This window comes from Dermacentor silvarum, chromosome 9, assembly GCF_013339745.2.
Source record: "Dermacentor silvarum isolate Dsil-2018 chromosome 9, BIME_Dsil_1.4, whole genome shotgun sequence".
In the NCBI taxonomy this organism is placed as follows: domain Eukaryota; kingdom Metazoa; phylum Arthropoda; class Arachnida; order Ixodida; family Ixodidae; genus Dermacentor; species Dermacentor silvarum.
The window spans coordinates 77,454,562-77,517,413 of NC_051162.1; the positions used below are offsets into that span (position 1 = coordinate 77,454,562).

Here is a 62,852-nt window from a genome sequence, read left to right on the forward strand (position 1 = left end):
GGCGGCCAGCTGCCGAGTCGCTTCGGTGACGGTACGAGTATTTTGGTCCGACTGCGTGGTGTCTTGGGCAGCCAGTTGAGTTGCGACGCGCTCAGCTTTAGGAATACCAGTGGCAGATTTTGCAGCGTACGGCGCGAACGCACGTAGGCGTTCTGCTTAAGCTCGCGTGTCTCTCGCCGGAACAAAGCGAGATTCGCCCGTCGACGCTGTTGCCTTTCTGCGCCGCTCAGCGTAGTAGTTGTCTTAGTTGTTGCCATGGCAAGCGAAGCATTAGGCAGCATGTAAGAACTGCTGATGGATATTGAAGCTGCCCTCCGTAGGCGGTGAGGTGCTACAGGCTAATCCGACGCGGGAGACAATGTGCGGCAATGGCCAACACCAGACTATACCGCGTTGGAGCCTCCGCTGCGCTGTGACTACAGTAGCGCTCCCTATCGCCGCTCGTTAGTGTCACGATGCAGTACTTTGCTTCACCGCTCCTAGATGGCGGTGCCATTATTGTCAACAAAAGTCCAAGTTTTTCTTAGCTATCGCCTAAGATACGTGAAGGCGGTAGCCTTGTAAAGTCTACTGTAATTCTTATTTCACCTTAATCCTCCTGAATCATCACCATATTCCACCTTATTCCACCCCTATCTACCTTAATCTACCCTAATCCACCACAATCCACTTTATTATTGCGATAGCAATTATATGGACACTCAAAAGCAGATTACTGCCGTCGCCGTCGCCGTGAGGTTCCGTATGACGTCAATGGAGATGAAATCGTCGCCGCGCGCCGAACGCTGTATGTACGAGTGAAAGGGCGCGAGGGGCGCGCGCTTTCACGGGGAGCGAACGCACGGCGGAGAACAAACGCGCATCTGCGCCGTGCTCGCTTAAGGGCTGCAGAAGTAGGCGTCTCTTTCCTCCTTTACAATCCTCTACAATATATGTAGAGCAAACGCGCCTTCTTCCGACGCGCGAGAGGCTGTGGGGGAGGGGGGGGGAGGAGAGGGAAGGGAGGCGACGTTTAGCTGCGGCATCGGAGGCTCCGGCAACAGTCACCAACGCAGCACGCATTTTCAGCGAACGCGGGCAAAACGCCGACGGCGTCGACAACAGTTCTGCGTGTTGCCGGTGCAGCTGCATGTCCAAGTTTATACAGCTGATAAAGCTAATATCATTACTCCGTATAGCTCTCTACAATTTTGCTATCGCAATTGATGCTCCGCCTTTCAGGTGAAACTGCGACAACGTTTTCCTCCTGCATCCACCTTAATGAACCTTAACCCACCTTGATCGACCTTAATCTAACATAAACCACCCTAATCCACCTTTATCCTCCTTAATCCACGCTAATACACCTTCACCGAATTACTCATCAATCGTTAATTACCTTGATATTGTTCGCGTGATATTTTCTCTATCTCACAACGCTACCTTGAAACAGAGACCTAAGGGCTTTCGCCTTGAAACGTATTTTACTCTTTGGCGCCGAACGGCACAACCGTTACATCCTGCAAAGGAAGTTCATTTCCGACCCCGGCATAAAACACTTTCGTGTTAAATGGTTCACTGAAAAGCCTTACAGAACCAGTGCTAAAAGTCGGTGTCGAAGGCATTCGTTGAAGAGCGGTATGTACCCTTTGTCACGTGCACAGTCCCGCATCCCCAGTGACCTATCTCGGTGACAAAGGGGTTCGTTGAAGGATGATATATTGACCCTTTTCACAGCGCTCCTGTGGGCGCTTCCATGTTTGATCACGTGGTGACGCGTCCATTGCTTGCCTCAGCTGCCTCCGACCTCCGTTGCCTCCGCGTTTAGAATGCAAGCGTGTGACGCCGGTGCGGCGCAGCAAACCTCCGTTTCGACGCGTATCGTAGATGGTGGCTTTGTGCACGACACGAAGCTTTGACCACAGATTTAGAGGACATGTAAGTGCTTTCAGAGCTCATTACGCCTTGTCCAGACGGCGCGAGCAGCGTATACGCTGCTTGTACTAAAAGCGGGGCTAGAAATGTATTCCAAGCTGTCCAAACTTTCTGCGTATGAATTAAATCGGAATCAGTGTGCTTTTCGTTCTTTATTTGGCAAACATTTTGAAGCAGCGGCTTGTCATGTTTCTGACTCAGTAAAGTTCCTCGGTGCGGCCACTATTTGATTGTTTATTTTCAGCCTAATCGCTCGCGGGTATGCTCTGATGCCATAGTTTTGTTCTTGCTGCGCACAAAGCTTGGAATGTAAATGTTCTGTACTTTTCGGTAGCTTGTAGCAAATACGCATTATCGCTAGTCCCTCGCTTACTCTGCGGACCGTCACGAAACGTTCAGCTTCAAACATTCGTGTCTTGTCAGTGTAGTCGCCGTCACTCACGCTTCGGCACATTGATTCAAGTGTGCGCCCATTCACTTATTATTGATACGTTGGCGATAGGGTGGGCGTAAGTTTGCGTGCGAGAAGCTTATTATGCCAGGAAGTGGCGCTACTTCTTTTGTAACGAGCAGTACCTCTTGTGCCGACGTTCCAGAGTTGAGGTCCTTTCTTTCAAGGTTAGCTATAAGGCGCTGGCGGATGAATTCTCTTTTTTGATCCTTGAGGAAAGCCGTGCATCGCGAAAGGCGGCGACACACATTGATTCCATTCCTTAATATGTAATATTTTTGCAGCGAACTACCGTACACGTCTTCCCTTTATCGTTACACATTTTGGTGCATGAATGGGGCACAGTGCATTAGCGAACACCCAGTTTGCATTTCCGACAGCTGATCGCACAGTAGCAGGGCAGAAGCATTAATGGTTTCGTATTCGTGCGCATTCACTGAGGCAACGTATGGCGCGCCGTCGAAAGCGCCATCTCGTTCATCTAGAGCAAATTGCTCCGCGATAAGGGTCAATAGGTACACAGTGCCACACACCCAATGGCTCAAGTTTGTCCGACGGCTTGTTTGTAATCCTTCTTCCTCAGCACAGCCCCCCGATGTGCTACCCACTCGACCTTGGACTACCCAGTGGCCATGGTTTGAGGAAAAACACTTATCACGTTGTTGTTTCACCAGCCTTGAGGTGACAAGTTGCAGTTGCAATACATTTTGTGATCGTGAGAATTAAAAAGGAAGTCCAAGAAGCAGGAAAGAAAACACAAATAACCGTTAATGATTTGACATTACCAAGAGCTACAAATGAATTGGCTGCAATGTATAGTCACACAATGTTATCTTTTCAAAATGTATCTGAATAAAAAGTGTGAGTTTAGTGCTTGTCCTTTTTCTCCTGACATTCGTTTGTGTCTTGCTTGCGCTATTTATATTTTTCGTGTAGGCACTGCATTACGCGTCATTGTACCTCCTCTAAAACATACTCCAAGAAGGTAAATAAGCAATAATGAAACCCCACTTGTGCTCACCTGTGATGTCAATTTCACAGTTATCATGCACACAATAGCCAAGGTCCTCTCTGTAAAATAATAATTTCTTTCAACAACACATCCCGGAAACAATCTTATCTGTCATTTGCGCATAGTGTGATAAAGTGATTGGTAACCTTTGCTTATGTGTAACTTACTATCTTTCATTTATTGGCACTCTCGCTCAAAGGCCGTAGAACGCATGGATACAGTTATTAGGTTATGTAGTCAAGCACGCATGACAGTCTATCTCTACAGCAATAGGGTTCAGATTTTATTTCTGAAGTTGAGTGTAATTTCTCAGGCTCTGGAAATTAGCACCATCATCTGTTAGCATTTCTGGAATGAACATCTGCGATGACGGCATTCAAATCTTTCATTGATCGAAATTGTCTGGCTATTTCTATGACGCGGTTATTTTGAATAAAGAAGACCACTTGCCTAATTAGAAATTTGCAATGTAGAGATGAAACGGCGTATTTAATGATGCCTCGAGGCTGATTTAGAGAAGTGGCTGTCGGGAAGGGGCATCGAGCTAAGTGTGGCTCGTCATAAAAGCTTGACGTGCGATTGTCTGAAGAAAGGTGAGTGTCTCTCACTGCAGCCGGCTGCCGGGACCCAGTCGCCATTCGACGTGCCCAACTTACCTCGTTAATCTTCCGGAACGTCCTCGATGCTACACATTACCACACACGGCAAGGCACACTGCCAGTTATCACTCTCGCGGATCCATAGCCTTTCAGTTGCGGAGATCATTTCAGGCAGTCGGGGTTTTTGACTGGCCATGGCAACTGTCGCACGCCACTGATGCCCTCCGTCATGGCGCATCAGCGGTAACGCATATGTGCCAATCGCATGGGTGTCTGGGACAGTGTCGTCGGTATAATTTATTCCATCCACGTGGTTCTCGCTGCGATATTTCTTGAGAATGTACAAGTTCTCTTTAATTACGAGAGTAAAATTCCGTTTTTAAAATTCGTAGATTCTCTGTCTCGCAATGTGCATTTATGGAAAATTTTAAAGAAGTCTAAGGTGAAGCATTATGTGAATCAAGACCAAAGATGAAGAAGTATGTTTGTTGTTAAGTCTTTGCGCTTCAGTCATACATGGTCACATTTATTTGCATGTACCCACACCGCGGCATTTACTTTCTGTATTTTGACGCATGTATTGACTTGAGTATCTCATATTTTTCTCTACTGTGTTACCTCATTGCTGAAAACTATTTCGCAATTTTATGTATTTAAGGTTCGCCCCAATGTAATACCCCCAGGAGCACTTGGAGTAAATGAAAATAAAACAGAAAAAAGCCACACTTGCAAGTCAACCAGCAATGATATTGCGTGAAGTCGAATAGTTTTTCTAGCAAGCTTTTACATCCTATGTCGCTTGTATTGGTACTGCGTGTATAAATTTTTTTATGAGTTCGTTGGTGTTGGATGTAGCCGCCATATGTTAATTTAACGGCATGTTGTTCAACACGTATGGGGATATGTAGCACATTTTCCGTGATTCAAACTGCAAATACGTAGAAACTGGTTGGCTTGACTTATTAATTCAAATGTTATGCTTCTCGTAACGTTCGAGATATCATCGCAACGCGTTCGCATCGTATTCCAAGGCATATAGCGGATATTCACACGAACACTGAGTGTTTAATCACAGGTTATGGCTTCATCTCATTATTTCCCGAAATGAAATAGGTACCACCAATTTGCGGCGCAGGAAAATCGGCTTTTTTACAACCCAGATGTAGGCTTCTGGCAAACCTCACAAGTTGCAAGGACTGGCTACCAATGTTTGAAACAACGCTGGCAGTTTACGAATATAGTAGTTACATTTGTCTAAATTTCAAATAGTTTGCTTAGCAACTAAGCAAAATTTGAAAAGGGTGCATTAGACGGAAGGGCAGGAAGTCAATAACATTTACGCCGTTAATGGTATTTTAGGTTCTCAAACATTTTTAATATGTCAAACAACAATTATTGTAAATTTATCATAATGTCTTGAGCAATGGCAAAGACAACGACGTTGTAGTGGGGCTGGGTCAGGGGCTGTCTTGTCGGACAGAAACCTGCTGGAACCTGTGCGCTCTGTGCAGTCTTGACTAGACAAGCGCGAGCCGTTTACTGTTAATTAAATATTCCCCGTAACATCTTTTAACATCCCCGTAACATCGTATCCTATATTAACGACAAAGACAGCACGGCTAAGTGACAGAAAAATGAAAACTTTCTGAAAAAGACAATAAACACATGAAGATGTTCTTAGAAAGTGCACGTACCTGGTCAAATGGTAAACAATGTCGCACTCTGCAGTAACACATTGGCTTACATAGTCTCTGGTCTTGTTGAATGTCTCTACAGCATCAAAGCGGCAGACGGTGTCGTCCTCGCCGTGTTCTTGTATAGGTGCAGGTATACCGCAGACTTTTTTCCCAAAAAGAGATTCGTCCTAGAATAAGTAAAAATTCGTGAATGGTAGCTGTATTCGAGACGCGTTCGAAGGCAGTCATCGTATTTTTCCATTATTCATGAAGAATACTTCTATTCACTGTGTTGCGCAAGACTAAGTGTATCAAGGCATATTCGTTAACGTCAATAACGATGATAGTTCTATGGGCCCTATAAACAAGTATACGTAGGCACACTAACTAAATTAACAAGCATGGCGTCACGCTCGCATAAGTAAACAAGAATGCATCTCACTCGATGACCACGGAAACTGGCTGTCAAAACACTGGAGTGAGTCAGTGCGGCAGCAGCAGCGAGCGAATTGAGGTTCATGCCGGCGCTCGCATCAACGCGTTTTTAGCCGCTAAAACACGGGAAGTGCGGGCTCTGCCCCCACCACAGATGGCTTTCAAGATACAGCTGCATAGGCGAGCGCTCGCGGCGCCGAACGCCCTCGTCTCGTAGCCTTCCGGCCCAGCGGGAGCGCGCGGCCCCTCCACGTACCTCCCCTTCCCTCCGGAGCGTTGTGCGCGATTGGAAGGCTGTGCGATTCCTTCCCATTTCCCGCACTCGCGTGCACTATGCGTGATTGCCGGCTCACCGTCGGATGGTTTCACTAGTACATACAGCGCACGGCAGGCGGTGACGATCTTATCGCCCGTGGACCTCACGGTGGCGACGACGACGATGGCGGAAATATTTGCCATCGCAATAAAAAAGTGGTCTGCTTAAAGATATGTAATCGTCGCAATGGGGATACAGAACTAGCGTGTTTGGTTTCAGAGCTCTAACCGTGTGGAGAGCTGAACCGTTATCAAGCGCATCTCTAGCTGTGGTATCGGTGACTGACGTATGAGTCGATTTGTGATGCAAGGCCAGCTTTATGGTGGCCGACGTAGCGTGCTATATAGTTTCCACATTCACTTGAAAGATGCAAAGAAAAAAAAAAACGGCGAGGTAATTGGTTGGCTGCAGCATCGAGCCCGGTAAGGGATGATATGGTGTTCTAGAGTATGCTTGGTCCTGACTCGCACCGCGCGAGAAGCGAGGTGCTCTTGATGTCTCATACACCTAGTGATGAGCGGTGAATACTATGAAACTACGGACAGCTCCCCCGCCCCATGCCTCCAGCTGCAATGAAAAGAACGAGAAAATGAATATCAGCAGAAAAAAGTTAGAAATTACTTTAGATGTTTGGTCGTGTAAACTAAGCAACTAAATGCTTATGATAAAATTAACAACTAAGGCTCTGCAGTTTGCAGTTAGAGAAGTTCTACTTTTCTAAGCTACATTGGACGTGAAACAAATAAATACGTAATTCAAACCGCATTCTTAGCAATAAAATAATACTCTGCAAATAGATAATGTCGCAAATATTAATTATAATTTTGAAAGCAGCATCTAGAATAAGCGTGCGAGTGCGATTCACTGACGCAGCGAGCCATGTTGGAGATGAATATAATCAACGGAAAGAAAGTAGCTTTTTGTGGCACTTTGACACCAATAACTGCATGATACAGACACTCACACATACACACACACACCAAATTCTGCAGTGGAAGATGGCTGAAATTTCGGCAACGTGAACAAATGCATATGTTTGCAGACACAGGATAGAGCGAGCTGATGCAAGGAAGCATTGGAAATGTCAGAAATATTTTTTTCTTGCACTGAACGATAAACAGACTGAGCATCCAGTAATGACAGGGTTAGCTCATAAATCGCTCATGACGCCGAAAATCCGGCTTTGCGTGACCACAGGATGGTCTAAAAGGGCTTGCAAATCCTAGACCTTTCGTGGCAGTCGAACCCACGACCTTGCGTGGTGAACACCCTATAGCGAACACAGTTGATCCCGTGACGGCCGCAATGCTTTCGCATTTATCCACGTTGTGATAAGTAAGCGACCATTAAATTTTTTCGCGCTTGAGCATGGGCGACCATTGCAAAAAATGCATGGTATTGCCAGACATTGAAAGGTTCAGAAAGACATCAGCGCTATGAAAAAGTCTTTCACGGTGTCTTTCCATTCTGATTTGAAATTGCTTACCTCAACTTGCCACACTTTGTTTAATTGAAACTGTATTTGTGGGCATTCCATTTCAATAAATCGCAGTGCCACCTTGAACAGAACGAGACTCTATAAGTAGACAGATATTTCACGCGCAGAAACTTTTAATTATTGAGTCCATGTGACAAGAAAGATGAGCTCTTTGTTGCTTTTAAAAATGCCTGTTTTTGAAGATGTGTAAAATGTTTCTCACCGTAATTGTTTACATGTATTGCAAGCAGTAAGGTTACTAATAAAATTTTCTCAACGTAAGAGGAATTGTTGGATCTTACTCGTTAAATCCGATAGCTGCGATGACCTAAAAATTTCAGTTTTTTTCCATATCCCTATCGTGGTGGTTTCTATAGATAGGCTACTTACCCATACCTAAAGTGTTAATTGTATCACAGTATGCGAGCTGATCCTTATTAAGCTTTATGGAAATTTTAAGAATAGCCTACAGAAAATTGCATATTTTTGTCCTTGAATTGGATTATTCGAAGAGGCGGACATTACTAGCACGAGCAATCGAAAAACATGTTACCTGAAATGAAATTTTAGTAATAAACTTCTTTATTAATTGCTTTACTGCAGGTATTTCAATTTACAAATTCTAGCCGGTGAGTTTGCCAGACGTATTCACTTGAAATGAGTTTGGACGATGACACCAGTTTTTAGATATTTCCAAAAGTGTTGGCCGAAATACATAGGCGTCCAAGTTACTCTCGTGCTTAAATTCAGAAGAAAAGCGTTTGCTTTAAATCGTAACACGAACAATGCATTTTTATGGCGAGTTTGATGGCGCATATCTCCAAATCGCTGTCATTCTGAAAATTCATCCCAAGTGAATACGCCTTGAAAGCACTCCATCTAGAATCAGTAATTTGTAATATGTGCTGTAAACTATTTAAATCAAAAGTCAAGTCCTGAATTTGTTTAAATTATTGCATATGGGTTGCAATTTCTCATGCTAGCAAAGTCCCCCTCTTTGAATAATCCAGCTAATGGACAAGAATTTTGTAATATGCAACAAGCGATTGTTAAAAATTCGGGCAAACTTGAAGATGATCTCCCCGTATGCACGTTTTTAATATTACACGAACGCCATTCTCGGGAGTATTTAAATCTTTATAAAGCTGGCTGGCTGACATAAAATGTTTTATTAGCTGGTAAAAAAACCCGCAGCAAAATGTTTAGTGGTGGGCACGGTAAGCTCGTGCAAAGTAAGTTCAAAGTGGACAACTATTATAAGAGGTCCCATTGTTTTTAGCTTTGCTTCCTTAAGATGAAGCTTCAGATTTGGGCTAACTTTCAATGCCCCCTATTCAAATACTTGATAAATAAAAAACGCGTTTATAAAAAAGCCTTTCGGTCTGCATGAATTAATTTTTTGCATTTCTAAGAAACATTTAAATTCCAGTGACTGTATTAAACAGATTTTTTGTTTAGACCCTACATTTGTTTTTTAAATTGGGAGAAATTATTAGGTGATAAAAATATAAGGACGAAGCTTAGAATTGTATTGCTCTGAACTGCAAACAAACAGAAAACCACCTAAGTTTGTTATTTATTTCTGTCTTACGTGAATTTGTGACAATGTTTACAAGGGTTTGCACAAGCCCTATTCGTACATTAGTGATATACTTTAGAGCGATTTACCATACATCATTTCTCCACCTCATACAACCCTTAGATACAATCTTTAAGAGTTGGATTGCTGAGTTGTGGAGTTCTAAACTAGTTTTGTGTTCTGAAATTTAGCGATTTTTACCAGCGTTTATAAAAAAAGATCGCTGGCCTAAAGGAAAGAAAAAAATTGCGTCAAACAGCCACCACATTGTTCTTGCTTTTTAATGTAACAAATATAAAGATATTTGATGCAGTGATTGCCGCGAAAAACAATGTCTGCGTTCAAATGTGTTTACATAGAAGCCCCTGAACTAAAGCCTCTTTTAAAACACTTTCTATGAAGCGCATTAGTGTCATTTTCGCGAAGCTTTTTTTACCATTAGTAAATTATTCTACCGTGAAAATGTTTCGCGTATGGAAGCCAAGCAGTAAGGCAGTTCCTTTGTAGAGTCGAACGCCTTTGTAACGAAGTATTTAAAGATTCCGAAATGATTCGTTATACAGCTTGGGGGAGTAACCAGCGGAAAAGACGAAGACAAGGAACAACGTAGGACAAGCACTGGACTTACAACTGAAAGATTAATGGAAATGGTACTCCCGACAACGAACCAGCAGCGCATGCGTCAACTTCAGCAGTCTGACCCGGAACAAGCAAACAAACAGGCATACTAACCTCGAATTACAGGCATGCACAAGAAAAGGGAAAAAAGACAGGGCAGAGCGCAGACGACCAACAGCATTTCCTAAAACGACAGAACATCCTTATATAGGCAACTTGATCACATGAGCCACCCGGATGCTCAAAAATTCGACAATCAAATTGCCACCACCAACACGAAGTATGCACACTATCATTCGCTCGCGAAAATAAAGAAAAATGATACGACCAGGAAAACCTCATCCTCAAGGCCATTTTAAAAGAAGATTAACGGCAAAACCAAAAAGAACAGCTGATAGAATGTAATAACGAAAAACTAACAAAACAATTGACAAAAAACCATAAGCGAAGTAGAAAAATAGACATCAGTAAGAACAGAACCACAGATGATGGTAAAACATAATGTATATGGCCGTCCAGAAAAGCAACTTCCCTATCTCGAAGTAAAATTTAGGGCATGCTTGCGCACTTGTCCCTATAGGTTGCCGGATGAAGAGAGCTTCAATATTTTCCGTTTCTGTCCTATCAGATGCTTTTGACATGACCCTGATTTGATTGAACTGCGGTGAGCAGCCGCAACTCTTGCAAGTGAAAGTCAAATACTGATCACGGTTACTCCTTAGAGCAAGACTGCTCTCGCATAGAGCTCCTTGTACCCTATTTGCCCCATGTACGCTCTCCCGCAAGATAAAGGAATACAGTATGCAACAGTGGAGGCACATTTCGTGTCGAACGTGGCATGCTTCTTCACGCATTCAGACTCTTTTCTATTTGGATATCAGCGAGCACATCGGTCCTCTGTCACAGATGCCACTTTGACGGATGCTAGCTACCAAATCAACTCACCCCATTAAGCATGGTAGCAAGGTACCGGACAAGCTCCTCTGTCGTGTTAAAGGCTCTTGTGTAGTTTCGGCTCACCACAATGCATACTTCCACACGAAACAGATCAGGTGGAACTCGTTCCACTCCTTTACTTGCTGCAAAATTGAAACAGGTTACAGTGGGTTACAGTTTCAATAACGTGAAAATCTCGATTTCCAACATAAAAATGTTCGCTCCCAGGTAAGCTTCACAGCATATTTATTATTTTTATTTACGTTAACATTACTGCTGCTAATGTTGTAATTTACTAGCACAACATGTATTTGAAAAAAAAGAACACGGTAACGTTAAGACAGATACAATTGTTTCCAATAGGGTATTGTGATTCTTGCCGTATTATTGGCAGAGTTCATAACTTCTGTCTGAGTTTTAGACTATGATACCCTTGTTTGGGGGTAGCAACATTACAAAAATATATTACAAAACGGCATCTAATCTCATTACCCATACATCTGTATATTTCCTAAAGCTCCTCATCTCGTTCACACTTCTGACGTATTCAGAACATTTCGTGTTATTCATATTATCGTTCCTATTTAAAAGGACAGAATATTCTTAACGCTTTGCTTGGCACCGGCGTCCATCTGTATACGTTTATTCCAACTTAATCCTCTTGCTCTCCCTTCCACAGGCTCCTGCGCTTCCTCATGTTCTATCCGAAGGCTCACACCGCTTCATTCATATGAACTGGACTTGCTAATTTAGCAATTACCGTTATTACGAGCTTAGAATAGTTAACAAATTGCTTAGCTTGCACTGGAGTGCAATGCTAAAGAGACAGCGCAGCTGATGGGCACCTAGCTAGTCCTGGTTTTTGGGATAGGCTAAGCACTACCAAGTCATCCCCAGCACTATCTGCAGTTTGTCGCAAAGCGCGGCCTCTTCAGGAATATGAACTATTTTGGGCGTCCAATGGCTTCTATTGATCGAGGGCCGCCACGCACATGCTTACATAGCTGTTGCCTCAAGGTTAGCGCATGCGCAGATCCAATCGTTATCGCGGCGCATGCGCATATTTCGGCGCGCGGGTGGTAACCGGTTGCGCGCAGTGTCTCTGAGCTGCTGCCGACGGCGCCCGCGTTTCCTCGGCGCGAACGCGGGAAACGCGTTTGCGGTCCGCGCATGCGCAATACACAGGCGGTAGGTTGCGCCAGGGGTTCTAGCAGTTGCGGTGTCGCTGGTTGCCATGGCTACGGCGCGGCTTGCTTTCTGGGAAACAACACACTTTTTACGGCTAGCTTAAACAGCTTCGATGTTAAAACACCAAACTTTTTACGGCTAGCTTAAACAGCTTTGCTGTTAAATTACTGGTTCGCCCCGCAATCGGGAGTAGATGCAAGCATAATATGGCTACCATACGGCGTCTTTTGTTGCTGCCTGTGGTGCCGCCGCCTTCCACCGCGTTTCGTCTTGCAAGTCTAACGCGCTCAACGCCTGTCGCCCCTTTTTCTTCTTATCGGATCGAACTGATCATCATCATCATCATCAGCCTATATTTATGTCTACTGCAGGACGAAGGCCTCTCCCTGCGATCTCCAATTACCCCTATGTTGCGCTGGTGTACTCCAACTTGCGCCTGCGAATTTCCGAACTTCATCATCCTACCTGGTTTTCTGCCGTCCTCGACTGCGCTTCCCTTCTCTTGGTATCCATTCTGTAACCCTAATGGTCCACCGGTTATCCATCCTACGCATTACATGGCCTGCCCAGCTCCATTTCTTCCGCTTAATGTCAACTATAACATCAGCTATCCCCGTTTGTTCTCTGATCCACACCGCTCTCTTCATGTTTCTTAACGTTACTCCTAAGATTTCTCGTTCGATCGCTCTTTGTGCGGTCCTTAAGTTGTTCTCGAGGTTCTTTGTTAACCTGCAAGTATCTGCCCCATATATTAGCAATGGTAGAATGCAATCATTGTACACTTTTCTTTTCAACGACAGTGGTAAGCCCCCAGTCAGGATTTGGTAATGCCTGCCGTATGTACTTCAACCCTATATTATTCTTCTGTACATTTCTTTCTCGTGATCAGGGTCCCCTGTGAGTAATTGACCTAGATAAATGTACTCCTTTACAGACTCTAGAGGCTGACTGGCGATCCTGAATTCTTGTTCCCTTGCAAGGCTATTGAAAATTATTTTTGTCTTGTGCATATTCATCTTCAACCTAATTCTTACACTTTCTCGATTAAGGTCCTCAATCATTTGTTGTAATTCGTATCCATTGTTGCTGATAGGACAATGTCATCTGCAAACCGAAGGTTGCTGAGGTATTCGCAGTTGATCCTCACTCCTAAGTCTTCCCAGTCTAAGAGCTTGAATACTTCTTCTAAGCATGCAGTGAATAGCATTGGAGAGATTGTGTCTCCTTGCGGGACCCCTTTCTTGATAGGTAACTTTCTAATTTTTTTATGGAGAACCAAGGTAGCTGTGGAATCCCTGTAAATATTTGCTAAGATATTCACGTATGCTTCCTGTACGTATGCTTCCTGTACGTATGCTTCCCGTTCGTATCCCACTCCCCGGTCCCTTAACAGGATAGACCCTGACCATTCACAGTCGTGCTCCAAATGTGGTCATGACTCATGCTCTTTTGATCACATGCTCTGGTTGTGCCCAGCCCTTAACGCCTCTCCACCCATCACGAAAGAGCAATGGGAGGAATCCCTCAAGAGCAGCAATCTTCAAATCCAACACCAGGCTGTCCAGAGGGCCCACGACATCGCGACGGGACTTGGTCTCCCGGTCCCATCGTGGGCGGAGCCACCGACTTAATCTGGGGGAGCCTTCGGCTCGCCTAGATCTTAGTTCCTCAGGACTGAAATAAAGTTCTTGTCATGTCATGTCCTGTACTCCTTGATTACGCAATGCCTCTATGACTGATGGTATCTCTACTGAATCAAATGCCTTTTCATAATATATGAAAGCCATATAGAGAGGTTGATTGTATTCCGCAGATTTCTCTATTACGTGATTAATGACATTGATATGATCCATCGTAGAATATCCCTTCCTGAAGCCAGCCTGTTCTCTTGGTTGGCTGAAGTCAAGTGTTCCCCTGATTCTATTGGAAATTATCTTGGTGAATATTTTATATAATACGGAAAGCAAGCTAATGGGTCTTTAATTCTTCAATTCTTTAACTTCTCCCTTCTTACGGATAAGTATAATGTTGGCGTTCTTCCAGCTCTCTGGTACTCTTGAACTTGTGAGGCATTGCGTATAAAAGGCCGCAAGCTTTTCAAGCATGATATTCAAGCATTCAATTATCGCTAGTTATAGAAGGAGCCTCTGTATCCTGTTCATCACTACTTCGAATGGAAGTAGCTTGGCTGTTTTAGGCACTGTACAGGTGAGTATAGAATTCTTCTGCTGCTTTTACTGTGTCATCGAAATTGCTGATGATATTTACCATGCTTATCTTTCAGTGCATACAGCTTGCCTTATCCTATGCCAAGCTTTCTTCTTACTGATTTCATGCTGCGTCCATACTTTACGGCTTCCTCAACCTTTCCCACGTTATAATTTTGAATATGCCTTACGTTCTTCTTGTTGATCAGTTTTGAAAGTTCAGCGATTTCTACCTGATCTCTTGAGTTGGACACTTTCATGTTTGGCGTTTCTTTATTAGGTCCTTTGTTTCTTGGGAGAGCTTACCTACTCGTTGCCTTGGTGCCTTACCTCCCACTTCAATTGCTGCTTCTGAGATCAGCCTACCTACGGTTTCATTCATTACCTCTACATTATCTTCATCTTCCTGTTCTAAAGCTGCATACTTGTTTGCGAGCACCAGCCTGAATTGGCCTGCTTTTACCCTTACTGCGTCTAGGTTGGTCTGTTTCCTCATGACTAATTTCACTCTTTCTCTCTTCAAATTGATAGAAATCCTTGACCTCACTAACCTACGGTCACTGCACTTTACCTTACCTAACAATTCTACATTCTGCACTATGATTGGATCGGCAGAGAGCATGAAATCTATTTCATTCCTTGTTTCTCCATAAGGTTTTTTCCAGGTCCACTTCCTGTTGCTGCGCTTCCTGAAGAATGTCTTCATTATTCGGAGCCTATTTCTTTCCGCGAATTTTACCAACATCTCTCCTCTTCCATTCCTAGAATAGATGCCGCAGTTGCCAATTGCTTGCTCACCAACTTGCTTTTGACGCACTTTTGCATTGAAGTCGCCCATGACTACAGTATACCTAGTTTGCAACTTTCTCATTGCTAATTCAACATCTTCATAAAACTGTTCTATTTCTTCATCATCGTGACTGGAGGTTGGGGCGTAGGCTTGTACTAGCTACATTCATTTTGTACCTCCTATTCAGCTTTATTACGACGACTGCTACCTTTTCATTGATGCTGTAGAATTCATCAATGTTACACGCTATGTTGTTATGGACTATAAATCCTACCCCGGATCCTCTCTTATCTGGAAGACCTCTGTAGCAGAGGACGTGGCCGTTAGTGGTCGGCTGCAAATGTGTGGCCTTTAGTCCCCTGTATCTGCCTTTTGAATGTCGCTATTGGAAATGAGAAGTAAAACTTCAGCGTACCAGAAGTTACAGCTTGAGTAACTTCTTGAGTAACTGAAAGCGAGAGCAACATTTTTTGCAGCTTCTTTGGAGTATAACTAGCGTATGCATTGCGATCCTGTACAAAATGTTGGGGGCCACACACCACATTTCCTTAAGATTTGACTGGTTCCCCGGATGATCTCGTTTTGATCTCCCGTTTGAGTGCCGGGATAACGGCTCTGGATTTTGGCTCAACGTTACTTGAAGATCGCTGACAACGGGAGTTTAAAGCATTTCATGCTTAAAATCACCACCACTTCCACTCCGTGAAGATGGTCGAACAGCGAAGGTCTGCATTCGCGGCCGCTTGAATGGCCCGATCGGCGCTACTTAGGGGCGATGGGACGCGTCAGCGTCCACGGGCGACGGCTTTCCTATCGCGTTGAGGGGATGGGACGCGTCGCCGTCCACGGGCGACGCAATTGAGCCTCCTAGCTCCTTTCTAGCTCGCAGCTGCGGGTCGGCTTGCATCTGTTGTCGCTAAGCTACGACATCATTTGAATACGCGTCGGCGTTAGCCTCTCGACGAAGACGTTTAGCTTCGGCTTATCTTGCACGGACTTCGGCGTTGGCTCTGCGACGGCGGGCCTGTTCCTGCGCAAGCTCTCGCTGGCGCTCACGTCGGGCGGCTTCTTCCTCAGGAGTATAAGCAGTCTTTGCCATTCTCGAAGAACGAATGTGGACCAAGAACTGACTTCTGTTGTTTATACCCCTCCGAGCCTCTCACTGACCTACTTTTCGCCAATGCTCACTGGCCGCCTGACTCACTCGCCGCTCTCGGCGCGGCACAGCTGCCTGTCTCACTCTAGGCCGTTTCACATGGCGCGATTGGGGCGAAAAAAAAAATCGTTCTGTCGCGCACGTCGCAGAGCGATTTTCGCTGGCAGCTTTCACATGCGTCTTTGACCGCGCGATTTCCGTCGCAGCGACGCCCAAGGTTGCTCCCTGCTCACAAAGTATCCATGCCTGCATCGTTAAATAAAAACAACATGGAAACTAGTCAAATATTACAATTTCATATTATTTATTTTTTTAAATAGAATAGTACACAATTTTTCAGCCCTTAAACGCGTTGAGACTTTGCGATCGCTTAGTCCGCAGCTGCGGCGAGTGAAAATGCTGCACAAACCGCATAAGCGTGCGGCGTGGTGGGGTGGTCTTGTTTTGTACACTCTAGTTGTGTTGTTGCGGTACGATGGAAGCCACAACTCTTCTCCTGGAGGAGTATTTGCTTCTCCATAAGAAGCTACTATTAAGTGTGCAAGTGCCTGGCACAATTTGTAGCAATGAAGACGTCGACAACGGCGACGATCATGAGGGTACGTGCCGTATGTTGAAGGCGGCGTGAGCTCCCGACTGGATAGCATGCAGCTTCTCCTTTTAAATGAATGGTGCGAGCTGGAGAAAACAAAAATTGTTGACGAAGCTCCTGAGTCACAGGCGCTGGTGGGTACGTACGCTCTGTTAAAACATTGAAACTGGTGCGCGACATTGCTCCGCTGAGATTCCAACACGCGGTAAAACAGGAAAGCGTCTATTTCGACGGCGCTTGCTGTTACGTCACGTTGCTCCGCCCATATCGCGCCGATCGCTGCGACTCAGCGACAGAAATTCCAACATGTTGGAATCCCGTCGCGGTGAGCCCGTGACGTCGCAGAGGTCGCTGAGCGACGGAATTCTCTGTGTCGCTGTGTGAAAATCGCGCCATGTGAAACGGCCTTCTCGCCTCTCCCGCTCCCAGGTTACGTCACCAACGTCACACCAAGCAGCACGACGACACATGGTCGACCAAAAACAGCTCCACTGTTAAAAGACACTATTTAAATGGACCTTGCTGGATTAAAAAGAAAGTTATAATATTTACCCGGGAACCAGAGCAGTGCATGTGGAACGCTTCCACGCGAGCTGTGGTGATCGATTCTCAAATTTTCCCTTTCTTATCTTGTTAAACGAGCTACTGAAACATGCGTTTATCGCAACTGCAGCGAACTATAGAAACGTATGTGTTAAGTTGGTGTAAATATATGCGATATATATTATATTATATATATAGCGGTGAAGGCAGACGGCATGGTTGGTATGATAAACTTGAAGGACGCTTAAGCTTCGGCTTTTACGGGATGGCATTCAAAGATCCCTGGCTGCTTCTCGCGCTTCCCGGCAACTGCAGCGTATGTAACCGTATTGTTTACTTGCAAACGCTGGCGGCGAATGCTATGCAGCGGCAAGTTTTCTGGTTCTTTTTTAACAGAAAACTTGCCGCCGCAAGTTTTCTTAGTCGAGTCGAGCATGCACCGTCGATGACGGTGGCGTAACGCAGGAGCACAGCCGGAGAGGTCACGTGACCCGCTCGCCAGGAGAAGAGGAGCCGACCAATCGGAGCGCATGCCGGGGAGGAGGAGAAGAAGCGCCAGGGTATAATAGCAGGTGTTAGCGCGGTTGCTCTTTTCGCACGATGGACGCTGCTTGGCGCGAGCAGTGTCCATCGGCCACGAAACACTATTGACATCCAGAACGCGTGCCACGAAGGGAAAACTGTCGAAACAGCGGAGATGTGGTCATTCCTTCGGTTTAAAAGAAAAACTACCACAGCGAAAAAAAAAAAAACAACCTAACCCAGTTCCACGAAGTGAAATCTGCTGAAATATCGGAGCTGTGGTCGTCCTGTGTTTCTCTGTCTCTCTCTGTGTTTTCATGTTGTTCTTGTTTATAGGTGATTTTCTGTGTTTTACTGTGTTTTCCTGTGATTCAATTGGCGTTGTTTCGGAGTACGCACATTCTTCAGTTGCAAGAGGTTGTGAGAAAACCACAGTCTATCACACACTTAGAAGCTGTGGCCGAACTCACGGTCGAGGAATTCTCTCTTGAACCGTCCATTGGCACCATCGTAGGGAGCAATCTCTCTGCGTCGGCTTCTCTGCTTGGCCTCCTGCTGTCGAAGTTCAGGGTCAGCTTGCCTCTTTTGGTGCTTGGCTTGGGTTGCCTACTCCTGGAACTCTAGCTTAGCTTGGCTAGGGTTGCCTTCTCCTGAAACTCGGCGTTAGCTTGCCTCTGCTTGCGCGTGGCTTGGGTTGCCTTCTCCTGAATCTCGCGGTTGGCTTACCTCCCCTGGCGCTTGGCTTGCGCTTCCCTCTCTCGATCCTCGGGGTTAGCGGCTTCCATCTGCTGACGGTTGGCTTGGCCTTCCTCTCTTGAAGCTTGGGGTTAGCTTCCCTTCGCTGGCGCTTGGCTTGGCTTCTCGCTCTCAAAGCTCGGGATTGTCGCGATGTCGGCGCTGCCTATAATTTACTAGAAAAATGGCCTAGTGACGCGACTGGGAAGGAGCGCGCGTGCCCCTTTGCGTTTACGCCACCAGGTGTCGCCACTGCCACCTTCTTTAGCAGACTGGCTGCCGTCATAATCGCCACTTTTGAGGCGGTCCGTGTCTCTAAGCGTTTATTACGCACGTAATACTTTCATTATAACAGAAAAGTTGTTTTTAACAAAATATGGCGTAAAGAAAGTTCTTGAAGGCCACATCGATACTATTTAGTATTGTCAACTTCGTCTGCTGGAGTAGTCCGCCACAAACCGGTGCTTTCATTGCGCTAAGCAAATGTGCGCTCGTGGTATCGCTTGTGTTAGCTGGCAATTCACCGAGCTTCTTTTGCCTCATCTACTGCTCAAAAGCCAGTACATCTAGGCCTGGTTTGTTTCTATGGAGCTATATTTACCACTCCATTTAAATCACGAATGACAGGAAAGTGCGTAGCGACTCCGGCGTTGCACTGCTAAGCACGAGGGCATAGGATTAAATAACGGCGTCGTCGGCTTCATTTTCATGGTGGCCTAATAAAAAAAATGTCCGTGCATTGTTGCCGGTTATAAAACCCTAGGTGGTCAAAATTATTCCTGTGTCCACCTCCTTTTTTTATTGCATGCCTAATAATGAGATCATGATGTTTTGCACATTCAACCCAGGAAATTATTTTTCAACTATACAATTGCGCACATACACACACAAATTTGTTCCCAGTATTTTAGCTTCTAATAAATCCGCCGCATCTTCAACTCATACCGTCAGAGTGACGCTCACTAAAAGCCAGGTTGGTGTTTCTTTTTCTTTATTAACAATGAAAATGACAAAACTATAAAGGAACTCTAAAGTGCACTGTCTCTAGACACCAAGCACCTAATCGCAGTGTAAGTAACTATTACTGCGAAACACATAAACCTTGTAGTACGAAGCTTGAGGTACATCGACTGAGCTTAATATATTTTGATGCCTGGCGCCTTCTTTCATTACACTTATTCACGCTCTTTGTAAAGAAATGTAGTCTGGTTGTGATGTAGAAGGCAGTGAGGTCTGCTGTGATGGATTCGCAGTGATCAGGGCAGCTAAGTTAATGCTGCCGCAGTATAGTTCAGAGTCTTCTTGGTTCCACTCCTCTATTTGGGCGTCCGAGACGCACCGCCAGAGACGATGTAGGCAAGTGAGGAGTTCTGCCGCTACGAATAGCGGTGACGGGTTCGGTGGGTTGAAATAGACACAAAGATGACCAGAAAAAAAAACACTTTCTATTCACAATTACTTACATGATGTTACAAGTACACATAGAAGACGGAACTGGTACACATAGGGCGACCCTATAACGACATAGTCGATGGTGCATAGCACCGAAGTTTGTCCAGAACGCTTGGACGGGGCAACGGGGCCACGTTTTCAACCCTTCGGTGCCCCGCCCCAAGCATTTACCACCCAATGGCCCACGAGTGGCTGTGAGTGGTCCGCCGACGCACCAATCACGAATCCTGAGCAAGGATCGTCTTGTTCGCCGGCACTTCCAGTATTGCGCTTCTCCCTCTCCCTCAAAACAATATACAAATAACAACCACGTTCCAAGAAAGCGGGGGGGGGGGGGGGTGACAGATGCATAGCACGCGTGCTCCCTGGCCACGCCACAGCGCCCAGCACAATGGGCTCAATAAAGTCCTAACAAGCAGGCAGCACCTGCAAGCCAAAGTGCTCGACCTTTGGTGTGACCCCTACCCCGCTCGCACTTACTAGAAAAACTGATAGCGCAGTAGCTCCGGGCATACGTCAATGAAACGTGGTGACCGACACTTTGGGCTCACGTACCCCTATTCAGTAAATGTTTGCTCGAAGAAGCCTTTCGCGACGGCCGATTGGCAACGGTCTTCCGTCGTCATGCGCCGCCCCGTCATTTCTCAGAGCCAGTCGGTCCGCAAGTACATCTGGTCAACTGTAATCGCGTCCGTCACGTTTGACACCACTTGAAAGCGTGTCTCCGAATGAATTTCTGAACCGTGCGCCACAACCGGCAAGGGTCGTTGACGCGTCACGCCTTGCTGCCACAAATTGCCCCTCCACGTGCCGGTTTTAATCTGGCAGTGTCATGAGCCGTGCGCCTGCTCATCTCGGCGCCGTCAACGCGACGGGCATCCGCCGCCGACCAATTATCCTATTGTGCTTTGCCTGTCAAGCAAGGACCATTGACCAAATACGCTAGCCGTCGCTTAAGCTTTCCTCTGCAGCCGTTCCCTTCAACAGGATGAAAAGGGTGCAAAATGCCAGTTTCAAGCTTGCCGATCTATAATTAAAGACAAAACTCGTTCCTTTCTAGAAGCAGGCTTACAGCCGCCTTGCTTTCACAACATCCAAAACACCTAAAACACTGTCTGCGTGCAACTCAAGAAGACTCAAACTAGTTGTGAAGTTTTTCTTCAAGTTAACCACAAACTGGTACAGAGTGGACGCAGGATACAACAAACCACGGTTGCCTGTCATGTGGGTACACTCTGCAAGCCTAAAATTTCCTGCTGCCTCTTTTGTGATCAGTAGTAAGTTCAGGCAGGCTTCACAGCCTGTCTTTAAAGTACACTTTCTCGCCACATAACCAGCGATATAGAAAATTAGGCGGCTGTCACTGGATGCTATAATGCAAGGACAATGGTCTGGCAGTGTTTTCAGGATCACTGCTTCTGCTGCATCAATGTTGCCAGCGTCCACGAACATGTTGATGAGTTCCTGCATTCCACTTGGAGAAGCCTGCTGGCTGGCATCCGCATCCAGCAAGGCACTGAGGACACTGGGTTCACAATTTCCCTTAGAGACAGAGTGGGCCAGGTTACTGAAAGAAAGGCAGTTTACAATAACGGCAAACTGCTGAGGCGTATGGTGTGAATTGCAGCCGGAGGACTGACGCACCATCCCAAACAGGGGCTCAACAGGATGCTGGCTTAGCGGACTAGTTATGAGATACTTAAAACCAACACTTTGTGTAAGGTAGTCCAACAGTGACAGCACACTTGACAATGTCACCCGCAACCCTGTAGCTGTTGACTGGCTTAAGAAGCCCTGCTTTCCTTTGGTATGGAGCTCCCAACTTGTTAGAAGTTCCAAAAAAGAATGCAGCTTGTCGACGGATATAGATCTTTGGCGCAGAGCCTCAGCAGCAAAGCGAGAAGTCATCACTTGGATGAGGTCCCGAATTGTCCTGAAACAGGAAAGAGTTATTGAGCACATGTCGAACAAATCCCATATCCATGCTGCTGTCACAGTCACACTATGTTTGTAATACGCATGATAAGAAAGGAGTTCTGCTACGCACTCAAAGAAATGGAATGTCGCAGAAACGTCGCCGCAAGTATCCTCAATTGCCGCCCTGTGCAGCCGCAGTCCTTGAGTCACTTTGTCGCTGAACAGTTGGAAGGCTAGTGACACTCTCTGAACTTCAAAACTATTAGGGTTCGTATGGCTTGATGTTATGCCGTGCAGGGCCTGCAGGGCCACGTTGTTGCCATCCTTGGCAATACCTGAGCTTACTGGTCGAACTGTCACCTGTAGTAATAAAAATAAGTAGCATTACCATGTTCACCAAGTGTAGTATGAATGCGGTTGCAATGAGTGTGGTTATGTGCATAGGAAAGACTTACAGGACCATCTGGCAGCAGGTAGCCAGATCCAAATAGCCCATTGCGCAAGCACTTCATCAAATGGGGAAAATCGCATAAAAACGCAGTCGCCGCTCTGGATCTACAGGATGTCGCGCACTACACTGTGTGCTAGTTGCAGATGCCCCTACACCAAGTATTTTCCACATTTTCCGATTCAATGTTGCTCCATCTGAAGTGATAAAGTCATCCACCAAAATCACTGCTTCCAGCATAATCTTCGTTAAGAGGGTTTCTTTAATGTTTCCTTTCGTGGCAAATGCTGCGATTGCCTGCGTCCCCTTGCCAACAAATGGGACCAAGATTATCACCATGCCATGATCACAGACAGTGTGCTTGTCACCTTCTGATGTAAACGGACCAAGGTCAACAAAGCCTTCTATGTGGCCAGCGGTGGTGACGGAGAGGCACTCGGACAACTTCATCTCATCAACAATAAGACCTCCATGACGTTGGAATATAAGTCCATTGTTGTTGTCTTTTTGCGGAGCACATTTAGAACTTTTGCGCTGAAGCCATCATTATCATCAGCCTATTTTATGTCCACTGCAGGACGAAGGCCTCTCCCTGCGATCTCCAATTACCCCTGTCTCTGCGCTGAAGCCATACCCCGTCTTATAAGACTACAGGTATTCTCGAAGTGTAGTTTTGCATGGCATTGCAAGTATGGATTCCTTGTGGAAGTGCTCATAAAGCTTGGGGCTCTTCATCTTCATCATTAAGCATTCTAGCACCCATTCACTGGAGTATATCATCGCTTTAGTGCTTTGGCGTGGATGCCTTAAGTATGTGCTGAACTGCCTCACGTTGTTTGTGTATGAGGCCTGCTATTTTAGCTGCAAACTCATCTTCACGAATACTTGCGTTCTTGGCCGCCATGGCTGAAAGTTTGCTTTTCAAGCTTTTGGTGTGGTTGCTGCGACGCACTGCCTTTTGTTTTACTAGCTTCAATCGTTGAGCTAGGGCTCGACTCCAAGAGAGCTGCACCTCCACACGTGAAGTACGCGACTTTTTCGTCAGGAGCAGCTTTCGTGTTGCCTTGCATTCCGCACAAACAGCGCCTGTAAATAGAAGAAAAAAGTAGTACACACGCGAGAATAACATGTGAAATCGTAGTACACCAATGTGGAGAAGCAATAAATGTTCAAGGGGGATAAATTACCTTGTGAAGAAACATTTCCCTGGCGCTTAGTGCTGAAGACAGAGCCACCAAATACCACAGCAGCAGACTGCAACCTCGGGGTCAAAATATGTGAGAGGTCATGAAAGTCACTTTCAGGCATTAATTCTTGGCAAATCATGCTGCTGTCAGTTTCTCGTAGCATATGGTTCGCCGCGGCAAGGGAGCGTACAACTGTGTCTTGGCACAGCAGACCTATAAAATACACTTGTGCAGACACTTCGTCTCCTTGACCACTGAAATACACAACTTTATCCTGCAAAATCTCGAGCCTTTTTTGCTTTCGTACTGACGTTGTCGCGAAAACTACGCTTGAGTCACGGCCACAGTTAAAGCGGCACCAGAGCTTTGCGGGAACGTTCACTGCTTGGAGCGAGCTAATTGCGAACCGTTCATTCTGCCCGAACTGTCCATTTGCATCTTCTACACTCTCAGCCTGAATTTCACGAAACAGTTGCCGGAGCTGACTGTCTGCCGCTCGTTCTTCATCGTGCGCTCGGTGCACTTCGTGCACTCTTGCGTGGCTTTGTGCCTACCGCCGGTGCACTTGCGGCGGCTGACCTCTTCTTTTCCGACCTCTCTTTCACCGGTGCGACAGAAAGGTAGGTCGCACAGTCGTGCAGAAGGGTAGGCACCGCGCCAGGTGCTAGCGACGGCTTCCCACGTGGAAGTCGCACTGCGGTGCCATTGATGATGTGAACGTAATCCCTCAAAATGTATCGAGGCTCAAAGTGGCGCTCACATACCGCTGAAGATTCACTGAGAGGCTTGTCTGCTCTACGCAGATTGCACTCCCACTTCTTCCGAAGTTCATCTTCCGTTAGTGCGGCGAACAATGACGCTTTCGGACCGCCCGGATAACCACTGTGGCAGCCAGGAGCGTAGCAATGGGAGTCCGTCTTTCTTTTTGGCATCCTACCTCCTGTGCTGTAGTAGATGCATGGAGACGTCTTTTTTTCGACTCGTCCACCGTTTTCACAAGAACGACCGCGTTGAACGTAACACCGCTCGGGAAACACATGGAGCAAACAACCGCAGACAGGCTTTTGAGCCTGCCCGGCCGGATCGACCGCGCACCAGCAGCTAGAAAAATGCGTAGCAGTGCCAGCGACGTCGGCTAATGGCGTTTGCTTCACCCGTCCCATTGCCCCTTCCTCTTGCTCGCGCCACTAGGACATTATTCTAGTACACTATAGCGCTGCCACTCTATGGCGAGTTCCCGATGCCGCTCGCGACGTAACATCTACTCTCTGCTCCCCCTCCCCGGCGCGCGCTCTGATTGCTCCGTTCCTCAGCCTGCGCGGCCTCTGATTGGTCCTGGTGCGACTGTCAAACCCGCGGTGCTGACGCGCTCTCTAGTGGTGGGTTCGCGAACCAGCCCCTGTGTAACACCACCGGACAGACAGACGGCGAAGGGTCGACTTAGAACCGCTCCGCTGTTAAAAAAATCACCACCCCTTCCACTCCATGAGCATAGTCGAACAGCGAAGCTGTATTAGTTACACCGAGTGTTTCATGTATATGTGTTGCGCGTGATGCAACTGAGTACACACGAGTAAACACAGATCTGCCACAGGAACTTATATTGAAAGCTTCCGAGAAGAGAAGAGACAGTGACTTCCGACGCTACTCGACGTGTCCAGTTCTCTGGTCGAAATCTGCCGAGCCACCGGCAGAGGCATCAGCTGCAGTCACGGACACCGCGCGCGTGCGGCGCGAACGCGAGGAAACGCGCACGGCCGGAGCAACAGTTGCATGCATTGCCTATGCATTGTGCGTTATCCGAAAGGGCGCGACGCAAGTAAGCACCTTCTCTTATCGCATCTACTCCTCGCGCACAGCGTGGCCTCTCATCGGTCGCCTCCTTCCCCCGGCGCGTGCCCTCTCATCGGTCGCCTCCTACACCAGCGCGCCTCTCCGCCTCTGCTGGTCACGTGACCTGCAGTCCCCCGGCGCGGAGCAGCTATTGGAGCAGCTACAGTAACAGGAGCAGCTGCCACGCCGATACCCGTTGCGCGGATACGCGCGCACATTGGCGGAATTATTGTACACCGGGTGCCACTATAGCTAGTCTCCACAGCTGCTAATGCTCTCATGAGAGGTGCACACATGCCTCCACTTGCGTTGCTTCTGTGTCATGGGCCAGAAAAGCTAGAGTTAAGCAACGCACCCCTAATCTCACGAAGGAAGAGAAGCAAGGACTTTAATTGGCAAACGCGCAATTAAGGAGCCACTGTATAACTCTTCAGACCATGAGAGTTCCTCATAAGGGAGTTTGTTCACGAATATTGAATTTGCAGTTCTCTATTATCCTTGTGCGCAGCTTAGGGAATGAATTCCTTATTGCTTCTGTTACACTGTGATTTTTGATGCACCAAATATTTTGCGCACATGGTCAGAGTATGCTATATTTTTAAGTGCGGCGCAATTTAGGAACCCGGGATGTCGTCCCTCGTCGGTGGGTGTCAACGCTTAACACAAAGTCTACGTAAGACATCAAGTTCCTGCAAAATTCCCTTAAAATGGATAAATAAAAAGCAAGTAAGTACAAAATAATATAAAATAAGGTCAAATTATAAATGAACGCATTCATTACCCCAAATTAATGAAAACTCGATCGACAACGCCACGCTGATACTGAAACTTGTCAAGAGAGAGCTCCACAGTCTCACAAGTGGAAAGATTGCGCTAGGGCGTGCTGAAAGAGAGCCCGTTCCCGCGCATGGGGACGCTCTTTCCTGCCATAGACGCCGAGCAGCAAGCACGCTTAGAGTGACAGCGGGCGCTCGCCCGTGAAAGACAGCGCCGACGCAGGGGTGATCAAGCGGTGCGCGCCCGAGAAGCTGAAGGTGTTAGTCAGCGCAGGCAAGCTAATCCCTACATCGTGAAAAGAATAGCTAAACACAAGATAAACACAGGATAAACCAAGATAAACACAGGGAAAACACAAGGAAAACACCGGCGAATTATTGCTCCGCACTTCCCCAGCTTTCACGTTGAGTGGAACTGCGTTACCGCCGCGTTTACCATTTTTTTGTTTCATTTGTCACCAAATGAGTGCCATTTCAGGCTCGTTGTATGTGATTTCAGTTATATACATTCGAATTACAAATGTCTTGTCAAGGTGAGCGAAGACCCACATCCACCCACATCGTTTCTGGACTTTCATCTGTGTTCCTGATGTATTATTCATGCCGACAAAAAAAATTCAAATGAACAAATACCGCATTAATATTTCGCGTGCTTTCGTATTGCCTTTAATTACCCGAACGTCACGTAAAATGATTATACGAGGTTAGTCGGGTAACACTGTTAACCATCCTCAAGTGGATGCTTCAGTGCGGCCTTTGTTTTGAAAGCCCAAGGCTTCTTGCGGCATGAGTCGGTACGACGGGCATGTGAGCTGCAGTGTTAGTACCCGCAACTGCTGCAAAATATATAGCGTATGCATTCTGATTGAAAAAAATGCGGGTGTTCACGCTGATCGGTCAGCGTAGGGAGAAATATTTTATCAATTTTTATATTACTGATATCAGTGAACTACATAATGGGTAATGTTTACTTAACACTGGCTATGGCGTTGTGATGTCACAGCTTGACATGTATTAGATTGAAACACGCAGTTTAATTACGATACTAGAAACGTGTCTGCTATCTGGCCAAATTCTGATCACAGTCGCCAATTAGACAGCCAGACAAAAAGTCCCTGGTTGCCTCATTGCCGTGCAAAGTGAATTGCTAAGGCCTTTCCAAATTTGCGGGAGCATTGCAAACTGCTTTGGAATGCGTAAACATGCTTGTCTAAATATTGATGAGACATGGTTTAGCAGTCAACCTCAAATTGGTGAGTGCATACCGTGTTCGCTGCGGTCACTGCCATCACATCGGCATTTTCGTGCTTTTTTGACACAGTACTGCCCAACGTAGACTCTAACTATTCTATTTCAATTTACTCTTTCACTTCCACTTATTGTTACTAAGCGGCGAGAAGGTTTTATATTTTTTTGATAACTGTTCTGGCCGTTTGCAGGAATTCAGCATATTCAACTCATCGCTCAAACTCGGCTTTTAATTTTTAGACATCTCATGCAGCTTTAAAGAAAGTACAAAAATTGTTAGACTTTTTCTGCACGTTTATGAGCGTATGTTTATATCGCTAAAGCATAACAATGCCCTTTTAAGCTGCCTTTGAAGCTCGTATAATATTGGCCATGTTCAAGTAGAAACATTATTTGAAATCAATTTTTCCTTCAAAGGGTATGCAAACAAGCTGAATAAATATTCTACAATTAAAAAAATTTTCAGCAATAAAAAGCGGGCCACAAACTGAATAAAGCAGGTGTAATGGTTGTTACCCTCTTTAAAGTGCACTTTAGATGACGTCATTTTATCAAATCTGTGAACTCCGTGGTATTCTTGAAATGTACTAATGCATAATTAAATTGAACTATTTCTTCGTTTTTTTCTTCAGTGTGATTTTCTTTGTTGCAATAAATGGTATGAAGCATTTTTTACGGCAAATCTTTTTGCAATGCACAGATACCTCTCCATTCCGCAATAACATTATTTACATAACACACCTCGTTAAAATTTTACACGTAAAAATCTTATACTTTAAAGGCTAATGTGATTGTAAACAAAAAGTGGGCTTTTAGGGACACAAGTTCCAGAAATCTCAGGAAATAATAGTTTTCTTTAATAAGGCGTAACATTGTAAAAGTGAAACGGCACTTACTAATGTTTATAGGGTCGCAGTACTGCTTGTAGGGATCTCCAGCATCTTCTGTGTTATCTAGAAGTAGACAGTGCAGCATTTCTTAAGAACCTTTGGCGGAATGACATGACTGATTATACTGAGACATTGCTTATGCACAAAATATTCGTTTACAGCGATAGCTGTTTATGGGCTAAGCTTCCAAGTCCATTTGTGTCCACGTTTCTCTCACGCTTAAATTCCGGACACCTTACGCCCCCTAACGGCATCGCCTAGAAGCCCGAACGTGGCGGATGGCTGAATGTAAATTCCGAAAATATTTTCTGGGTGTTTATGGTTCGGCCCATAGCGAAGCATACGTGGTACTACACACACCCTGTAGCCCATACCCGGTGACCCAAGTTGGTGTCAGAGAGCTTCGTTGGAGAGAGGTACACACCCAGTTGCACCGCACATAACTATTGACCCATGGTGGAGTCAAAGAGGAGCATTGAAGAGCTGCACATAATAAGTGCCACATCTTTATTACGCAAGATGCTATCAAAGTAGTAATTTGCAGTGCTGCGCTTGCGCAGCGGCGCATAAAACGTGACCGAAATTGGCGTGAAAGCTAATCCTTGAAGAGCCGCAAATACCCATGGTAGCAAACACAGTGACGCAAGTTGGTCATGACCAATACTGTGACACGTCACGGAGCCCGATGAAGTAACCGGTAAACCATTGACTACCTTGGGACAAAGATTCGAGTGAAAGATATTAGCAATAGATAGACATGCCTAAACGGGGTCGAGCTCCTAAATGAAGCTCACCTCATAAAAGGACAACCTTTTTTAAATGTTTTAGCACTCTTAGGGTATTTCGCGCTCTTTTCGTGAGTTGTCTATCTATCTATCTATCTATCTATCTATCTATCTATCTATCATCTATTTGTCTATCTATCAAGCTATCCATATGTCTATCTATCTATCTATCTATCTATCTATCTATCTATCTATGTTGGTGTCTATACCCGGTGTTTCAGCGAACACTTTCCAAAATTTCTGAGCGTACCTATGGCAGATAGCACAATTCTAGTTCGTAAACTGGCCTACTCTAAGAGGCGGGCATTACTTGTACAAAAAATTGAAATGCATAATTGACTAATTAACAAAAATATAACTGATTATGTTTTTAACTAATTACCTCTCGGCCCATATTGCAATTTACAAAATGTAGCCGTGAATTTCGCAAGGCGGATCCACCTGGAACGAATTCTAAGGATGACACCAGTTTCGAGACATTAATTTGCGAACTTTGCGGAGAAATGCATTGGCGCTCCAGTTTCTTTCTTAAAAAACGTCGTTTTATGCAGTGATGCACAAAATTTACGGGTACAAAAGTAACAAAAGTAACTTAATCTATGTACATCACAAAAGTTCCTCAAGGACAGCAACCCGTCCCATTAGCAGGCTGTGCCACAAATGCACTGGGCATGTGCACTTTTGAATGAACCTCTGGCCAACTTGGGTCACTATGTCGGTGTCACTGAGTGCGCGGCAAGCGAGGGAACCGTCTCAGAGGCCGTACGGCCACGCGCAGAGAAAGATGCGCGAGGGAGGAGCCCGGTTGTCGCATGACGCGTTTCTCAGCGCTCGCAACCCCCGGCACGCTATGCATTTCGGTAGCCTCGCGCAGGCTGCACGATGCCTGAACTAGACTACACCGATTGTTCTTATAGAAGTCCCGCTACAGTAAATGCCTCCTACACAACTCGCTTCGACGGTGGCAATACGTAGTGCCGATATGGTGATTCAATGCCCAACGCATAATTACCATCGATAGACTTCGCGAGATAGGTTATGCCGAAAAACCATGGCAATTCGCAGCGGTTGGGAACATGGAGCACTTCCAGCCGATCCAACCTGTTTGCCGCCAAGTAGCGTAACTGGGTAGTCTATGGTATAATGAGTAAAACATCGGGCTACTTTGCTGAGGGAATCTGAAACCAACCGTCCGACCAACTTGTGTCACTGGTTATGATCCGCTATTCAGTGTACCTCGTGTGCGATAACTTTGGCTACACACTATCTACTGCTCTTCAATGAACCCTTTTGACGTCAACTTGGGTCACTGGTCCGTGTTATAAAGTAATAAAGAAATTTGTCTCCTCCTTTCTGAAGAGTAGGCAGGCGTTGTGCTCCTGCCGGTGGCAGTTGCCAGCCTTTCTCTTCGCTTTCTCTTTCCTGTGGATGTGTCTACAAACTAAATAATAATAATAATATTAATTATCCTTTGCGACGTGAATTCAAACTCGCCTTATACATACTCACATCGTCTTGTCTGAAACTATTACTCCATTGCGAGTGTGGTTTAGGAAAAAGATCGGGTGGTGTAAGACGAAGATCGTTCTGTAGCCTTATCTAGTCCAGTGCTGGCCATATTTCCCTTTGTAGGTAGACCGCTATCGTGAACGCAATATTGTTGTGGAAGTGTGTGGTACGACAACGAACAATGCAACCGCTACCTTTCCGACATGCCTGAAGTAGTTGCCTTGCAGGACTACCTCCTTCTTCGACGGACATGCTCGGAAATTAGTGACCAGCAGTTCTTATCCGTATTTCAAAGAGCGACGCAACTAAGCCGGGAAAACGAATAAAGGCGTGAAGGAATGGGTCACGCATTACAAGCTGGTAGGCAACCATCATACATGAATTTCTGCCGTTCAACGTTGTTTTCCCTCTTACTGATACCGCTTTCATATGGTATTATAACAACGAAGAAATGATAACGACACGGAAGCGCCTCGTGAAAGCGATAAACAAGTGTTTTGATGACTCTGCTGCGATAAACCTGTACACCTGTAATCGTGAGAACTTTTTTTCTACATACACTATTACCACAACTAATTATTCCTTAAGAGCTAGGAACTTTATTAAGGTAAAAACCAGAACAAATTACGGCAATCAGCTTTTAGTGTGGCAAATTCCTAATTTACTTAATGATGAGCATGCTTTATTTATTATTATGCAAGATTCCTCAACCATTTCAGTATTCAGAATGAAATCGAAACTGTATTTTCTCGACAATTGACTCACGTTTTTTTAATTGATTTTCCTGCTTTCCAACTGATACGTTGTCATGTGCTGCAATACTTTTTTTCCATTTGGCTTTTGGCCTTTCTGTACCTTGTTTTTCATTTGCATTATTTATACTTATTGTGCTGTATTGACCCATTGAATGTTTAATTGCATCTTTTGTATATGTACAAGTATGTATATATGTCTGTATTAGGTGTACATTTGTATCCATTTTTTTGCACTGTTATCTGCTGTGCTCGTGGCGCCAGGAGCCTAGTCAGGCGTGCATAATCTCGCCTTTTGCTCCGGCGCCATGACAATCTTGTATTGTCAAAATCATAATAAACTTCAAACCTTATATAGAAGAAATTCTTAAGATGTGCAGACCCGAAAAGACAAAATGGGACATTTGCTCAACGGAATCGCAAAGAATGCACATAAACTCCTTATCGGTCGAGAGAGTCCAGACCCGGTATCTGAGGTTATATAGCATCGCGCACATTGGTAACTTTGATGAAACAGCTTAGAATAACACCGATATTCGGTCGTTTGGCCAACGTTGCAAGGGTGGCCAGCGTTAAGGCGATGACAATGGTATATTTTTCTTCTACTGTCCGTCAACATGTTCTTAGCTGCTCAGGTACAAGCAAATGTCACCTGGCAGAACATAAACGCCTGAAACCTACTTCCGGCAAGACACGGCAGTCTCGCAGCTTGCGAGGTTTGACAACCCATTAGTGAAGGCAGGAGCAGTTGCTGAATCGAGGCACATTCAGCAGTCAGGTTCAATGTTCTTTCCGAGATCCAACATCGCTAAGCTTTGCCGTTTCGATAGCCCATTGTAATCAGCAGTTTTCGATCGCATATTGTAATGAGCCGCCAGTGCCACATTATCAGCGACCTCCAACCTCGACGCAGCCTGGTGTGCCACCTTTCCAGGTGCGCCGCTCCACCCAGTGATGTCCCAGTACTGGCTTCTGGCATGGAAACTTGCTGAAGCACTGCCCTGTGTCTGACAAAAGTGTGGCGCCATCTGTAGCACCTTGGTTGCGCCGGTTTGCTTCGCAACAAGTTCGATCCCCGTCACTTGCTTAGAGAGACTATCATTGCGGTGGCGAGATCCGTTGATACGTGTTTAGGACGCAAAATGGTGTTTCTGTGGGACAAGGTGACAACATTCTGATGGATGGACGGTGGCTTTTTTCGCCCTAGAGGTGTTTTTACTGTGGAATTGTCGGTACATGATCAAGTTTTGTGGCGGAATTTAGGATTGTTCCCTGAACCACACATGACGTAATTTTAGGCATTGATTTCCTTCGGATGTGTGGTGCACTGTTGGCTGCAAAACTGCATAGATGTATTTGAGTGGCCGTCTTCCTGATGGACTCATGGTAAATTCGATCAAGAAAGGCGGTGTGTCCCAGGTACTCGAAGAGGCTGTTGTCTCGACCTTTTGTGGTCTGTGCATTCTGGTCGATGGTTCAAACGTTTACCGCGAAGAGTTTGACGTGGCAGTGTATCTTTTCATTTGCATTGCACAAAAAAGAAATGGATTTGTGCTCTACTGTGTAGTGTTCGAGCTCAAGGAGCGTACTAGACTATGGACGATTATGTGTCCGAGCAGAACACTACGACTCTGCGCATGTAAAATTCCGGTTAATTTTGTGCTTCAATGCAAAAAGCGACGTTTTGTGAAGAACCTAACTGGAACGCCAATGCACTTCTCTGCAAAGTTCGGGGATTAATATCTCGAAACTGGTGTCATCCCGAGAATTCGTTGCAAGTGGATCCGCCTTGCGAACTCCACGGCTATAATTTGTAAATTGCAATATGGGCCATCAGGTAATTAGTTAAAAACTTAATTAGTGAATTTCAGTTAATTATTCGATTATGCATTTCAATTTCTTGTGGAAGCAATGTCCGCCTCTTCGAGTAGGCCAGCTCATGAACTAGAATTGTGCTATCTGCCGCAGGCAACCTTTAAGAATTTTTGAAAGCGTTCCCTGAAACACCCGGCATATATACAAAGTAATGATTGAACTTTCAGGCAATAATGCTAAACGTTCGCGTTAATGGCAATAAAAGTCTTAGTACAAATTCATTTTTCCCGGGCTAAGCTACTGCTGTATTTTTAATATTGCCTACTCTTTTGTTGAGATGTAGTTACGGATGGCACATCTGAGTGCATGATGGAAAGTAGGTTACAGTTCAACACTCTCCTTTGGGTTTTCAATTGTGCGTATTTAAAATTCCTCCGTGTTGCTATCCTACACTGTATGTGCATTCACATAGGCGTCCAGAAGAGTTTTATGCTGACTTCTGTATCAGCATTTCCACATAAAGATCATGTGGCCATGTGGACCACGTTACTCTTTTTATCTCTCCCTTCAAAACTGCAAAAAGTTGGCGCGTTTTTTTTTTCTGAGTTAGACAAAGGAAGCTAATATTTCCCATATTCAATTAACAGAGACGAGCGGTAAAAGAGCTGAGGGCTTACTTTCAGCAGACGTGTATGTTGACTTATGTAGAATTTCGCTGATCCTATGTGCAGAGCCGCCATCACTTGATCGGCTCACCACCTCAAGTGGAACGATCTTGAGGTGATGATTGAGAATTCCATACTGAAATGTGTAAGAATGTACGGAAGACACGTTTCCCTTACGCTCAACATCACGTAAAAAACGCAACACCTTATCCAATATGATCGAGTAGTGAAAGGTGTGATTTCATTTGCAAAGAGTTTTGGTAGGATTTACTACCCTGGTTTGTCGCCACGCTTAAACGATGACGTTCAATATAGAGTATATTGTGCTACATAGATACACACCTCACAATGCACTAAGTTTCGTAAATGGCAATGCTATTTTGGTGCAACTGTAATTCATAAACCAAAATACCATGCCAACCTAAAATAAAAATTAGGTTATAGGGGCTACGGAATAATGACAAATGACGAGGCAACCTGAACGACCCATCACTGATCGACCATATATACGGAAACGCATAAAGCGAAAACCTCTTTTGTGATGGCAAGCACTGCATTACATCTTTTTCTCATAAGTATTCGAGTATTCATGAAACCGCATATACTCCATCTCAGGCCCTGCTGCAAATATCGGTGAACATAAGGCTTTCGGATAAGGCACAGAAGTTGGTGGTGATTCTGGTTTGAGAATTTCCTAATGTGATCAGAATTCTTCGTGTACTTGGCGCATATTGTAGGGGCTGACAATCAGTCATTGTCCGTCCGTCCGTCCGTCCGTCCGGCCGACCAACCGACCGACCGACCGACCGACCGACCGACCGACCGACCGACCGACCGACCGACCGACCGCCTGACTGACTGACTGCCTGTCTGTCTGTCTCTGTTTATCTGTCTGTGTCTCTAACTTATATGGCGCCAACTTGCGTCACTGGCTGCGTGTATTTCATGGTCTAATGGGTCACGCGTAGGGTTGCTGTATTTAGGGAACAGTGTTCGAAGCCAACCGTTGGACCTACTTGCGTCACAGGGTTTGTGTCACGTCGTCTGTTCAACGAACGTAAATCCAACTTTGGTCAGTGAGTAGGTGGCACTAGATATGTGCAGCTCTTCCATAAACCTATTTGACGCTAACTTGTTAACTGGCCATAGGAAATTGCGTGGTTGCCGCTCTTCAATTAAAACAATATATATATTTTTTTTTTTATTTTTTCCTGGTGCACAGTGCTATCGGACCCGCGCCCTGCGCATAAATTGGGGTGGCCCCGCTAGATGGCGTCGACTGTGCAACAGAGAGGCCTGAGAGATCAAAATTTAGCATAGAAAGCTTTTATTGGAAAAAGGCAGCAGAAAATGTCCCTAACAGCACGGCAGCAGGACCCGATGAAATACCAATACAGCTAATCAAAAACCTCGGTCCAAAAAGCAAGGCACTGCTGACTAATGCCATAGAGCAAATGATTAGAACAAAGAATATTCCCGTTGGATGGCGTGAAAGCAAGATGAATCTCATCTACAAACGCAAAGGAGATAAGGATAAGACGAGCTCGTACAGGCCAGTTACAGTAACGTCGGTGATATATAGAATGGCAATGCAAGCCATAAAATTAGAACTGTCGAAGTGGGTGGAGGAAAACGGTGTATTGGGGGAACTACAGAATGGGTTCAGGCCAGGCAGACGCTTAGAAGACAATATGTTTGTACTAACTCAGTGCATAGAGATTTCAGTAGCTCAGAAAAGACCTTTATGGATAGCATTTCTAGATATTAAAGGAGCTTATGACAACGTAGACAGGGAATTGTTGTGGGATAATCTTCAATACGAAGGCATAGATGACGATTTCGTGGAGCTGCTGAGGGAGATATATCGAGACAACCAAGTACAAGTGGCATGGGAAGGCCGAAAAGGAAATGATATGGTGGGAATTCACCAAGGATTGAAGCAAGGATGCCCTCTGTCACCATTGTTGTGCACGCTTTACGTCAAGGGCATAGAAAGACGACTGGAAAACAGCGAATTAGGTTTTGATTTATCCTACATGTGTAATGGACAAATGGTGCAACAGAAGGTCCCTGGACTGATGTACGCAGACGACATTGTGCTACTAACGGACAATAAAAAAGATTTACAGATACTTGCGAATATCTGTGGGAACGCAGCGACAAATCTAAGCCTTAAGTTTAGCACAGAGAAATCAGGGATTATGATCTTTAATGAACACACGAGTAACTTCGTGGTGTCAATTCAACAGCAAGTAATACCCATAGTGAAGCAATATAAGTACCTCGGCGTACTTATAAACGAAGGAAAGAATTACTCAAGCAACCACCAAGATAATCTGAAAATAAAGGGGAAGCGGAATGCAGCAATAATGAAACACAGAGCACTGTGGGGCCACAATAAGTATGAGGTGGTGCGTGGAATCTGGAAAGGAGTAATGGTGCCAGCGCTAACATTCGCAAATGCCATTATATGCTTAAAATCTGATATATTGGCGGGTTTGGAAGTTAACCAAAGATCAGTAGGCCGGTTGGCTTTGGGAGCATACGGTAATACGACAAATGAGGCAGTGCATGGGGACATGGGTTGGGCCTCTTTTGAAGTCAGAGAAGCACAAAGCAAAATTAGTTTTGAAGAAAGGCTCAGGAACATGGATGAAAATAAATGGGCGGCTAAAGTGCACAAGTATCTCTACATGAAAAGCGTGGACACAGAATGGAGGAAGAGGTCAAGGAAGTTGGCAACCCAGTACAGGATAATCGAAACTGTAAATAGACAACCAGGGGTCATCAGAAAGAAAGTGAGAGAAATAGAGACCGTGAATTGGATGCAAAGAATGGAAACGAAAAGGACAATGGAGATTTACAAGAATGAGAAGAAAGAAATTAGAAGGGAAAATCTGTACGATAACACAAAGGGCAGTGCCTTGCTATCTGAGGCTCGAGCCGGTTGCCTAAGGACGAACACATATCGGAACAAATATTCGGAACTAGATGAGGCATGTGTATGCTGCAGTAAAGATCCAGAGACCACTCAGCACATCCTAATGGAATGCGACGGGATCCACCCAGCGAGAACCGTAGGTAACGTGCAACTCCCAGAAGCGCTTGGGTTTAAAGTGGAAGGAAACATAAACAGATCAGCCGTAGAGATCAGCAAGAGACGATTAGAGTACTGGTGGAAAAAAAGCAGGGAAAAGATGGATACGACCTCATCTCTTAAAATCATAGGCAGCGGTACAAGGTAAATTTTTGAAAAAGAAAAATAATGAGAGGTATACAAAAATGCTAGATAAAGAAGATGTATAGTTTATCTGATTAAATCAAGCAGGCTAGGTGACTATTTGTCGCCGCCCCGTTTCCAAGGGGATGCCAATAAATCATCATCATCATCATCATCGAAGTGCTAGATAGTAGCATGGCTACACACGTTTGGGCATTGGAAATATCATCTGAAACTGCATTACTTCAATGCCAAGCGCATTACCTTCGCTTGTGAGCTTCGCCTCATCGCCTATATTGTATAAACTTACACATTTGCTCCATGTCATTGTCAGTGTCCTTTTTATCCACCTTGCCGTGTTCTTTTAGCTATATTTGTTGAAAAACTTACTTTGAGGATGTAAATATTTCAAAATGAAATTTAATCGCTGCTTGCGTGTGAATAGTTAAACGAGCATCCCATGCTAATGGATATAACTATTATTACTAAAAAAAGTGTGTACCTCTCTTTTATGTGCCGTCTGAGCGCCTTTCACCACAAAAGATGCATAACCTACACACCCAATTTTCCATCCTAATGGTGAATACTTAATGCACACACGTAGACGAGATGAAAAGTAAGCGACAACGAATGGGCGGAGCCCGTATAGAAGAGATAGTCTGTGCGGTTTCGGTACGCAACTCTTGATAAGTCAGTGACTATGTTAGGAGGAATCTATGGGGAATACGCAAAAGAGAATTCGCGAAATTGCTTCAGCGAAAGAAATACAGTCGTGATTTATCAGGATTGAATGTTTGAGTTCGCTTTTCCAATCTTACCACTTGCACGCCACTCTGTACTCGGTCCACAATGAGAGATGACATATGCGTGGTATCTTCGTACAAGTTTCGTTCGAGCTCTTCTCTGTTGAACTAATAAAAAGAATTTCCGCAAAACAAATGTGAGCAGGAGAAGGTCTACCATTTCCCCTTACAAAATATTACTATCTAGGAACGTAAGTACATTGTTATTTGTTAAGGCGCCATTGGCGGGACGCTTCTCGTCTCGAAAAAAAGAGCTCTAGAGATGAGCTGGGTTGCCGCGTTCTGATGACGGGTTCATGACCAAAACGCCGTGTATTTTCGATGCCGCGCTCAGGCTTCACGACGGTGATACTAGATGGCGCCACAGTCAGAAAGCCTGCGCGTAATGCTCTATCGCTCAACGAAAGTGCCTTTGACTAGTATGGGCGTTGGCAAAAATTTATCCCGTATCTCTTTGGTACGACATTCCCTGCAATTATTGATTTCCTGTACTTGCCAAAGATCCTGCCGAAAGACTTGGTGGTTGAGCGTTACGATTGCAACAGTATACATTCCCATTCGTGTACAAATCTGGACATCTACGCATGAATGCGGACTGTTGGTCTCACCACGGTAATGGAACCACCACCGCCCTTAGACGCCGACTTCGACGTCTGCGTTATATGTATTTTTGATGATTCGAAATTGGAGGGGAACAGTGCCTTGATCCTTGTCTGCACTTCATCATAGATTGTTTGCGCACTACAACCCCTGATCGTTCATTTCGCCTGTTCACACTGCCCTATGAAACAGTTTACACACGGAATTGGCATTCCGGTGGCGCCTATCTATTCTTGATTGTTTGTGTGCACCTTCGGCCCTCTGTCCAAATGCTACTCTACGATGCACCTGCAGGTAGGTATCCAGGTGTTACCCGTACGTAAGACCAAGTCCGGCACTGTTTTCACGTTTGTTTAAGATGGCGGAACATTTATAGGAGTGGTAACATAAATTACAATTTGCCCTACTTATAACCTAAAGGCTACCAAGATTACAATAGCACTGCAATAATTGCACTGGCTTTCTTTCAGTAGGATGTATGTGTAGGTACATTACAACACAATACTGTTGCGCAAAAGCGTATATTTACAAATATTTACAAGACAGCTGAGTAGCACAGGCGCAACAGCAGCTAGCCAAGATGGCGAAGACCGACATGTACCTCTTCTTCATTGGTGCTGGCCTAATGCTGTATGCTTCTTCTATCTCGCGGCATTACCCCCCGCGCGAAAACACTCACACCAACTAAGCAGGTCATAATGCAGCATCAGCATATGGGTTATACGGCTTTAGCCGAACAACGTGAACTACATCAGTCTGGACCGGCGCAGAAGGTAACATTGGCTTTGCTGGTGCAATATCATACGTCACGTCCGTAACTTGGCACAAAATGCGATAAGGACCGTGGTAGCGTGGCAGAAGCTTCGCTGAGAGACCAACGCGTTGAGTTGGCTACCAGAAGAGCACTAAAAATCATGGAGCGTAATATACAACCTTATAACGGCAATTGTAACGGAACTTATGTGACACCTGCTACATTGCAAGGCGGTTACGCGCGACATGACGCGCAGCGTTCCTCGTTGCGATGGCATCTTGCACGTACTCCGATGTTTGTTGTGGAGCGGCTGGTAGTAAGGTATCCATGGGTGGTGTCAGTTCATGGCCAAAAATAAAATAAAACAGTGAACAACCTTCAGTATCGCGGTGTGACGAATTATAGGCGAATGTAACAAAGGTTATTGTAGTCGCGGTAATCAGCTGAAACGTGCATGGAGAGCATCACGGTTATGGTGAGATTCAGTCGTTCGGTGAGCCGTTTGTCTGAGGGTGATAGGCAGTGGTTACTTTGTGCTTTTTGGAACATGAGCGGAGCAGGTCATCAATGACATGGGAGAAGCAGTAAGGACCGCGATCGGGGATCACTTGACAAGAAGCTCTGTGATACAGAATCGCATCGTGGAGAAGGAAGTGTGCAATATCGGTAGCACAGCTGCTTGAAAGTGCGCGCGTAATAGCGTAGCGCGTGGCGTAGTTCGTGGCGTAGTTCGTGGCGACAGTGACCCATTTGTTCCATGATGCTAACGTAGGAAAATGTCCAAGCAGATTGAGGCCGACGCGGAAGAACGGCTCTACCGTATATCGATAGGCTGAAGAAGGCCGGCGGGCAGCGTCGGTGGCCTCTTGCGTCGCTGGCACAGTTCGCAGCTGCCAACACACGTACTTCTTACGGAGCGATAAAGGCCAGGTCAAAAGAAACGACGCCGCTCGCGGACATAAGTGCGTGTTACGCCAAGATTCCCTGTTGTGAATTCGCCGTGAAACTGCTGGAGGACTGTAGAACGCATGTGGGAGGGCACCACCACTAAGCGTTCTGGGGCTTTGGGGCATACACTGTGGCGGTATAAAGTTCCTTTACGTAAGATAAACATCCGCGCGACTTGCCAGAGGCCCCGGAGCTTAGATGGTTGATGATGGGACGTACAGCCGGATCACGCCGCTGTTCATCGCCGAAATCAAGAAACTGAGATATAGAAAGAACATATAGGCATCGGTGTCAAGGTTGGTGCTGTCGGGTGGATCCACGGGATAACGGGTCAGGCAGTCCGCATCCTGATGTAATTGGCCAGACTGGTGCACGACGAAAATTGAGTACTGTTGTATACGCAAAGCCCAGCGTCCAAGCCAGCCTGTAGGATCGTTCAGCGAGGAAAGCCAGCAGAGCGCATAAGGGTCAGTCACGACCGTGAATGGGCTGCCAAAGAGGTACGGCCGAAATTTGGAGATGGCCCAAACAAGCGCAAGGCACTCACGCTCGGTAATTGAGTAATTGCGCCCACAGCGACTGGCGTACGCTATGACGCAGTCACGACCATGCTTGCGCTGGGTAAGGACGGCTCCGAATCCGTATCCACTGGCATCCGTCCGAACTACCGAAGGAGCAGATTGGTCGAAGTGCGCCAACAGAGCAGAAGTCGTCAGAAGGCGGATGTGCGCAGAAAACTAATGAGCTTCTCGATGTCCACAGAATAAATCCGTATCTTTCTTGAGAAGAGTGGTGAGCGAATGGGCGCTCTCAGCGAAATTTTTGAGAAAGCAAAAGATGTAAGAACTTAAGCCAATGAAGGAGCGAACGTATTTCGTTGAGCAAGGTACAGGGAAATGCTTCACGGCGCGATATTTTTATGAGTCAGGTCAGATTCCTACGCCATTAACAAGGTGACCGAGCATTGTTATATCGCGGCGACCAAAATGGCACTTGGATGAGTTAAGGTGAAGACCGGCGCTGCAGAACACTTGGAGGATGGCCGAGAGGCGCTGAATATGGCTGTCAAATGTCGTTGAGAAAACAATAACGTCATCTAGGTAATATAAGCAGGTCGACCATTTGAAGCCACGAAGGAGCGAATCCATCATGCGCTCAAATGTGGCTGGCGCATTGCATAGACCGAAGGGCATAATTTTAAATTAGTATAGCCTGTCAGGTGTAACAAAAGCGGTCTTCCCGCGGGCCATAGGATCTACGACAACCTGCCAATAGCCACACCGCTAGTCGATGGACGAAAAATAACTCGCTCCATGGAAGCAGTCGACGACATCATCTGTGCTTGGCCACAGATATACGTCCTTCTTAGTGATATTGTTAAGGTGTCTGTAATCGACCCAGAAACGCCAGGGGCAATCTTTTTTTGACGAGCACAACTGGAAAGGCCCACAGGCTACACGAAGGTTCTATATAATGTCTTTTGCCGCCATCTTGTCGACTTCTGTCTTTGTCATTGCCCATTCAGCAGCAGAAACGCTATATGGACGGCGATGAATAGTGTTTGCGTCGCCGGTGTCGATTCGATGCATGACAACCGTTGTCTGGCCAAGTGGGTGGTTGTCGAAGTAAAAAAAAAAATCCTGTTACGACGCTAACACACGGCAGAACTCATCAGCATGTGCAGGTGAAAGGTTCGCGGCTATCAATTTGTTGAATGCACTGGTGCGCAAGTTGATTGGATCCTGCTGCGTACGTCAGACTTGAAGGGCCTTCAGATGTTAGCATCGAGATCTTACAGTCATTGTGAGATGACAACGTTGCAAGCTCAATTCGCGAAGGTAGAACACGGGCTGATAATCCAAAGCAGAGCACAGGCAGATAAGCTTCGTTGTTGAAAGTTTCGACAACCACGTGTGGTACGGTCACATTTTGTGCCAAGACAACGTCTATAAAAGGAGATGCAACGTAATCCCCGTCAGCGACAGCCGAAGAGGACGTCAAATCAACATGAGTAGTGGATTGGGGCGGCAATCTCATGAGCTACAAAGAACATAGTTGCGTAAGATTAGCAGCAAAAGTCTCGAGGGGGAGGGGGGGCAGAAGGGAGTTCCAGTTGAAGGACACTGGTGCCGCAGTCGACGAGGACTGAATGCGTGGAGAAAAAATCAATGCGCAAAGTCACGTCGTATGGGCACTGCTCACACAAGAAGCTGAGCGCTCGTCCGATGGCCAGACAGAGTAACGCGGGCAATACACTTTTCAACAGCAGTAAGTGTCCTTCCTTCGGCGACTCTTACTGTACGTTGCACGGCATGCAGGTGTCAGGCCTTTCATCAGCTTCTCACGGAGACTAGCGCTCATCCCCGAGATCTGCGCACCGGTGTCGATAAGGGTCGTAACAGTAACACCGTCGACATGAACTTCGAGCAAAATAGAGCTGGTAAGGACAGTCAGAGGAGGGTTTCGAAGCCAGCTCAAGAATGCAGCGTCACCTGCGGGCGCTGCACTCGTTAGTTTTCCGATGCGTAGCGTCCAGAGTTTGCAGGCAACGGGAAACGGCGGGCTTGCGGTGAGCAAGATCGGCGGGCGCCCGGCGGTGGTGACCTGCTATATACGTTGGTGCGAGTGTCGACGTCGGGCGTGTCGATCGGTGGAGAGTGTGGCGAAGTTGCATGGGAGTAGCCTTCAGGACGAGGGCTCTGGGTGCTGCAGCCAGTCGGCGACGTCCGACGGCTCCAGCAGTCCCACGAAATATGCCCAACTCGAGAGCACGCGAAACATATTTAGTGATCATCCTATATGCTCCCCTCAGCGGGATTGCGGGTTTGCGGTATCGCGAGTAAAAGGGCTGTTACTTCGGTGCGACTGGTGGAACTGGTAGTGTGACTGATGCGAATGGGGGCACGCGAACAATGCAGACAAAGGAGAGTCCCAAATTAGCGACCTCCTGTCGAACCACAGCTTGAATCAATGAAACCATAGGCTGGTTGGCCGTTGAGACATCGGGCACGAGAGGTGCTGGTGACATTGCTTCTAGTTCACGAAGAACGATCCGTGTAAAACTGTTCGAAAGCGGTGATTTCAAAGTCGATAGTGGTTCTCCGCAGGATGACGGTGCGGTAGTATTGGGGAGTCTGGTGAATTGCTAGGCGATACAGCGCGATTTTGCTTGTTCCAATCCCCGACACTCTTTCACAATAGCATCCACGGTGGTTCAGTTCCTGAATACTAAGAGGTTGAATGCGTCATTGGCGATTCCTTTGAGTATGTGCCCGATCTTGTCCGCTTCGGACATGTTACCATCTACTTTACGGCAAAACGCTAGAATATCCTGAATATACGAAATGTGTGATTCAGTAGATGACGGCGCGCGAGAGCGAAGTTCAGCTTTAGCGGCTAGCTGACGAATAAATCAGTTTGTCTTTGCATATGAGCCAGCTCGTCAGATCGTGATCATGCGTCTCGTATCAGACGCACGCGGTACCTTCATGATAAAATACCACATTCGCCAGCATAAGCGTATCGTCCCACCTGTTCTGTTTGCTGACACGCTCATACCATGCAATCAAATCTTCGACGACCACGTCATCTGTGCCGCAGAAGGTTCCCGGATCTTTTGGTAGCGATAGGATGACAGACGGTGGGGATGGCTGCTGCATGATAGGTTCCGGCGCGGTGCGTGTAAGGTCCATCTTAATAGGTCGTGAAGCTTGGAACGAAAAGTGTGCCAAAACCTATCGCCAGAGATATCAGTTGGTGGTGCACGATTGAAGCGCGACTAGGTGAGAGGGGACAAACACTGAAACTAGGAAACCTAATATTTAAAAAAATTGTTCGAAAACTTTTCATCAGAATACTGTCATACGGGTAAATAGTTCGTTTCAAATATTTTTGCTGTGCCAAAACCACAAATAACAATTTTGTTTCTATTTCCCAATTTATTAGTTCGTTCATGGTGACCCCTACCAACCAATGATTCTGGCGCAAGACTTCACAAGACTGTGCAAACAAGCTATTATGTGGTGCGGAATGGCGTTGCTCACTAGATCGCAGCGGCTTCATCCGAGTTTTTCTTTTTTTTATTTCCTTCCGTGTTTGTTCACAGTGTGGTGGGCGCTTCTCTTCAAATTTTGCATGGCCTATCGCTCGGCATTCATTGGCGAAAGGTGTGAGTGCAGCTTTTTTGTTATCATGCAAGTTCACGGCTGCGGCATCCAACGCGCTGTGTCTCGTCGTGACGATAACTGCGGAACGACCCGCGAAGAAACGTCGCGCTGTGGTCGTTCACTCTCCGTAACACAGGCTCTGAGTGTCCGACGGGACGCAAAATTAGTAAGTCAAATGTTTTCTAAATGATAAAGTGGCGCAATCTTGTCTTGTCTGATAACCGTTGGATATGAATACATGGTGTCTTACGGAATCGCGAATGATTCTGTTTAAAGGTTTCACATATGTTGCTATACATAACGACTGTGTGCTTTTTATTCCTTGAAACAAATTTTGCTTGGTGAATTATATTGGTTGCATTATTCTAGACGAATAAAAGTGAAGTAACTGTCATTTATTTCCATCCTTTTCGCACACCTTCCTAAGGTTCCTACTGGAGTAAACTTATTGCCGTCACTAACAGCCGAATTATGATGACATTAAGACATACGCGACTCCTATAGTTTAATGACACGCTGGCGCTTCAGCTGAGGCGGGTCGCAGCCTCAAAAAAGAAAACGAACTGCTGGCGTAGTGGTATAAATGCCGGACGCTGAAGAAATTCAAACATTCGCGCCAAATAGCCTAAGACGTTGATGTCACTGCCATTTCCGGTTGTGACGTCACTTTATATTGTGACGTCACAGTAAGGGCGGACCTTTATTGACCCCGAAAGACAACATGGCGAAGAAGGGCGGAGTCCACAACCAGCCTGAACAGCATGGAGGAAGGAAACCCCAGGAGAGGCCCTGGCCAGCACGGACGTATTGGAGAAGGTGTAGGGGAAGTCACGTGCTGTTTTTCGTAAATGGGACGGGTACCCCAAATGTCAACGTTGTCATGGCAACCGCGCTCCTGAAGCTTTCGCTGCTGCTCTCGGTCTCGAAAAGTGAGATAAGATTTTTCCGCCGGTGTCTTTCCCACAGCACCTTTTGTTCGCGAGAAAAGGTGACTTTGGAGTGTGGTGTGTAACCTTGAAAGTTGTGTTTTGGGTCTGTGAGTGTGAGTGTCGGCCAGCAACAGATACACTCAAGCAATCACGACGCGGGTCTTTGTTGTCTTCTTCAACGTGCCACGGAAAAACACAGGAGCGCGTCTGCTTCCCTAAAACTGCTACAAAAGTTTTGTAGGATTTGTTTTGACGCGCATCAGGAGCACACACTTCCGGCGGCTCGTAACAATGCAAGTTCAAAGTTCGCGCCCATCTGCTCCGGCGAGCTGAAGAACCCCTGATTGGAGGCGCAAATAGAGGTGGCACACCAACATGGCTGCACTTCCGGCTTCAAAAAAGTGACGTCAGGGCCTCTCCTATTTTGTTTCTTTCCTCCATGCTGAACAGCCTCCAACACAGTCCACACTGATGAAGCTGAGGGACACACCCATGATGATGATAATGTACAGATGATGAAGAAGTGCACAATAAATGCCCACACTAATTTCCCTCGCGCGAAAGCGGCCATCCTGGCCGCTGCCTAGAGGTACGGGGAACGCCGCGTGAAGGGCTTCATGCGAGAAACGTGGACCACTTCGGTAGAGCGGCAATGGCGGTCAGTTGAGGAAACAACAGCGGTCACTCGATAATTAACTGGAGATGTCATTTCCAGGACCGTGTAGGGGCCAATAAACTGACACTGAAACTTCTCCCACAATCCAGGAGTGCGAAATGGTGTCCAGAGCAGCACATCATCGCCAGACTTGTAGAATACCACACGATGATGTGCGTCATAATGATCCTTGCGGTCCCGCTGTCTGGCTAAGGTGTTGACGCGGGCACGCTGGCGACAATGGACGAGGCGTGAAACCTATCCTTCGCAGGAAGATCGAGATGGACTGACAGGGGCAGAGAAGAAAGAAACATCGAGAAAGGAACTGGGTGAACGGCCATAAACAAGGTAGAATGGCGAGTAACCGGTTGTGCGTTGAACGGCGGTCTTATAAGCGAAGGTGACGAACGGCAAAATTGTGTCCCAGTTTCTGTGATAGGGTTGAATATAGGCGGCTATCATGTCAGAGAGCGTACGATGAAACCGCTCAGTCAGGCCGTTGGTCTGAGGATGATAACTTGATGTAGTCTTGTGAGTGGTGCCAGAGGCTTTGAGAACTTCGCCTACCAGTTGGGAAAGGAATGTCTTTCCGCGGTCGCTCAGAAGGACACGAGGGGCGCCATGGCGCAGGATTATCGATTTAAGAATGAAGGCAGCGACTTCGGAAGCCGATGTTGAACTTACACAAGCTATTTCGGCATAGCGCGTCAGGTGGTCGACGGCTGTCACTATCCATCGCCTACCGGTGGAAGTCATGGAAAGTGGCCCATAGAGATCGATGCCAACAACCTCAAATAGTTCCGCAGGACATGAGACTGGTAGTAGTTGCCCGGCAGGAGCTGATGTTGGACGTTTGCGACGCTGACAAAGGGCGCAGGAAGCGACGTATCTCGCCACACTGGTAGACAGGCCAGGCCCGCAGAAGCGACTTCTTATGCGGTCGTAAGTTTTCTGGATGCCAAGGTGGCCAGCAGTCAAATCGTCATGAAAGGCCTGTAGGACACGCGCACGAAGGCAACGAGGTAGCACGGCCAACCAGCGTCGTCCATCAGGATTGTGGATATGGCGGTACAGCACGGAGTTTTCCAGCTTAAATCGTGTCAGCTGTCGACGAAGCCGGGCGTTAGGCGGGCGCGAAGCTCCACGAAGGTGGTCTATAATACGGCGACACTACGAGTCAGCGAGTTGTTGAGACGAAAATGATTCATGGTCGTGCGAAGTCAGATGATCAAGAATGGCGAAGGACAAAACCGCCGTAGAATAGACGTCAGTTAGTGCGTCACTGGAGGTGGTGGCGGAACCATTGATGAGTGCGGCTGTAGGAAACGGGAAGCGAAAATGAGCGTCTGCGTCTTGGTGCTTCTTACCAGACTTGTAGATGATTTCAAAGTCATATTCTTGCAGACGAAGAATCCAGCGACCAAGACGCCCGGACAAGTTCTTGAGTGTGTAAAGCCAGCACAAGGCGTGGTGATTCGTCACGATGGTAAAATGGCAACCGTGGAGATAAGGACGAAATTTCTGGACGGACCAAACGACAGCGAGGCACTCCTGCTCGGTGATGGTGTAGTTCTTCTCGGCAGGTGTGAGCACGCGGCTGGCATACGCAACGACTCTTTCACGCGAAGAGCAGTCTGGCTGGAGGAGCACAGCACCAATGCCATGGCCGCCTGCATCCGTGTGCAAGAGTGTGGGTGCAGTCTCATCAAAATGACACAGGACAGGTTCAGATGTGAGAGCGCCCTTTAGCTGGTCAAAGGCAGATTCACATTCAGGTGACCACACGAAGGGAGCACCAGAACGCAGTAAGTGGTGTAAAGGTAGAGCTATAGAGGCGAAATCGCGAATCGGCGAAAATCGGAAGCGATGCCGAGGAAACTGCGTAGGTCCTTGGTCTTTTCTGGACGAGGAAAGTGAAGCACCGCCGAAATCTTGTCAGGATCAGGTCGAATATACCATCCTTGCCTACAGTATGACCTAAGACCTTGATCATCTTGCTTGCAAACTGGCACTTTTTGGTGTTGAGTTGATGACCAGCACTGGCTATGCACGTGAGAACCTCGTCGAGACGTTGCAGGTGCTGTGCAAATGTCGACGAGAAAATAACGATGTCATCCAGATAGCACAAGCCGGTCTTCCACTTCAGCCCACGCAGAACGGTGTCAATCATGCGGTCAAAAGTTGCGGGAGTATTGCAGAGGCCGAAGGGCATGACGTTGAACTCGTAAAGACCATCTGGTGTTGCAAACGCTGTTTTTTCTTTGTCGGCTTCGTGCATCGGAATTTGCCAGTAACCTGAACGCAGATCAACACTGGAGAAGTACTCGGCACCTTGCAGGGAATCGAGGGCATCGTCAATGCGAGGCATGGGGTACACATCCTTGCGCGTGATCTTGTTCAGCGCTCGGTAATCTACATAGAAACGCACGGAGTCATCTTTTTTTCGGAACAAAACAATGGGAGACGACCAAGGGCTAGCAGAGGGGTGAATTATCTCACGTTGCAGCATGTCGGCGACGTTTTGCTCAATAATTTTGCGCTCAGCTAGAGACACGCGATACGGCCGGCGACGCACGATGGATCTGCCGTCTGTCTGAATCCGATGAGCTGTGATGGTCGTCTGTCCCAATGTTGAAGAATGGGCGTCAAATGAAACTTCATGCTTGTTCAGCAAGGCAAGGAGTTTTTGCGTCTGCGAAGGGGTCAAGTCCAAAGCTGATTACAGCAGCAAGAACAGAGGTAGAGGCAGAATGTCCAGCAGAAGGGATTTAAGAGGGAGCAGCCTTGAGGGGAACGACGGAGAGATGCTCTGAATCAACAACGCAAGCCAAAGTGGTGCCTTTAGGGAGTAGACTTTTCTCAGATGTGGTCTTCTTTGCTGCTCGAAGCGCAGAACAATTATCAAACCTAACTAGGCCTGAAACAATGGCTATCCTTTTTGTGAGCCAACGCGCACAAGGTAACACTAACACATCGCCATGGTCGATGACGTTGGACGAGATGGTCAGAATTTGCTGACAGCCTGGAGGTAGCTCGGTATCTTTTGCAGCGAGACGACGAAGTAGCTGCTACGGTTCATCGCCGAGCGAATAGTCGGTGTCGGTCATACGTACGACACCTTGCCCACAACATATAGCAGCAGAAGCAGAGGCAAGGAAATCCCATCCTAAAATGAGCTGGTGGGAGCAGGGCGACAGCACAGCAAATTGTATAGTGGACGATGCCATCGATGAATACGCGCACTGTACAAAATACGGAAGGGCGGATTGTTTTCCCTTGAGCTGCAACAAGCGCGGGTCCATCAAAAAGCGTCGTAACTTTCCTGAGACGCCTACACTAATCGGAATGTATAACAGATAAAGTCGCACCGGTGTCCACCAAAGCTTCAAGGTGCACACCTTCAACAAACACGGACACCATATTACAAGGGCGCGCTGGAGGAATTGTAGTCCTGTCGGTGAATGTAGTTTTTCCTCCGAAAACTGCATTACTTAGTTTTCCGGGCGGCGGTCAGAGGTGAATGAGGCAGGCCGAAGCGGTGAGGAGGAGCGGCGGAAGGGCGAAGGTGATCGACGTCTGGTGGTGCGGTAACCATTCGGCGTCTCGGTCGTTGCGGGCGGAGATGGGGAACGGCGCGGAGGGGAAGCGTAACGACGGCTTTGGTAAGAGACCCCACCAGCATACACATCGCGTTCAGACAGGTCGTACCCGCGACGCTCATCTTGTTGGCGCTTGCGGCAAAAACGTGATATATGGCCGCGATAACCGCAGTAATAACAGGTAGGACGAGATGGTCGCCAAGGCGGGTAGTAAGGGGCGCTCTGTGTGCTATGAGATAGTGCGGTCAGGTGGGGCGATGACGGCTCAAGTGGTAATGAGGGGACATTGGCCGGAGGAGCGACAACATCCAGCGTGTATGTGGGTAGAGGCAACGTTGGACGTACACTAGTTGGAGGCGCGGCAGCTACATGCGCGTATGTTGGCACGGTGCGAGGGACCGGAGGGTCCACATGCGCAGAGCAGGTCATTGACGCAAGTTTCTCTCTGATGACGTCGCGCAAAGCTGCACCAGAAGGCTGAGCAGGAATCAGTGGAGGTGACAAGCCAAGTGAGTTCAGTTCTTTGCGTATGATCACCCGGATCATCATACGCAAGTCAGGGTCTGCCGCAGAGCGGTGTTCGCTGAAGTCCGGCTGCAAACGTACGGACTCGAGCTCGTCGACGCGCTGGCACGTCAAGACGATATCAGCGACAGTAACCGGGTTCTTGACGGCGAGCGCGTTGAAGGCCACAGTCCCAATACCTTTAAGAATGTGGCGTATCCTGTTTGACTCAGCCGGCGCGTTTGACTCAGCCAGCGCATCATTGACACGGCGACAGAGTGCAAGCACATCCTCGATGTACGATGTGTAGGACTCGCCGGAATGTTGTGTGCGAGCATCCAGAGTTTTCTTCGCAAGGGCGGAGCGAACCGCCGGCGTGCCAAAAACTTGCCGAAGTTGCTGCTTGAAGTTCGTCCAATCGGTGAAATCAACCTCATGGTTGAAAAACCATGTCTTCGCCACACCGGTCAGGTATAACGAGACATGGCGGAGCTTGTGGGGATCATCCCACCGATTAGCAGAGCTTACGCGCTCGTAATCATCCAACCAGTCCTCAGCATCTTCACCACGAAGACCAGCGAACCGATGAGGATCACGCTGGTGGCCGCTGATGATCACAGAAGGTGCGGCTTGTGAAGACGGGATGGTTGGGGTAGAAGCACCAGGCTGCTCGTCCTGCGACATGCTGACGGACAGTGGGCACAAGCGGCGACCCGAACGAAGCTCCAGGGAGTAGGCCAGGGGCGTAGAGGACGGAGAACCAGGAAGCACCTCCACTACTTGTGACGTCACAGTAAGGGCGGACCTTTATTGAGCCCGAGAGACGACACGGTGAAGAAGGGCGGCGTCCACAACCAGCCTGAACAGCCTCCGACACAGTCCACACTGATGATGATGCGCCCGCACACGCGATGAAGATGAGGGGCACATGATGATAATGTACAGATGATGAAGACGTGCACAATAAATGCCCACAATATATATATATATATATATATATATATATATATATATATATATATATATATATTGCTTGCTGTTAGTTGTCCCCTCGATACGTAGATGGCGACCGTTGCGACGAGCCGCCATTTTCTTGACATGTGGGCTTCTATGGAAGCTACGCTACCAGTCTACCTTGGTGCGTGCTTTATTGGCCATCGCCGAGGGAACAACGCGCCGACCGCTTCGGAGTTCCGTGCTTGAGCGATAATGATGAACAGGCAGCATACCCCGCACCTCCAGCTGAAAGTTTGCTCTAAATGCGTGTATTTACAAATATATACAAGGCAGGCCAGAAGTACAGATCTAACAGCAGCCAGCCAAGATGGCGAGGATCAACCTCTGCCTCTTCTTCATTCGTACCGGCATAATGCTCTATGCTTCTTCTTTTATCTTGCGTCAATATAAATATCTCTAGGAGTTTTTTTTGCATATTGTTTCTTGAATCCTAATTAACCGTCTGTCGAGGGTTTCACACTTCTGTCGAGCAGTTGATTTTATGTTGTGTCTATAATTTCCACAAAGTTGAATAAGTGAGTCGGTTCGACTCAATTATTTGAACAATTTTAAAGGCTATCAGTAAATATTACACATTTGAGCCAAAACTATAGAATTGAGATGACGGTTTTTATTGGACATAATTCAGTTCATCGAGTATAAAAAGGAAAACCCAGCTTCAAAGTCACCATTTCAATAACTGGCGCTTGCCTCTACCATATTTCTTCGAAGACTGTCATAATGCGTTTGCTAATGGGTAACTGTTTCTAACGTTCTGAATTTATTTGATTATAATTAACCTTAGTATTCCTAAACTACCAATTTCTGTACAATACTGTGACAATGTCATGACTAAGAGGCACGCGGCCCGAGAGAAGAAAAAGAAGACGATTTGAACGAAGCGTTCCGAACGGCACGAGACCTCGAGGCACGTGTCCCAAGGTGTAATCGAGGGTGAAGAGACGCTGAGCGGTGATTATCGACGTGGTTCTGGGCCAGGAAGGTCGCATCGTTAGCACCGCACTGGCGACGGCAGACTTGGATGCTCGGTCGTGTCCGTGACGCTGGCAGTCCAGGGTGCGGCCGTAGACCTCGGCGAAGTTCGAGTGAGGCTCCTTGGACAGGCTGCAGCCTGTCACGGCAGGGCTGGGCACTCCATAGAGGATCCCCCTTCATCTGCAGACCAGCGCGTTCGGTAATCCCCGGGGTTCCATGTCGGCGCTCCCAGAAGTTGCGGCGTACCTCGGTGTTAGGCCTGACCAGGGCCACGTCCCCGATGGAGTTCGGGACACCGGCATTCGAGTTGAACAAGTTGATGGGCCAAAATCAAGGCAGCAACGATTATGCGACAGTCGGCATGAGCAACGGCATTCAGAAAGACCCTACAAGTTTCCGGCCGGGAAGATACGTGCAACAACGAACTCAGTAAGAATGATCCATTCTTGTAGCGTCGCAGTCTGAGACTAGTGTTGCCTGACTTTCACAGATCAGACGCCACGGACTAACATTGGCGGAAATAAGGACATCATTAGTGATGATTTGTTAGGTTGTATATTTGGTAGTATTTATTCATTGTGTTCTAGGTTGAGTCAGTTTTTATTTTGAGGTTTTGGGTTTCCGTGAAATTAAAATCTGCTTGCTGTGTTGCCATGCCTCTCCCAACCTCGTCTCTCGTAACACCCGCACGCCGCTGAGATCGGTGACAAAAACACGCGACACACAACTAGAAAAATGAAGTGACAATAACGCGCACGTACTTGAATATTTTTAGGACATTGTTAGAGACGGTATGCTCCCATCGAGGCAATTGTTTTCTGTTATGACCTTTTCATTTAGGGTGAAAACTTTGTACAGTGTTTCTTGTGTAAATAATCTTTTTTGGGGGGAAGTGTGCTTTATAATCACTGTAATATTGTTAACCGTTTATAGCAGATTGCTTAGGTGATGTTTGCTTACGAGTGTTGCGGTGGAATGTTCAAATGATGAGACAAAATGTAAATGCTTCGCCAATATAGAGCTCTTTTCGAGAGTGAGAGTCAGACCAGGATGAACGTGCAAAATAAGACGGTCATCGTCTGCCCTGCTTTCCAGAAGTTTCGGGTACACGACAAAGCCTGCAAGAAAAAAAGGAGATGTGTTGTTTAGTTCTCTATACAAATTTTATGTGAACATTCGGTCAAGTTGTATGTTTTCTAGATTAAGCTTTGAACATTTGTACTTTATTAAGTGCATCAAATGTTTTCTGACCGGTTTAATCAGGAAAGTTTTATACCATAGAGACCGATACAAGCTTGTGGGAGTAAAATAAGTTGACCAGAACTCCAATGCTTTATATCGCATAATTTCAGGAAAGTGTCTTAAAATGGCATCAAGTCAAATGATTTATCGTCATTATCATTATCAGCATATATTTAGGCCCACTGTGAGTAGGAAGACCTCTCTCTGTGGCCTCGATTTATCCCTGCTTCACGCTAGATGAATACAATTTCCTCCTGCAAATTCCAAATTTAATCGCCTCACATGATTTTCTTCTGTTTGCCACTGCGCTTCCCTTCGTTGCCAGCCATTCTGTAAGTCTAACCGTACACCTGTTATTTGCGGTACGCCTTACATTGCCTCCCCAGCTGCATCTCTTTCTCCAAAATTCAACTACAATATTGTCTACTGCCGTTGTTAGGACCGGTAGAATGCAATGCCTGTACACTTTCATTTTCAACTACAGTGATAAGCTTCCAGTCTTTATGTGGTAATGCCTGCCGTTAAGCAGTGCAACCCAATTTTATTCTCCCGTAGGGAACATCCTCATCACCAGAGTCCCTTGTAAGAAATTGACTTATATAAACGTACTCTTGTACACACTCTAGCTGCTTACTAGCGATCCTGAATTCTTGTTTCTTTCTCAGGCTATTGAACATTACCTTTGTCTTTTGCATATCAATATGCAACCGCACTCTTACACTTTCTCGGTTAAGGACCTCAATCATTTTTTTGCTATTTATCTCCACTTTTACTGAACAGGACAATGTCGCAAGCAAAGCAAAGGTTGTGGAGGGTAGAGATATTCGCTGTTGATTCTCACTCCTACGCCTCCCAAATCAAAATAGCTTGAATACTTCATCTAAGCATGCAGTGAATAGCATTGGAAAAATTGTGTCTCCATGCCTTACCCGTTTGTTGATAGGTAATTTGGAGAACCAAGGTAGCTGTGGAACCTTTGTAGATATTTTTCAAGATAATCAAACATGCCCCCTGTTCTCCTTTATTACTCAATGCCTCCATGACTGCGGGTATCTCTACTGAATCAAATGCATTGGCATAATTTAAAAAAGCAGTATGAAGAGGTTGATTGTACTCCGCAGATTGCTGAGTTATTATAATAATGGCATATATATGATACATTGTAGTGTATATCTCTTTGAAGCCAGCCTGTTTTCTTGGTCGGTGAAAGTGAAGTGTTGCCCTGATTCTATTGGAAGTTATCTCGGTGAATATTCTGTAAAATAGTGACAGCAAACTAATGGACCTATGAGTCTTCAATTCTTTAACGTTCCCATTCTTATGGATAAGTATAATGTTGGCATTCTTCTTTGCGTGTAAAGGACGGCAAACTTTCAAGCATAATATCTCTCTATCTTTATATAAATCAACTCTTACTGGACCTTCTCCGGCCTTTTTCTCCTGGACATGTGTTGCAAGGCCCTTCTAACTTCATCGTTAGTTATGAACGTTGCCTTTGTATCCTGTTCATCACTGCTTCTACTGAAGGTTATGTGACTGCTCTGCGTCAGTACAGAATCATTCGGCTGCTTTAACTGTATCATCCAAATTGCTGATGACATTACCTAGCTTTTGTTTCACTGCAGGCAGCTTGCACTGTTCTATGCCAAGTTTTTTTTTCGTCATTGGCTTTAGGCTGCGGCCACATTTTGCGGCATCTGCACGTTAAAGAACCCCAGGTGGTAAAAATTAATCCCAAGCTCTCCACTACGCCGTGCCTCCTAATCAGAACTCGTTTTGGCATGTAAAACCCCAGAAAGAAGAAAGACCATTTTACGGCTTCCTGAATCTTTCCGACATTATTATTTCAAATATAGCTTAATTTCTTTTTCGTTATCAGCTTTGACTCATCTCATTCAATGTGTTAGGCCCCTTCATACTTTCTCGTTTCTTTATTATGTCCTTTGTTACTGGGGAGAGCTAATTTAGTGGCTGCATTGGTAGCTTACTTCCAACTTCAACTGCTGTTTCTGAAATCAGCCTAGCGGAGGTTTCAGTCATTACCTCTATGTTATCTTCATCTAACTGTTCTATATATGCATATTTGTTTTCAAACACCAGCCTGAATTCGTGTGTTTTTATCCTTACTGCGTCTACATTGACCTGCTTCTTCTCGACTAATTTGGCTTTTTATCTCTTAAAATTAAGGTAAATCCTAAACCTGACTAACCGATCGTACACTGCCCTTTACCTTATCTGACAATTCTACATCGTTCACTATGCTGGGATCGGCGCAGAGTATGAAAGCTATTTCATTTCTTGTTTCGCCATTACGGCTAATTCACTCTTACTTCCTGTTACTGCGCTTCCTGAATAAGGTATTTAGTAGTCGGAGTTAGAGCACTGCACGGGCTCGGGCTTACCCGAAAGCCCGGGCCGGGCCGGGTAGAGGCGTTTTTTCACGGGCTCGGGCCGGGCTCGGGCACGGCGTGTGCTTTTTGACCCGGGCCCGGGCCGGGCTCGGGTTTTTTGACGCGGGCCCGGGCCGGGCTCGGGCTTTCTGCGAGTCATTCTCGGGCTTCTCAACTCTGAAAAACATGTAGTTTTTGGTCTCGGGCCGAGTTCGGGCCGGGTTCGAGTCGGGCTCGGGCCGGGCTCGGGCTTAAGGTAAAGGGGTGGCGGGCCGGGCCGGGCGGGTAACGTAGATTATTTCCGGGCCCGGGCCGGGCCCGGGTCTCGCCATAAAAGTTTTGATCGGGCTCGGGCGGGCCGCCAAATGTAAAAACGGGCCCGGGCCGGGCCCAGGCCGCAAAAATCGGCCCGTGCAGTGCTCTAGTCGGAGTCTATTCCTTTCCGTGAATTCTACCAACATTTCACCTCTACTATTCCTAGAATTGTTGCCATAGTAGCTTGCTCCCCAGCGTTTCCCCCCACTTTTGCCTTGAAGTCGCCCATGACTACTGTGTACTTAGTCTTCGCCTGTCAAATTGCTTATGCAACATCTTCATCAGTCGGTTTATTCCTTCATCATCATGATTAGTGGTTGGACTGTAAGCCTGTACTAGCTTCAATACACACACATATATATATATATATATATATATATATTGTAACGAGCATACAAGAAGCAGTTGGAAAGAAGAGGAGGACGAAGTGCCTGGTTGCGCGCTCACCATCATCCATCTCCTGTAAATAAAGTCATTTCTGCCCAACTCTCCGTAACAGTTGTGGTGGAAGGTGCTGGGTAATCGACACCCGAAGACGGAGGTTATACCGCAAGTTCTTCGTCGAAGCCGCCGCCTTGCTGGACTTCCACCGAACCCAGCGGAGTTGGAGATGTCCCGCGACGCGGAAGAGCAACGGCCTGTCCCAGCCTCTGCCAGTTCTGCCAGTTCTGCCCAGCAACTACGAGATGCACGTCCCTTCGCCGGAAAACCGGGCGAAGACGTCGATGAATGGCTCATCCATTACAAACGGGTGAGCGCCTACAACAAGTGGAATAGCACTTCCCAGCTTTCCAACGTTGTGTTCTTTCTTACGGATACCGCGTTGGTGTGGTTTGACAACAACGAGGAGACATTCACAACATGGGAAAGATTTGTTTCGCAAATCAAAGAGCGCTTCGGTGACTCCGTGACGAAAAAGAAAAGGGCAGAGCTGACGCTTTCACAACGCGCGCAAGTACCGGGCGAAACATGCATGACCTACATTGAGGAAGTGCTAAAACTCTGCAGGATGGTGGACTCTGGCATGTCCGAGGAAGACAAAGTCGGGCACATCCTAAAAGGAATCGCCGAGGACGTTTATAGCTTTCTGATTGCTAAAGACAACCTGGCCTCTGTCGCCGACGTCATCCGGCACTGCCGCACGTTCGAGCCGCTTAAGACGAGGCGCGTTACGCCGAAGTTTGGCAGATTAGCCAACGTTACGACCGTTGCAAGCATAGATAACGACCAGTCGCTCGATCTTGCTTCAACGATCCGTCAAATAGTTCGAGAAGAGCTCAGCCTGCACTCACAAGTGACTCACCGCGATACTTATCACCCATGCTCGTCCCCAGCTGTTGAGACAACCGTTTCATCCTTCTCCGAGTATCCAGCGGAATATAGACTCCCGCCTCGACAGCCACCACTTGTTTACGAAAGCGGCGCTCCCTCTGACGCTCGATCACGATGGGCAGAGCCACGGTATTATCGCCAAGGCCCCGTGACTTATGATGCCGGGACGCGACCAGAGCAACGTCGACCCAACTACCAGGACCCCAATTACGACCGATACAACCGATCCCAGCGAACACCGGAGGCGAGTTACCCTAGAGAGATCGAACTCGCTTACCGCCCACAGAGAGCAAGCATTGGTTTTGAAGAGTATACAGTGAACCGTGACCCTCCCGTGTGCTACAGCTGCGGTTCCACGGGACACATAGCTCGTTACTGTCGCCAACACCGTCAGCCACGAAGGACACCGCCGATGTTTTCGCCACCTGGAACCCGTACTTCGCACGACCCATGGACCAGTTCACTTCCCACGGACCGTTTCTCGCGCGAGATCAGACGCAGCGATTCGCCAGCGTCTGACCGCAGCCTGACACCACCAATTAACCGTCCTCGTGGTTCTCCGTCCCCTCGGCGCCGTGCATCTTCGCCCCCGCCGGGAAACTAGCATCCGCGGCCGATGGAGGTGAGGTCGCCGGACGGTCTTTGGATGAAATACCTCTGCCTGCTGTGATGATCAAAAACAAAGTGAATGTGCTAGTTAACGGATTGCCGACCACTGCTTTAGTTGATACTGGTGCGAATGTGTCTGTCATGAGCCTCGCTTTCAAGAACCGCCTAGGCCACAAAGTTATGTTTTCATGGGACGATGCCGTTACCTTTCGTGGAGTGGGCGGAGAGTGGCTCCACCCCCTCGGTGTTTGCGCTGTAAGTGTTACGTTGGCTGGGAAAGTGTTTGTGTCGGAGTTTTTAGTCCTTGCCCGCTGTTCGCACGATGTAATTCTCGGCATAGATTTCCTTCAACACTGCGGCGCTTCTGTGGACTGTGGAAATGGTGAAATCCATGTGAACGAGGTGCTTTTACCCGCGCTTTCTGAACAAAGCTCGTGTGACGAAGAAAGGAATACACTCAGTGTGCTTGATGCAGTGCTTGCCCCCTCATGGTGCCTAACGCCCGTTCGTGTTTGTGCAACTACTGTTGGCGCTCCTTGCGTTGACCTCGTGATTAGGCCCATCAGCATTAACTGTGCTAAAAAATGTATACTCGTGCCTTGCTCTGTCGTGTGCTTGACGAGAGGAGTCGCAACGTTGTGGGCGCTGAATTGTTCCGCCACGCCAGTAGTTCTGCCTCGAGGCATGAAAATTGCCCTTTTCGATGAAGCTTCATGCAGATCAATAGCAGTACTCACAGCAGAGCCCGCTCCTGCTTATTCTCCATGCGATTATCGCCCTTCTGAAGAGCTGATTCCCGGTATGATCAGCAAGGCTCTCTGCACACCTGAGCGTCAAGCACTGGTACAAGTCCTATCTCGACATGTTGCTGCATTTGATTTTACCCACGGAGATAAGCCACTTGATTTACCATCATCACGAGCTCGCCACAGAATAGATACCGGCTCAGCACACCCCATTCGCCAGAAGCCCTACCGCGTGTCATCCTCAGAGCGCAAGGTTATCGCAGAACAAGTTAAGGAAATGATGAAAAAAGGTGTTGTTCAAAAGTCGTCCAGCCCATGGGCAGCTCCAGTAATCCTCGTCCGGAAGAAAGATGGTTCCTGGAGATTCTGCGTAGATTACAGACGTCTAAACGCTGTGACGAAAAGGATGTCTACCCACTACCGCGAATCGACGACGTCATCGATTGCTTACACGCTGCTTCTTATTTTTCGACGCTTGATCTACGATCGGGGTATTGGCAAATACCTATGGAATCTAAAGACAAGGAAAAGACCGCATTCGTGACCCCAGATGGCTTATTCGAATTTAATGTTATGCCTTTTGGCCTCTGTAATGCTCCCGCCACCTTCGAAAGATTCATGGATACAATTTTACGTGGCCTAAAGTGGGAGATATGCATGTGTTACTTGGATGATGTTGTAATCTTTGGCCGCACGTTGGAAGAACATAACGCCCGCCTGAGTCTTGTTCTGAGTTGCATCGAGAAAGCTGGACTAGTTTTAAACTCAAAAAAGTGTCGGTTTGGCGAGCGTCAAACATTGGTTCTGGGACATCTAGTCGACAAGGATGGCGTCAGACCCGAACCACCACAGACAGCACGAGAACTTCGCTCCTTCATTGGTCTATGTTCCTATTTTCGTCGTTTTGTACCCCGATTTGCCGATATTGTTCACCCGTTGACATCTATTCTGCGACAGGATGTATCCTTCACATGGACACCGGAGTGTGACGCATCATTCTCGCAACTGAAATTTATACTAACGTCAGCACCCCTCTTGCGTCACTTCGACCCATCTTGCACGACTGAAGTGCACACCGATGCTAGTGGAATCGGAATAGGAGCGGTACTTGTACAACGTCACAACAACGCCGAACATGTCGTTGCATATGCCAGCCGTTGTCTGAGCAAGTCCGAGCGCAATTATACGGTTACGGAGCAGGAATGCCTGGCAGCTGTTTTCGCCGTGCAGAAATTTCGATGTTATCTTTACGGAAGACCATTTAAGATAGTCACCGATCATCACTCTTTATGGTGGCTGGTTGGCTTGCGTGATCCATCAGGTCGACTCGCGCGCTGGGCGCTGCGCCTACAGGAATATGACTTCGTGGTGTCATACAAGAGCGGACGTCGTCATGCCGACGCAGACTGCCTTTCTCGCATTCCTCTTGCGACTTCCGACTGCGAAGCTGAGAATTTTGATGACTATCTCGCTGCCATTACTCGTACGTTCCCCGACGCGGCAGACTTTCAGAGAGAGCAACGCAATGATCTCAACCTGGATCCGCTGTTTGCCGCCGCTCGTACTGCTCAAGGCAGCGGTCGCTTCACCATTCGTGATGAGTTGCTGTATAAGAACAATTACTCCGGGAATGGAGCACGTTTTCTTCTAGTTGTTCCCGAGAGTCTCCGCGCCGACGTCTTACGCGCCATGCATGACGATGCGATATCTGGTCATTTTGGTTTCGTGCGAACGCTATACCGCACGCAAGAGCGATTTTACTGGCCCAACATGTCCCAGACAACCAAACACTATGTCGCTAGTTGTGAAACGTGTCAACGTCACAAGCGACCAACCACTGCTGTACCAGGTCCCCTGCAGCCATTGACACCGCCCAGTACACCTTTCGAGCAAGTAGGCATTGACCTTATGGGTCCATTCCCGTTATCTAACAATAAGAACCGTTGGATAATCGTTTGCGTGGACCATCTCACACGGTACGCAGAAACTGCAGCCATACCCTTTTCCACCGCTGCATGTGTGGCGCTTTTCCTGCTGCGTTCCGTAGTTCTTCGTCATGGTCCGCCGCGTGTTATCATCAGTGACCGTGGTCGCCAGTTCACTGCGGACGCCGTTGAGGAGCTACTTCGTCTGTGCACTTCTGAGTTCCGTCACTCCACACCGCATCATCCACAGACCAATGGCCTCGTTGAAAGGACGAACCGAACACTGACCAACATGCTAGCCCTGTATGTTTCCTCCAACCATAAAAACTGGGACGACGTGCTGCCCTTCATAACCTACGCATACAACACGGCGAAACATGAAACCACGAACTACAGCCCATTTTATCTCCTCTATGCAAGGCTACCGCGCAGCCCTCTCGATACTTTCTTAAACTTTATTCTGCACGACGATGATTCTGTGTCAAAGACTGTGTGCCTCGCTGAAGAAGCCCGCCGAATAGCCCACCTTCGTACTTTGGCCTCGCAACACCGTTCAAAGGACCGTTACGACGAGCGTCACGGGCCTGTTTCGTTCGCCAAAGGCGACTTGATGCTTCATTGGACACCACAACGCAAGCGGGCCTTGTGTCAAAAGTTCCTGTCCCACTATTCCGGCCCATACGTTGTCCTGGAACGTTTGAGTGAACTTTGTTATGTGGTAGCTCGCCTCCTGGGCAATGGCCGGCGATCAAGTAGAACGCAAGTGACTCATGTTGCTCGCCTGAAACGTTTTTACCCTACTGATGCCTCCTAACTCGCCCTACGGGCTTCGTCTGCTTGTGGGGGAATGTAACGAGCATACAAGAAGCAGTTGGAAAGAAGAGGAGGACGAAGTGCCTGGTTGCGCGCTCACCATCATCCATCTCCTGTAAATAAAGTCATTTCTGCCCAACTCTCCGTAACAATATATATATATATATATATATATATATATATATATATACAAATACGTCTCTTTGCAGATGACTGCGTCTTGTATAATGAAATAAACTGCCCGGCCGACATCACTGTGCTGCAGTCTGATTTAACAAAACTTACCGAATGGTGTGACATATGGCAGATGGAAATCAACATAGCCAAAACTAAACACGTAAAATTTGCTCCCTTTACTCGAGTTACCTCTGTCCAGTATAAAATACGTGGTATAACTATTGACACAGCATCTTCAATCAAATATTTGGGTGTCTTGCTTACTTCCAATCTAAGTTGGAATACACACATTGAACACATTACCACAAAAGCATGTAAAAAACTTGGTTACCTAAAACGGCACTTACACCTTGCGAACACAGATACCAGGCTTCGCGCATACAGTTCTCTTATCAGGCCCTCTTTAGAATATGCGTCCATAATTTGGCACCCCCATCATTCAAATCTCACGAACCTACTTGAATCAGTTCAAAATAAAGCTGCGCGGTTCATCTCGTCTTCATACTCTCGCTATCAAAGTGTGTCAGCCTTAAAGAAATCACTAAATCTCTCTTCTCTTGACATGCGCAGGAAATTAACACGGTTGTCGTTCTTCCATAGCCTTTTCCACAGCAACATTCCATTTGCCCGAGCTCATATTCTTCCCGCTGCTCACATATCGACGCGCACAGACCATATTCATAAAGTAAAACCTATATTTGCCAGGACTAATCTTTATCAAAATTCGCCTCTAGTTTTATCTATTGCCGAATGGAACTCACTCCCTTCAAACATTGTCTCGCTTACGGAATCATCATCATTTCATGCAGCACTACTAACCTTCTTAGAGTGTGTCAACCTGTCATAACCCACGTATTACGCTTGAATATTTACTTGAACATGTTTTTATGTGCTTAGTATTGTATAATTTTTTCCATTTCATCTGATATGTACTTGCGAAACATCTTGTCTGTATCTGTAGTCCTCTTCGCGTTTTCAGCTCTCTTGCGTTTTTTTACGCTACCAGATATTGTATAATCATCGTTTTCGTTGTTGTTTTCGTTTCTCTATATCTGTTCCACGTTTTGATAATTTTACTGTACCTCATAGCTTGCCATTTATTTATATTCT

General features: G+C 46.8%; 2 protein-coding genes and 1 long non-coding RNA gene across 3 annotated transcripts; 1 reads left to right on the plus strand and 2 right to left on the minus strand.

Annotated features, from left to right (window-relative positions):
* Positions 1-5,591: 5,591 nt before the first annotated feature.
* LOC119465329 (uncharacterized) lies at positions 5,592-7,962 on the minus strand. The gene is made up of 2 exons (XR_005194818.2): positions 7,890-7,962; positions 5,592-5,840 (listed from the first exon to the last, which is right to left on the minus strand). It is a non-coding gene; the product is annotated as an uncharacterized LOC119465329 (long non-coding RNA).
* A 3,051-nt stretch (positions 7,963-11,013) lies between these two features.
* Positions 11,014-53,443, minus strand: LOC119465330 (uncharacterized). Its single transcript, XM_049655329.1, has 5 exons — positions 53,154-53,443; positions 38,062-38,154; positions 34,036-34,159; positions 28,504-28,560; positions 11,014-11,156 (listed from the first exon to the last, which is right to left on the minus strand). The coding sequence occupies exons 2-5, from the start codon at positions 38,104-38,106 to the stop codon at positions 11,014-11,016; spliced, it is 369 nt and encodes a 122-aa protein (XP_049511286.1). The 5' UTR covers positions 38,107-38,154; positions 53,154-53,443.
* Positions 53,444-61,793: 8,350 nt separating this feature from the next.
* On the plus strand, positions 61,794-62,724 carry LOC125940153 (uncharacterized). The gene has a single exon (XM_049655893.1). It carries the CDS (start codon positions 61,873-61,875, stop codon positions 62,587-62,589), a length of 717 nt encoding a protein of 238 aa, XP_049511850.1. The 5' UTR covers positions 61,794-61,872; the 3' UTR covers positions 62,590-62,724.
* Positions 62,725-62,852: the final 128 nt, after the last annotated feature.

Excerpts from the sequence above, each read along its gene's own strand:
- LOC119465330 (XM_049655329.1), bottom strand. The coding sequence starts at position 38,106 with ATGTCATCTCTCATTGTGGACCGAGTACAGAGTGGCGTGCAAGTG. Across the intron at positions 34,160-38,061 it reads TACAGAGTGGCGTGCAAGTG|TATGGAATTCTCAATCATCA; the intron begins GTAAGATTGGAA and ends TACACATTTCAG. Across the intron at positions 28,561-34,035 it reads AACATACACGTCTGCTGAAA|ATAACACAGAAGATGCTGGA; the intron begins GTAAGCCCTCAG and ends GTCTACTTCTAG.
- LOC125940153 (XM_049655893.1), top strand. The coding sequence starts at position 61,873 with ATGGAAATCAACATAGCCAAAACTAAACACGTAAAATTTGCTCCCTTT.